We start from the raw sequence: 72089 nt of genomic DNA, 5'->3' as shown, positions 1-72089 counted from the left end.
TCTTACCATGTGATCCAGCGATCATGATCCTAGGTATTTATCCAAATGAGATGAACGGTGTATGTCCACACAGAAAACTCTACTGGAATGTTTATAGCAGTTCTCTTCATAATGGCCTCAGTAGGAAAAGGGATAAACAAAGTGTGGTAGGACTACGAAATGGAATATTGTTCAGCAATGAAACAATAGAGCCATAATAGTAAACACACACACATGCACACACAGCGGAACATTAAATGCATATGGCTAAGTGAAAGAAGCCCAACTTAAAACACTGCACATTGTAAAATTCCAACTAAATTACATTTCAGAAAAGGCAAAAATATAGACATTGAAAAGATCAGTGTTTGCCAGTGCTTTAAAGGGAAAGGAAAATGGGTGAATATGTGGATAGTTTTAGGCCAATGAAACTATTTTGTATGATATTGTAATGGTAGTTACAATAGCATGCATCTGTCAAAACTCATATAGATAGAGTTGTACAACACAAAGAACTAATTTTAATGGAGACTACATACTATAGTTATGATATTGTATTATATGGGTGCATCAATTTTGACAAATGTATCACACTACTACAAGATATTAGTAATTGTGGAATGATAAAGAATGTGGTTACGTGGGAATTCTATTTTTTTAAACATTTTATTAGGGGCTCATACAACTTTTATCACAATCCATACATATACATACATCAATTGTATAAAGCACATCCATACATTCCCTGCCCCAATAATTCTCAAAGCATTTGCTCTCCACTTAAGCCCTTTGCATCAGGTCCTCTTTTTTTTCCCCACACTCCCCGCGTCCCCTTCCCTCATGTGCCCTTGGTAATTTATACATCGTTATTTTGTCCTATCTTGCCCTATGCGGAGTCTCCCTTCCCCCCCTTCTCTGCTGTCCCTCTCCCAGGGAAGAGGTCACATGTGGATCCTTGTAATCAGTTCCCCCTTTCCAACCCACTCACCCTCCACTCTCCCAGCATCGCCCCTCACACCCTTGGTCCTGAAGGTATCATCCACCCTGGATTTCCTGTACCTCCAGCCCTCATATGTACCAGTGTACAGCCTCTGCCCTATCCAGCCCTGCAAGGTAGAATTCGGATCATGGTAGTTGGGGGGAGGAAGCATCCAGGATCTGGGGGAAAGCTGTGTTCTTCATCGGTACTACCTCGCACCCTAATTAACCCATCTCCTCTCCTAAACCCCTGTATGAGGGGATCTCCAGTGGCCGACACTTGGGCCTTGGGTCTCCACTCTGCACTTCCCCCTTCATTCAATATGGTATATACATATATATACACATACATATACTCTTTTTTTTTTTGCATGATGCCTTATACCTGGTCCCTTGGGCACCTCGTTATCGCACTGGCCGGTGTGCTTCTTCCATGTGGGCATTTTTGCTTCTGAGCTAGATGGCCGCTTGTTCACCTTCAAGCCTTCAGGACCCCAGACACTATCTCTTTTGATAGCCGGGCAACATCAGCTTTCTTCACCACATTTACTTGTTCACCCACTTCGGCTTCTGCAGTTGTGTCGGGAGAGTGAGCATCATAGAGTGCCAATTTAATAAACGAAAGTATTCATGCATTGAGGGAGTGCTTGTGTAGAGGCCCAAGGTCCTTCAGCCACCTTAATACTAAACCTATAAATGTAGACACTTAGATCTATTTCCCCATCCTCATATATATGTTTGCATGTACATGTCTTTGTCTAGACCTCCATAAATGCCCCTTGACTCCCAGCTCCTTCCTCCATCTCCCTTGACTTTCCTCCTGCCTCACCACCATGCTGTGTCCCCACCTGGGCTATAGCTATACCTCTTCTCTAGGCAACCTTACCCTTGATGATTCCCCACCAGGCCTGCCACTCCCCCCTCACTACCATTTTGGGTCCCATGTTGTTCCCTTGCCCTCTGTTTATTAACACCACTTCCTTACCCTCCTCCCCCTCCCCCACCCAAAACTGTCTGTCCCCCCGGAACTGTCTGTCCCATTGTTTTTCCTCCAGATAGTTCATCCAGTCTGTCCTATTCAGACAGACCTGTGGAGGCACTAACATGCAGGAAAACAAGACAGAGGAGAACAAAGCAACAGTATACAACCAGACAACAAAACAACAAAAACAAACCACTGACAAAGAACAAAACAAAACACTTCACAAAAAAGACTTGTAGTTCGTTCACAGATCATTTGCTGGCCCTTAGGAGCGTTTTCTAGTCCAGTCTGTTGGGGCACCACGCCCTGGCCCCAAAGTCCACTTTCAGCATTCCCTGGGGACCTTGCCACTCCATTCCCTTGCTGTTCCGCTGCACTCCCCCAGTGCTTTGCCTCGGTGTGGTGGGATCAGGTCAGGTGCAATTCCCACACTGTGTCTCCAGTGCTGTCCCCTGTATCGCCCTTAGTCACTGAGGGGCATCATGTTTCATAGTAGGACCAGCCATGTTGTTCTCTCTGTGGACTGGCTGCTCTACTCAGGAACATCATCCTCATGGCCTGGTGGGCCAGGCTGTGTTCTACTGTCTCCTCCTGCCCCTTCATCTTCTCCCGTCTGCTCTGATCAGATATGTCCATCTCCTGGAGCTGCAGAATCAATGTCATCCTTTGAAACAAATTCTTTTCGGGGAAGGGACAGGAATCCACTTAATTTTTGGTGCTGGGGCCAGCCTCCCAGACCTCTCCACTGGTTCCCTACTCCACGCTGGGATATTGCATTTACACCTTGCAGCACTGGGTTGTGGTGTGGTCCCACTTTCCCTGTGGAGATATAAACAATACCCTCCCCTTGGGTTGATTAGTGCCCCATGCCCCCACTTCCCTTTTCTTCCTTATATTCATCCTTTTATTTTCCTTTCCCCACCTCCTCCACCGTTGTCTACCATGTGTATCCCTGGTTTTGGTCTGTTCTCTGCCATACTACACAGTCTTCACCCCAGAAATGTTTGTATACAGTAGCTTTTTCCCCTATGCCACTTTTGCATTAAAAAATTTTTTAATACTTACCTCAGCGGGCTCATGTTGTACTTGTCCTTTTGTGCCTGACTTACTTCGCTTAGCATGATTTCCTCCAGTTCTTCCCATGCCGCTATGTGCCTCAGACGTTCATCACTGCTTTTTAGTGATGCATAGTACTCCATTGTATGTATATACCACAGTTTTTTAATCTAATCGTCAGTTGATGGAAATTTGGGTTGCTTCCAGCTCTTTGCAATTGTGAACTGTGCCGCAATGAACATTGGAACACAGATGTCAGGTCTTGGTTTGTTTCTTAGGAATTCTTTTTAAATTTCTGCTCATTTTCTCTATAAACTTAAGACTGCTTTAAAAAACAGCTTATTTAATTTGTGTTGAATTTACCAGTAAATTTATCTGGGCCTGACATATTATGTTCAGAGGTTATTAATTATCCATTTCTTTAGTAGAGATTAGCTTTTTTCTGAGTATTGCTGCGCGTATGCATTTTGGTAATATGCCTTTCATGCATTAGGGCTATTTCATTTCAATTATCAAATTTGAATAAAGTTATTCATACTTTTATTATCCTTTGAATGTACACAGGATCAATTTTATTCAAGTGTCTAAAAAGCTAGCTTGTGATGTCACAGACCTTCTCTAATCATTTGTTTCCCATTTTTTGTGGTTAATTTTCAAGGAGATAAAGATTAATCCAATACGATAGAAATTTCAACATTCCTCAGTAGTTGACAAGTCCAACAAGGAGATATCAATTTGATTTATAGCTGGATTGGACAGAGCCACCAGTCAATGCTTCTAATTGACGTTTCTAGAAGACTTCAGCCAGCACCAGCATGATACACATTCTTCTCAGACTCACATAGACTATTCAACAATAAGATAAGCCCTAAACACAATTTGATACATTTTAAGGGCAGAAATCATACAAAGTATCCGTTCAGAACATAGCAGCATTAAACTAGAAAGTTACAATGTAAAGATATGAGGCTCATATAAGAGTATTTGAAAAGTAAACAAGACATTTCTAAATTACATATGGATCAAAGAAAACACAATTTAAAAGTATTTTAATTAAATTAAAATCCAGACTCTCAAAGTTGGTGTTGCATTGAGTGAGTTAAGAACCTATAGCACTGAATGCATATGTTAGAAAAGAAGATGTAAAATTGGTACTTTAAATGTTCACCTTAGAAAAGTAGAAAAAGAAGAAAAACTAATTCAAAGTATGCAGGAGTAACCAACACCATTTAGAGCTTGGAACAAGAGGATTACAGTTAAGCTGGAAAGATTTATGGTTATAAGAGCTTTTTCCTTACAAGAATTTTGAAGAAGCAACTTTAATAGCATTCAGGGAAAGTTACTTTACTTAGGACAGAGTCAGTGAGGAACTGGAGGTATTAGAGGTGCATATTATTTTGCAAGCTGGCATCCTAATTAATTTGAATAATTAAATAAAGACCATCAACTTTCAAGAGAAGTTACTGGACATGGCTTTTGTTGTTGTTCATGTGCCGTACAGTCAGTTCTGACCCATAACGACCTTATGCACAACATGGCCCGATCCCGTCAGCCTCCTGATTATCCCTATGCCTGAGGTGATTGCACCCATGGTGTCAAGCCCTCCTCTCAGGCCACCCTGTCCTGTGCTAACCCTCGACCTTACCTAACATGATGTCTCATTACAACTCGTCCAAACAATGTAAGACAAAGTCTTGTCATCATTGCTTCTAAGGAGCAGTCTAGATCTATTTCTTCCAAACAGATCAGTTTGTCCTTTTAGCAGTCCATGGTACTTACAACCTTCTTCTCCAGCACCACAATTCAAATACATCCATTCTTCAGTCTTCTTTGTTCAATGTCCAACGTTCACATGCATATGAGGAAATTGAAAATACTGTGGCTTGGATCAGGTGCACCTTAGTCCTCAAAGTAATATCCTTGTTTTTCAATGTCCAGAAGAGAGCTTGTAGAGCAGATTTACTTGACTGTGGATTCAAGCAAGACAAAATGCTGGAAATCTTCAACATTTTCTTCATGTATCATGATGTTCATTGTTGGTCCAGTAGTGAGGATTTGGGTCTTCTTTATATTGCATTGTAATCCATAGTGAAGATGCTATTTCTTGATTTTCATTAGTAAGTGCTTCAAGTTCTCCTCACTTTCAGTAAGCAAATTTGTGCCTGCATCTCAAAGGTTGTTAATAAGTCTTCCTCCGATCCTGTTGTTCTGCTCATCCACATATATTCAAGCTTCGCTGATGATTTGCTCAATATACAGATTGAACAAGTCTGCTGAGAGGACACAATATTGACACACAACTTTCTTGATTAAAAACCATGCAGTATGCCCTTGTTCTGTTCACACAATTGCATTTCGATCCATTTACAAATTCCGCAAGAACACAGTGAATTCTCTTTTTCCTCAAGGTCTTCCATAATAGTTATGATCCACAATGTTGAATGCTTTTTCACACTCAACAAACCATGAGTAAACATCTTTCTGATATCCTCTGCTCTCTGTCAACATCCATCTGACAACAGCAATGCTATCTCTTCTGAATCGGGCCTGAACCTCTGGCAGCCCCCTATCAATTTCCTGCTGCAACTGTTTTAGGATGATCTTAAGCACAATTTTACTGGTATTTGATATTGGTCTACAGTCTGAGAATCCTGTTGAATAACTTTTCCTTAGAATAAGTGCAAATGTTGATCTCTTCCAGCCAGCTGGCCAAGCAGTGTTCGTCCAAATTTCCTGGCATAGATAAGTGAGTGCTACATCAGCTTGCTGAAACAGGTCAGTTGGTAGTTTATCAATCCCTGAAGACTTGTTTTGGGCTAATGTTTCAGTACAGTTTAGACTTCTTCCTTCAGCACCACTGGTTCTTGTTCATATGTTACCTCCTGAACCTAGTGGAATGTCGACTAGCTCTTTTGGGGACAATGACTATGTATTCTTTCCATCTTCTCTTAATTCTTCCTACATCATTCAATATTTTTTTAAGTCTTTCAATATAGCAAGTGGAGGCTTGAGATTTCTTCACTTATTTTACATTAAGATATTGTGGGTGTGTTTATTTGTTTGGTTTTCCAATTCTAGGTCTTTACATACTTCATTATAATATTTGGCTTTGTCTTTTCAAGCTATCCTTTGAAATTTTTTCTCATCCTCTGATTTCATCTTCTTTTCCATTTGCTTTGATTACAATTAAGTGCAATTTTCAGAGTCCTTTCTGACAGCCACTTTGGTCATTTATTCCATTACTGTAGTTTTAATGAACTTTAATGACTTTTAGAGAAGCTCAATGATTCCAATAAAGAGCCCTGCATTTCATTTGTTTGACACTCCAGTGCTAATCAAAAGATCGGTGGTCAGTAGTGACTGGGGTCTTAAAGGCTTGAAGATAAACAAGCGGCCATCTAGCTCAGAAGCAACAAAGCCCACATGGAAGACCACACCAGCCTATGTGATCGAGTAGTCCCGAAGAGGTCAGTTATCAGGCATCAACGAACAAAAAATCATATCATTGGCTGCACACCTCCATGGGAGGATCGCTGAAGACAAATGGGTGCATAAGCAAATGTGGCGAAGAAAGCTGATGCTGCCCAGCTATCAAAAGAGATAGTGTCTGGGGTCTTAAAGGTTTGAAGGTGAGCAAGCGGCCATCTAACTCAGAAGCAAAAAAGCCCACATGGAAGAAGCATACCAGCCAGTGCGATCAGGGACCAGGTATAAGGCATCAAGCAAAAAAAAGATATATATATATATATATCTATATATATATCTATCTATATATATATATATATATATATATATATATATATATATATATATATATTTATATGCCATATTGAATGAAGGCCAGGCTCAAGTGTCGGCCACTGGAGATCCCCTCATAGAGGGGTTTAGGAGAGGAGATGGGTCCGTCAGGGTGCGAGGTAGTGCCGATGAAGAACACAGCTTTCCTCCAGATCCTGGATGCTTCCTTCCCCCAACTACCATGATCAGAATTCTACCTTGCAGGACTGGATAGGGCAGAGGTTGTACACTGGTACATATGGGGGCTGGAGGCACAGGGAATCCATGGTGGATGATATCTTAAGGACCAAGGGTGTGAGGGGCGATGCTGGGAGAGTGGAGGGTGAGTGGGTTGGAAAGGGGGAACTGATTACAAGGATCCACATGTGACCGCCTCCCTGGGAGATGGACGGCAGAGAAGGGGGGAAGGGAGACTCCGGATAGGGCAAGATATGACAAAATAACAATGTATAAATTACCAAGGGCACATGAGGGAGGGAGGAGCGGGGAGGGAGGTAAAAAAAAAAAAAGAGGACCTGATGCAAAGGGCTTAAGTGGCTTAAGTGGAGAGCAAATACTTTGAGAATGATTGGGGCAGGGAATGTGCGGATGTGCTTTATACAATTGATGTATGTATATGTATGGATTGTGATAAGAGTTGTATGAGGCCCTAATAAAATGTTAAAAAAAATAAATAAATAAAGTTCCCTGTTATGGGCATCCAGATTGCCTTGTGAGCGGTTCAATTTATAAGTGGGCTTTAAAAAATCAGTGAAAAATTCCGTTATCTTTCAATTTTTTCATCACCTTTTTTGATGTCTCCTCTTTATGTTTCTAAAGGCGACAGATTTTCAAGAAATGCATTATGTGAAAATACTCTGAAGAGAAAAAGTTAATCAATAAAGAAGTATAATTCTAAAAAAAAAAGGATTGGTGGTCAGAAACAATTAGCAGTTCCAAAGGAGAAAGATGAAGCATTCTGCTTCCAATGGTCACAGCATGGGAAACCTATGGGGCAACTGAACCCTGGCCTACAGTGTCATAAAGTATAAGAAGCCATACATTGGCAATGAGTTTATTTAATCACAAAATAGACAAAGATGCATGTAACCAAATTGTAGATAGTCAAATCTTATATAGGATTTGGAAAGTCTTCATTGTTAGTGAGTTAGACTAAACTTTTCTGTTCCACTTCCTGAGAGTTGAAGAAAGGGGGTGAACAATAGTGACAATACCTTAGGTATATTTTATAGATAGATATGAAAATATGAAGTAAAGTAGGATTGTTGAACTGTGTATGCAGTTATCTAAAATAATTTTACTCTATTTTCACCATTACAAAACTTGAAGTTGCAGAATGTGGATAACTCATTATAAAATACACTATAAGATAAATATCAAACTGTGACTGACATGGTAAATGAACTACTTGTCCAGTTCCTCATTCCACTTATGTTTGTTGAGAACTTGCTACAAGGAACCTCTAAACGGGAGGTAGACCAAATGTGATCCATTCAGATCCTAAAAGATATCTGCCACTTCAGGGTGGGCTAGTGAATTGTACAAGTGTCATTATCCTTTCACTACGCTTTGTGATCCAGTTAGCTATTGATGCATGAACCTAAAACAAGATAAAAATAACCATTGTATCCCTCCTAGGAGCTCTGGTTGCATAGTGGTTGTGTCTGCTAACTGCAAGTTCAGCAGTTTGAAACCTCCAGTCCCTGTGTGGGAGAACACCAGGGGTTTACTCCATAAAGAGTTATAGGTCTTCGAAACCCACAGACGCAGTTCTACCATGTCCTGTAGTGTTGCTTTGAGTCAGAATTGAGTAGAAGGCAGTGAGTTTGGTTTAAAGGTTTTGAGATTTTAGTACTTATGGTTTGGTGGTGGAATGCTCTCATCAATAGTCAGGTCTCCCTAGGGATATCTCATGCAGGTGAAATCAGGTGGCAGAGCCATCTTAAATGCTTTGTGGTATCTGTGATGGTCAATACTATGTGTCAACGTTGCTAGGTTATGATTCTCAGTAGTTTGCCAGACACCAGGCTTGATGCTCTTCCATAATGCAATATAATATAATCAACATAATTCTCTATGATAGAATGTCATCACTTCCATGATGAGGTCTGAAATGAACCAAGAGTCTCCTTGCTGCAGTGGCCCACCTGCAGCACCTAATGATATGATCTTGCAAGGCTCACCCTCACTCGGGAGCCCACTCCCCACATGCTGACTCTTAGCCCCAGGGATGTGAACCAGGAGTGTTCTGTCTGATCTACAGATTTTGAGTTTGTCGGCCCTGCAACCACATGAACCAAGAGGAAGATTTGGGACTTTCAATTCTCCGTTATTTTTTGAGCCATTTCATTGAAATAATTCACACACACACACACACACACTACAGTAAGTTCATTTATGCACAGATTTTTGGGGGGGTGTTTTGAAATGTCTCTGCTATTAGTGGGTGGCTGGAGATAAGTTCACACAGAAATAGATTTGTCTTAGTATTGGTAGTGTACCCTTTGCGCATAAGCACAAAGGTGTGTTTTGGAATTCCCCTTTACTACAGTGTTAAAAGTCTGCTAGGCTACTTCAGTTCAAGGAAGAGGATTCTGGATGCTTTTGGTAATTACAATGGAGTCATCTTGATAGCTTTTTCAAAAGACACAGGATGATTTGGGATCTCTGCTTCAACCCCCCTAGTTTTCAGAATTGTTTTTGTTTGTTTGTTTGATTGCTTTGGGTTTTCTGATGCCTGTTACTTGATCCTGTCGACACCTCATGATTGCACAGGCCGATGCACTTCATCCATGTGGGTTTATTGCATCTCTTCTAGATGGCTGCTTGTTTAACTTCAAGCCATTGACATCCTAGACACTATAACTTCTGATAGCAAGACACCATCAGCTATTTTCACCACATTTGCTTATACACACATTTTGTCTTCCGCAATTGTGATAGGCAGGTTTAGTGTGCCAGCTGGCCAATAGGAACATGTGGGATTAATAAGATCACAGTTTGATCGGAGGACAAAGAGATAAATGACTCAGCAAACCCTGTCCCTCTCTTTCTTAATCTCTGGTGATTTGACCAGTGTGCAGCTGCCTTACCTAGTTCGCTGACTCAACTTGTGAGCTACACTAGCTGGGGGACAACCAACACATAGATCATGTGACTAGGGCTTGAGATTCCTTCAAGACCTGCATTGCCATGCTGCTGGTATGTACATAGCTTGAGGTGAGGTTGTCAGATCCCATGCCTTGCATTCCTTGAGTTCAATATCCCATCCAGGCCTCCTTTGATAAGCCTGAGATGCCCTGCTGTTTGCTGCCTGTGGCCAGACTGCCTGTATTGCCTTAGGGAAGACACAGTTGTCTTCTTCCTTGACCTTGGACCCAGCAGCCCTGTGAGGTGAAGGACTTCCAGTATATTAACTGTTCCTCAGGAAGTGAGTTGAACTGAGCTCTCTGCTATTGTGTGGACTAATTAGGTGCTATATTTCTTCTCCCTGTATCTATCTATCTATCTATCTATCTATCTATCTATCTATCTATCTATCATCATAAGTATCCTGGTCTTGTTTCTCTTGAAAACCCTAACAAAGTTGCTACAGGGAGTGGCCCTAGATAAATAAGATCATAAATATGGGCTTCTCAAATTGGCTCGCCAACCTGATTAGGCTTAACAGCACTGCTAATGCTATCTCTACCCCTAAAGGCAGGGATAAGTCTGCCATGATTATTAGAGTAGGTGGTGTTAATCCATTGTGTGAAGTAGCAAAGCTAATATCCACAGTATCACAGGACCTCCAGGCCTGCTGGGATAGAAAGCGAAAATGCCGCAAGTGGACCAGTAGGAGTAATAGTGAGTTGTAGCGCACCAGCTTCCACCCCTTGGTTCCTGGACTCATGAATTCTGGCTATTGGAGACACAGTATCATATATTGGCCACTGGTTTAGATCATATACAGCTTCCTGGAGAAATTTTCCCCAGCCATGCAAGTTGTTGCCACCTAATTGGCACCATAATTGTGTCATTTGGAGGCCATTGCACCATTCTATCAAGCCAGCTGCTTCAGGATAACGAGGACCATGATATGACCAGTAAATATTATGGTCATGGCCCATTGCTGCACTGCATTTGCTGTGAATGAGTTTCTTGATCAGAAGCAATGCCATGTGGGATGCCATGCCAGTGGAGGAGGCACACTCTAAGTCTACAAGTGATAGTGATGGCAGAAGCATGGCATGCAGGGAAGTAATATCCATATCCAGAGTAGGTATCTTTTCTAGTAAGAACAAAATGCTGCCCTCTCCATGATGGAAGTGGCCTATGAAATCAACCTGCCACCAAGTTGCCAGTTGATTTCCTCAAGGAATGGTCGCATATTTTGGACTCAATGCCAGCTTCTGCTGTTGACAGATGGGGCACTCAGCAGTGGCAGTGGCCAAGTCAGCCTCAGTCACTGGAAGTACACGTTGCTGCGCCCATGCGTAGCCTCCATCACTGCCACCATGTCCACTTTATTCATGTGCTCATTGGGTGATAACATGAGTGACAGAAGAAAGAGGAGGACCAATCTCCACAGTGTGTGTCATATTATTCATTTGATTGTTAAAGTCCTCCTCCTCAGATATAAGCCTTTGGTGAGCGTTCACATGAGATACAATTACCTTTATATTTATGGGCCATTCAAAGAGGTCTATCCACATACCCCTTCCCCACACCTTGTTGTCACCATTTTTCTAATCAGGTTCCTTCCAATTCCCTGACCATCCAGCCAAGTCATTAGCCACAGTCCATGAATAAATATACAGTCTAGCCTTTGCCCACTTCTCCTGCAGGCAAACTAAACAGCCAGGTGCACTGCTCAAAGTTCTGCCCATTGGAAGACTTTCCCTTCAGCACTGTCCTTTAGGGAGATCACACAAAAGGGCTGTAGTGCTGCTGCTGTACACTTATGAGTTGCACCTGTATATCATGCAGAGCCATCCGTAAATCAAGAATTAATTTTTTGGTTCTTCAGTTAAAATATGATAAAGAACTCCCCAGGAGGCCATAAGTGCAGACTGGGAGAAGGACGGTACTGTGACAGGAGTGGAGACTGGGCATTTTGGCCACTTATTCCTGCATCTTACTTGTCTCTTCAGGTGCTGCTTTGGCCCGATCTCGTATATACCACTTCCTTTTAAGGAAGTGTTGCTGTGAACATCCAATTTTATGATTCCGGGGGTCAGACAATACCCCATTCATGACAGGTAGCTCAGGCCTCATGGTGACTTGGTAGCCCATGGTGAGGCATTCAGTCTCCACCAAGGCCCAGTCACAGGCCAACAGCTGTTTTTCAAAGGGGGAGTAGTTGTCTGCAGAGGCTGGCAGGACTTTACTCCAAAATGCCAACGGTCTACGCTGTGATTCACTAAGATGGGTCTACCAAAGCCTCCACACTGCATCTTTATCTACAACTGACACCATTGGGTCAGCTGGATCATATGGTCCCAGTGGCATTGCAGCTTGCAGAGCTTTTCTTGTTCTGGCCCAACTCAAATGTGGAGGCCTTTTGCGTAAATAGATAAATAGGTCAAAGTAGAACACTCAAGTGAGGGATATGTTGTCTCCTAAACCCGAAGCGTCTCACTAGGCATTGTGCCTCCTGTTTAGTTGTTGGGGGCCAGATGAAATCGCTGATTCTTCACTTTAGTAGGAATGTCTCAACATGCCCCACACCACTGGACTCCTAGAAATTTTACTGAGGTGGAGGGGGCCTAAATCTTCGTTGGGTTAATTTCCCAACCTCTTATAGGCAGATGTTGTACCGATGACTCTAGAGACTTTGATACATCTTCTTTAGTGGGTCCAATCAGCATAATGTCATCAATATAATGGACCAGTGTGACATTTTGTGTAATAGACAGGTGATCGAGGTCCCTTCAGATGAAATTATGGCACAGGGAAGAAGAGTTGAAATACGCCAGGGGGAGAGTTGTGGAAGTGTATTGTTGCCCCTGCCAGCTGAAGTCAAACTGCTTCTAGTCGTCCTTTGTGACTGGTATGGAGTAGAAGGCATTAGCCAGATCAATAGCTGCATATCAAGCACCAGGAGAAGTATTAATTTGCTTAAACAATGAAATAACATCTGGAATGGAAGCTTCAATTGGAGTCGCCACCTGGTTAAGTTTATGATAATACACTGTCATTCTCCAGGATCCATCTGTCTTCTTTACAGGCCAAATAGGAGAGTTGAATGGGGATGTGGTAGGAATCACAACCCCTGCATCTTTCAAGTTTTTGATGGTGGCATGATCTCTACAATCCATCCAGAATGTGGTAATGCTTTTGGTTTACTATTTTCCTAGGCAATGGCACTTCTAATGGTCTCCACTTGGCCTTTCCTACCATGATAGCCCTTACTCCACATTTCAGGGTTCCAAAATGGGGGTTCTTCCAGTTACTAAGTATATCTATTCCAATGATGCATTCTGGAACTGGGGAAATAACCACAGGATGGGTCTGGTAGTCACTGGACCCACAGTGAGGCATACCTGGGCTATAACTGCATTGATAACTTGACCTCCACAGCCCCCACTCTAACTGGTGGGCCTTCAAAACTTTTTGGGTCTCTTGGAATTAGTGTCAGTTCAGAACCAGTGTCCAGTAATCCCTGAAAAGTTTGATTATTTCCTTTTCCCTAATGAAGTCACTCTTGTGAAAGGCCACAAGTCCTTTTGGGGAAGGCTAGAAGAGAGACTAGTAGCATAGACCTTTTGGGATAAAGCAGGGTCCTCCCTCAAAGTGACCAAGCCTTGCCCTCATTCAAGGGGTTGTGGGTCTTTAAACTGGCTCATGTCTGGGAATTGATTGAGTGATAGTGACTGCCTATTCTACTGTTCACCTGATCTAGCATTTTTCTGCCTGTATAGATCACATACTTAGAAGTTTCTGATGTGTTTCACTCTTCAGTGCACGGTGGCTAAGTAGCCAATTCCATAAATCCACATGAGACTGGTTGCTTTCATTACTATGGAAACCTTGCTGTCTGTTATAACCACGTCTATCCTGTCTTAATTGATTCAGTGATGACACCTGCCCACAAGAACCATGGCACTCAATCAGCCCCATTCTAGGTAAATGTTGGAGTTCGCTTAGGGCAGTTCCCACTATTGATCCTGATGCACATACTATAGCAATTACAGGAGCCTTTAGAGATGATGGGGTCCACTTCATAAATTTGCTGCTTTTGGTTGGGGTATGTCCTCAGGAAACCCCCTTTTTGGATCTAGGAGAATATTCTGATAGAGCCATTCTAACACACCAATTTCCCTAAGCTTTTGGAAATTTCTTCTAGAGTGTACCAAGGTAGGTAGGTCAGGTACTTCAAGTTGGTCTAATCTAGGCCATCTGGCCGTCCATTCTTCAGTGAACCAACCAAATAAGCAATTAGATGCTCTCTTTGCCTCTCTTGCTGAGACATTGAAAGAAGAGTCTGTGCTTAGGGGTCCCATATCCAGAAACTCAGACCGCTCTAATACTACAGTTCTTGCACCGGTATCCCACACCCTTAGTAACCATTCCCAGGGATATTTCCCTGTCTTCTGCTTGTATGTATCAGAAAACTTAGCAGATATTTTTGAGTATAACACACTTCTTCTTGAGTGATTATATCAACCTTACCTTTAGGAGCTTTCTGAGATTTAATTTCAGTTACAGGTCTAGAGGAAATAATGGGTGCTGAGGGTGTTTCCCAGGTGCTCTCGGCAATATCTTGTAAGGCGTCTCCCTCAGGCAATGCTACTGATGCAGCCCCACCTGGCAATCAGCTTGAACAGTTTGGCTAATCCGCTCATGTGTGGGTTGTTTTACTGATCGTGGATTAATACCCTCAGCTGGAAGGGGTGGATCTATTGACTGGGGTGGCTCAAGCATTTCTAGAGACTCATATCCTCCTCTTTGGGATCCACTGTGCATATGTTCCCATCCCGTGTTTCAGGGTTCCAAATTTTTCCTACCCATGCCTTTACGTTAGTATCAGACAGCGCTCTAGATCCGCAATTCATCTGAGGTTGTAATTCAGCCACTCGCATGATGAGACTGTGGACCTGGTGCTCAGCAATGTCAACTCTATTACTACAGGAGAGAGGTTCTCTGTTGTAACACAGGCAAAAGCTCTTAGGTCTGTTATTTGGCACTTGGGGCGCACTTCTGAGGTTTCTTCCTCACTATCTTTAAAGATTTGCTGAGTAAATTTGTATAATAGTTGTATGAACTGGATTTATTTGCATATACATATAATTCTATCACAAAAAGCATTGTGTTTCAAGATGGAACTTTACCTTTCCTTTCTGTTGATGACCATTCCTGTTAAATTTGTCATCACCTGCATAGTGAACTGTATGATTGTCGGATTCAGAATTGCTAATATCAGTTATTTCAGCTTACTGCCTAGTATATCAATTTCTAGGCATTATATTTAACTTTGATAACTTGCAATGTTCCTAGATTCACAGATCATGTATTCTAGTTTCTATTATTAATAGATGTTTCAGCTATTTCATCTCATTTTAAGTGATGGCCCATTAGCAAATGAAGGTCCAAAACATATTGCCCTACTGTGTCATTATGATTGATTTTACTTTGAGAGCATAGTGCTCACTTTTTAAGTGCCCTGAGAGATTCATTTCCTGGCACAGTGTCTAACAATCTTTTACTACTCTTCATGAGGCTTTCTCTCTCTGACTATGTTGCACTGCTGTCCCAAAGATTTTCAGTGGCTGATTGCTCAGAAGTGGAGAGCCTTGTCTTCATCATCTGTTCTTAATCTAGAATCTCTTCTGAACCATGTTCACCTGGGGTGACCCTACCGGTATCTGAAATACTATGGACAGAATTTCCAGGATCACAGCAGCACCACCATAGTATGTTAAACTGACCAACACGGAAGGGTCAGGAAGGGTTGTTGTTGCTCTTGTGAGGTGCTGTTGAGTTGGTTCCAAACCATAGCAGCCATATGTACAACATTTCCTAGTCCTTGGCCATGCTCACAATTGGTTTTCTGTCTGGGTCCATTGTTGCAACCACTGCGTCAACCCATGTTGTCGAGGGTCTTACTCTTTTTACTGACTCTGTGTTTTACCAAGTATCTGTCCTTTGCCACTGACTGAGCCGTCCTGTTAACATGTCCAAAATATATGCGATGAAGTCATATTTTTCTTGTTTCTAAGGAGCATCTTGGCTGTACTTCTCCCAAGATATGTCTTTTTGGCAATCCATGCAATTTCAAGGCACATATTTGCTGTACTTCTTCCAGACAGGTCTTTTGGCAATCCATAGTATTTTTTTTAATATTGTTCTCAAACACCACAGTACAAATGAATTTATTTTCATTTGTATTCCTTACTCAGTGTTCAGCTTTCATATGCATATGAGGCAATTGAAAATACCGTGGTTAGGGGTAGGTGGACTCTAGTCCTCAGATTAACATCCTTCTTTTCAACACTTTAAAGAGGTGTGTGCAGCAGATTTACCTAATGGAATGTGTCATTTGATTTCTTGACTACTGCTTCCTTTAGTATTGATGTTGGGTCCAAGCTTGAATAAATATCTGTTATTCATGGTGTTATTTATTGACCCAGTTGTGAGGATTTGGCTTTTCTTTATATCTAGTTGTAATCCACAAGAAGGGGTAAATCCTCTATTTGTCATCAGCAAGTGCTTCAACTTCTCCCTTTCAGCATGCAAGGTTGTACCATCTGTATATCACATGCTGCTAATAAACCTTTTTCTAGTTTGAATTATAGACCAATTTGAATCAGAAAATCATAAAACAATGAAAAGGAATGGCAGTCATTGTCAAAAAAGACATTTCAAAAGCAATCATTAAGTGCAATATTATCTATGATGAGATTATGTCTATCCACCTTCAAAGAAATGTAATCAATATAACTCTTGTTCAAATTTACACACCAACCACAAACGCCAGTGATGAGGAAACTGAAGAATTATATCAGTTACTTCAGTCTGAAATTAATCAAACTTGCAACCAAAATGCATTGATTATCATTGGCTATTTGGATGAAAAATGTAGAGAGAAAGAGAAAGAATAGTAGTTAGCAAATACAGTGATAGAATTTTTCAGAACCTATGATTTGCTCATACAAAATACCTTTGTTCAACAGTACTAATAGAACCTATGTCAAATGGCTTCTCCAGATGGAATATGCAGAAATCAAATTGACTAATTATTTGGGAAGAAATGATAGAGAAACCCAATATCAGCAGTTAAAAGCAGGCCAGGGGCTAATTGACAAACATACCATGAATTTGTCATACGTAGATTCAAGATAGAAGTAAAGAACTTTTTAAAAAGTCCACAAACGCCAAAATAGGACTTTTAGTCTATTTTACCTGAAAATTGGGAACATAGCATGAACAGATTTGACACATTGAACTCTAATGACAGAACACCTGCTGAGTTGTTGGAAGACATCAAGGACATTACACATGAAGGAAGCAAAAGGTCATTAAAAAGACAAGAACAAAAGAAAAGATCAAATTGGATATTAGAAGTGACTGAAACTTGCCCTTAATCATAGAGTAGCTAAAGCAAATGGAAACCTGAGTTGAATAGAAAATTCTAAAGAGCAGCTCAAGAAGTCAAAGCCAAATATTGGAATGAAATCTCCAAAGACCTTGAATTAGAAAATCAGAAGGGAAGAATGCACTGAACTAGTAGACATTCCACTATTTCAGGAGGTAACACATGAGCAAGAGCCAATGGTGATCAAGCAAGAAATTTAATTTGTATTGAAAGCATTAGCCAAAAACAAGGCTCCAGGAATGGATGGAATACCTCAATTGTTTCAAGTAAAATTGATGAAGAACTGGAATCACTAACTCATCTAAGCCTGAAAATGTGGAAGATGGCTAGTTAGCCAACTGACTGGAGGACATCCATATATGTACCAATTCCAATGAAAGGTAACCCAACAGAACTCTCAAATTATAGAACAACGTAACAGATAAGCACATACCAGTCAAATTTTGCAAAGATCATCCAACAACATTTCATTAGGACATTGACAGGGAACTCTCAGAGGTTCAAGCTGGATTCATAAGAGAACATGGAACAGGGGATGTCATTGCTGATGTCAGATAGATCTTCACTCCAAGCAGAGACTACCAGAGGGATGCTTACTGGTGTCTTATTGACTATGCCAAGGCTTTGAGTGCGCAAATCAAACCAAACTATGGACATGCTTGAGAAGAATGGGAATTCCAGAATACTTCATTGTACTGATGCATAACTTCCACATGGATCAAGAGGCAGCCATGTGAAGAGAAGTAGGGAATAGTGCATGGTTTAAAACCAGGAAAGACGCGTGGCAGGTTTGTGTCTTCACACCATAATTTTCCAATCTATATGCTTAACCAATAATAAGAGGAATTGGATTACATGAAGGAGAATGTGACATCACGATTGGAGGAAGTCTTATTAACAACCTACGATATGCAAATAACACCCTATTGCTTGCTAAATTGAGAAGAAATTGGAGCACTTGCTGAGGAAGATCAAGAATTGCAAATTTCATTATGAATTATGACACAATGTAAGGAAAATAAAAGTTCTCCAACTGGACCAACATCATGTAAATGAAGAAAAGTTTGAAGTTGTCAAGGATTTTATCTTGCTTGAATCTATAATCAATGCTCATAGAAGCAGTTTGTTTCTACAGAAGACCTCTTAAAAATGTTGAAAAGCATGGACGTTACTTTGAAGACTAAGGTACACTTGACCAAACCATGGTATTCTCAATTGCCTCATAGGCATGTAGACATTACAATGAATAAAGAAGATTGAAGAAGAACTGATGCATTTGGATGATGGTGCTGGAGAAGATAATAAAAGTGCCATGGACTGCGAAAGACAAACCGATCTTTTTAGAAAGTTGTAAGGGCAGAGTGCTCATTGGAGCCAAGGATGGCAAGACTTTGTCTTACATGGTTTGGACACTTTGTCAGGAGAGACCAGTTCCTGGAGAAGAACACCATGCTTGATAAAGTGTTGGGGCGGCATACAGGGGAAGGTCTTCAGGGAGATGGATTGACAGTGGCCGTCACAGTAGACTCAAGCATTGAAACAATTATGAGGATGGTGAATGACCAGGCAGTGCTTCATTCTCTCGTGTGTTAGGTCGCTAAAGTTCAGAATTGACTCAATGGTACCCAACAACAACCAATCTATATACAACATTTTTCATCGTATGATACAACTTCTCTGATCTTCTGGTCATCATACTGATTGGATAATAAGATGAGAGCATACAACTCTAATAGCTCACCTTTCTTATTTTGCCGTGTTCCTTTGTTCTGTTTCAGCAACTGCTCTAAAGATCTGAGTTTCTTCTAGAACTTTCCAACTCTTTTAGAGAAGAGTTAGCGCGATGGAAAACAACTAAAGAAATTTAGACCTAGATGAGGGATATGTCTACAAATAAGTTATATATCTTGGTAATTTGCTTTTAAACATTTTCTATGATTTTGTAGCTAAATATACTTTTTATTCAGTCTGGTATTTAGTGTTCCTATAAGGTCGCTCAAAGGGATCTCATAGGCATAGCTGAGTGTCAGAATTAACACAATGTTAGTAAAAGAGAGAAAGAGATAAGGTGGCTATTAATCAGAATGAAAGTAAAGACAATCAGTTGGCTTTTAAATTTACTTATGTAAATATATTCTTTTTCTTGCTTTGAAAAAGTTAGATCAGAATCTAGTGAAAATACGAAGAAATTAAATTATTGCTATGAATGGAAAGCACATATATGCTTCTTTGTAAATATGTCTAATTATAGTTCTGAAATAGTAAATGCAGAAGACTAGTTCAGATATCTTGTGCCAGAGAATAAGAAATACATTAGAGTTTATTTTTGTCAAATTTGAAGGACTTAAAAATTAACATATGGTTTTTGAGTTGTTTCTCTTGATCTAAGATGGGGAAGTGTTGATGGTGCAATAATTATATGGAACTTATAAATATGCTAACATTAATGAGTTTTTAAGTATAATTTTAAAACAATAAGTCATTGTCATAGGACATAAAGGCAACCATTATTCTATACATTTAAAATTAAATTTATTCTAATTTTCTCATATGAATCACATTTGTTTTGTACTATTAGGATTGTCATCTTAAAATAAAAGCCTTGGGTCTTTAAACATGAAAGAAAAAAGGCACAAAATAAATAGTGAGGGCAGTAAGTAAGGAGGCAACAAAAGAGAAAGGAAATAAAAATGTATGAAGACAAAACATAAGAAAAATATTCCCTCTGGAATTCCATTAATCCTGGGATAATTAAACAGCTCTTTATTGCTTTCAAAGAGAAACAAAAATAAGATCCCAATGATATGTCATTTCTAAAAAGCTGTTCAGCATGCTAGAATATAAAGAAAGAATGTCTTCAACACTCAGTAAGATAGTTTCAAATTATTTTCAAAACAGTGTATTAATAATGTATGTGCAACCTGATGCAGAAGGCTTAAGTGGAGAGCAAATGCTTTGAGAGTGATTAGGGCAAAGAATGCACGGATGTGCTTTATACAAATGATGTATTTATATGTGTGGATTGTGATAAGAGTTGTATGAGCCCCTAATAAAATGTAAAAAAAGAAAAGAAAAAATAAAATGATTAGGGCAAAGAATGTACAGATGTGCTTTATACAATTGATGTATGTATAAGCATGGATTGTGATAAGAGTTATATGAGCCCCTAATAAAATGTTTTAAAAAAAAGAGTTGTATGAGCCCCCAATAAAATGATTTAAAAAAAATAATGTATGTGCAAACAACAGAGATCCTAATTCTGGGCTTCAATTCTTCACAGTAAAAGAATATGAAAAGATTTATTTAAAAATTTGAGAATGGACAATGAAAAGGTAGAGAGAGGACTTAGAAACAGTATCTTACAAGAAACCAGGAAAAGTAAGTCTCAGTAATGCAGCATCCAAAACAATGAAAGTACAAAAGACCATTAAGTGTAGTTGTTTTCAAAAACTATATTTGACAGACACATGTGTAGATCTAATTTTAAGAATGAGAATATATTTTCATTATTTTAGATGTTCACAAAATCATACAGAAAAGATATATAAGAATGATATATAATTTGTCTTAGCAGTGGATATTGTATGCAAGTTCATAATAAAAATTGATTTTTCAAATTACTTAAAATCTTGATATGCCATCATGTTCAAGGAAGAGGAAAATGGGAAGATTTCAAGAAACAGTGAAATAAATTAAAAATATTTATTATAACAAAACTTTAAATAATAATAATATAGCACAGCAATAAAGGCTCCTGCAAGGTAGGGCAAAGGAAGGGAGGGTGGGGATAAAGGAGAATTCTTATCAAGGAGTTAAATAAGAAAGAAAATATTTTGGAATTGATGATGGCAGGAATTGTACAATTATGCTTGACCCAACTGAATTATGAATTGTTATAACATCAGTAAGAGATCCCAATAAAAATTATTTTAAATACCACTGCCATCATAGCCTATAAATTTTTATGTGTAGGGACATACACATCTTTCTGCTGCAGAACACCTGGTGGATTTGAAACTCTGATTTTGACTAACATACCAACACTTTGCTCCTTGTACTAATAAGACTCCTTCTAATATAATTAAAATAAATCAATGTCTACATTTGATAAAGAGAAATATAACGATACTATAGAAATTAAAAAGTAGTTGCAGTTTAAATGCATAGATCATGGTGGGTAAAACACTATAGGTTTTTGAAATACAGTTTTAGTATTATTTTTAAAATTACTTTGTGATAGCAATCACAAAGAAGGGAGGCCAGTTTGAAGCTACTACTATAGTCTGGAAGGAGATGCTGACAGCAATGGAACTGCATGCAGGAAGTTTAAATCGACAGGTCTGCCAGCATTTGACACATACAGGTAGGCCCCAAATTCCTGATCAGTTTGCATTTCAGAAATTCCATCTGTTGTTGGAAAAGAATCAAATTGTGTCCCTTGTTAGAATAGTTCGGTGGCCAGGCACCATCTAGTGCTTCTGGTCTCAGGATGGACGAGGCTATGGTTCACGTAAGCTCTTAGTGCAATGGACTAATTTCTCTGTATGTCTTTGGTTTCTTTTTCTTTTACACAGATAAGCAAATTTTTCTAACCTGGACACTTGCAAACATTTAAGTCCCAAGATGCTTTTCATTAAATTAGGATGTAGAGGTTAAACATTATATACTATGTTGTGCAAGTGGTCAAGTTGTCACGCCAGACTAAGTTGTCACCTTAAAACCCAGTAAATCAATCCCAGGAGGTGCTTCGTTATGTCTGGGAAGTGTCCATGACTGTGTCTTTTAGTTCTTTATTACACACAACTCACCCAAACTCACTGCCATCACACTAATTCTGACTCCAACTGACCCTATAGAACAGGGTAGAATTACATCTGGGGGTTTCTGAGACTGTAAATCTAGGGGGCAGAAAGTCCTGTCTTTCGCTTTTGGAGTAGCTAGTGGTCTTGAAGTGCTGTCTTTGGGATTAGCAACCCAACATATAGCCAGTGCTCCTTATTATAAATAAGGGGTCTTCAAAAACGCTGTGAAAAAAGCCATTATTTTTATCCTAAGAGCTTTATAAAGCTGCCTCCTGTGTGAATATACATATGCACACAAGAGCATAGGTATACATATGCCTACAGATATATCTTTACATGAACACATGTACACACCCATGTCCCTTCCTCTGCACATTTATGCTCACTTTTATTTATGTATGTGGGAGCCCTGATGGTGCAGTGGTAACACACTGGACTGTTATCTTCATGGTTGTCAGTTCGAAACCACGAGTAGCTCCATGGGAGAAAGACTGGGCTTTCTACTCCAGTATACAGTTACAGCGTCGGAAACACACAGGGGGTCACTAAGAGTTTGAAATACACCCATGCATATTTTTTGGTCCTAAATGATATGGTTGTAAAATTGTCCATAAAGTGTAAGAAAAGTGTCACCTCCTTTTTATGCATGTTAAGTGTAATCCTTTATCAAGTTCAAGTTGTGCAGATTGCACTTACATCCGATATTTCCATTCTCATCACCAAGCATGGCACACTATTTAGAGAGAGATTTCCCCTCCTCCTAGCTTCTCCCTGTTCACCAACATGGAACATTGCTTCTTGTATGCATACTTACTTGCCTTTTCATAAAAATGAGGTCATACAAGGCTTGTACTTTTGTGATTGAATTTTTTCATTCAGAATAATGCCTTCAGATTTATCCATGTTACATGACTTTTGAGGACTTGTCCATATTCTTTATGATTGTGTATTCACTCACAGAAGTTTTTCACAAACTTGTTATACTCCAAGTATGACAAATATTTATGTAAACTACCACAGTAGTAAAAAGTAATGAAAAAGGACATTATCATCGGGAAATATTATTGAATGCCCAAATATGCGAGACTGTTTTAAGTTCTGATGATATACAATCAGCTATGATTTGGTTGATTCTGACAAGAAGATAACACCTTGATTTTGTTATCCTGCAATTGCAAATTGCTCCTTGTTTCTTTTTTAAAATGTTCTTTATCGCTATGTACCTCTTTCTTTCTTTTCTTACACTTCCCAGTGTCACCTCTTGAGAACTAATGTTTGTATCATTGCAGTCACCCCATTGTTTCTAGCTTCTCTGTCTAGTCAAATGCCAAACCAGTTTTCTAAAAGAAATCATATTATTCTACTACCAGGATGTTTGATGGCTTTAAGCAGATTCAGTTTCCCTAATGTGTAGAAGTTCATCCTGCTTGGTAGAGTCATAAGTGAGCAATAAAGAAGAAGACACCAAGTGAGATGGCTTGTACACAATACTTTCCACAATGGGCTCACATTTAGGGGCTATTCAGAAGATTGCACATGACATTGCACAGATTTCATTGTGTTGTGCATAGAGTTGTTTAGGAGTCTAAACCACCTTGACAACTGTAAGCAACAACGTGACATAGAACATGTCAGGAAATGGATTCACTTCCATCCTGGTTTCCTGCACTCATCGGCTTTCACCAATAGCGTTGCCAGTTTTCTACCTCTACACCCCCTTCTTCCTCCTTTGCCCAGTGTTCACACACATGGCCATCACTGTTGTCTGTGCTCGTGCTTTTATGCCTATTCCCCCTCCAAAGTGAATGTTTCAGCTTAGAAACATCTCATGTCTGTGGATAGTTTAGGACTCAGTATCTCAGGCTACATCGATCTCCATTTTCTTTATTCCCAAGCACGTACCTAACACATCCTAATATTACACGTGTGTAACCTACATTGATTTCCACTCCTCAATATGTGTATGTCCAATTTCCTTACTAATTTTAAGAATTTTGAGATCTTCTGTGACTTAAATTCCTGTAAAAAGAGCAGTAAAATAGTATGGGCAAAAGGTTCAGTGATTCAGATTTATTGGGGTGCCTCCATGAATGTGGGCAAGCTACTAATATTTCAAAGAGGATTTTTTTAATTCTTAAAAGCATGGACAATAATGTACAACTCATCTGAAGGTAATTTATAGAAAAGTTCCAGTTTGATGTCTACCAGAGGGAAGATTTTCAGTAAACTAAGTCTCTTTCATATACGTACATTTAATTGATCAAAAATATTTTTATTTGTCATTTTAAAATTTTCACAACTTGCTGCCTGACATGTTGAGCTGAGCAGCAGCATCTGGTTTCTGTTAATGCTAGTAATATATCAAATGCTTACTTTGGAATTGGTTCAGGTAATTGATTTTTCTAATAACCAAATAAGCAAGGCTTTCTAAGGGGAAAATCATTTAATTACATTCAGGAATTGCACTGTCATGCATCATAGACAACTATCAATCTTTGTGAAAACATTCAAATCATAGGAATTTATGTATAAATAGCAATATTTTCAGCTAATGATTTTAAATTATAATAGAAGCATTCTATTCCAGAGAGTTTGAAACGCAAAATGACTTAACACTAGAATTACAGAGGCCCTTGATTGGATAACCTGTATTCTTTATATGTCTATATTCAATCATCCATTATTTGGAGAACCAAATTCAAATACATAAGTTATTTCTGGTAGATGGTGTGGTTTAAGTAACCCATATGAGACCTTGAAATGAATGAGACTTCTTAGTAAGATTATGCGTAGGGGTTACATAAATGTGCTACTGATGCTAAATAGATTCGTTTCCATCTTTATTTGGAAACCTACCTTTCTACACTGAATTTTATGGCTAGGGGTTGTTGAAAATGTTGAAATTTGTGGTTAGTTCCTCTGTGACATAATATATGACCTTGGAAGTAGTCGTTTAATTCACTGACAAGAGATTTAGAAAAATATAGGTTAGCAGAATCACTTCTCTCTGAATTCATTTAAAATAACCATAATTTAGTTTTTAATATGTGATATGCAACTTGGTCATTTTCTCAGAATCATTGATATTGAAAAGTTTAAATTAAATCAATTTGTCATAAGTGATATATATTTTAGAACGTTCTAAGATTTTCTCTTCATAAACTTTTTCATAGCATTTATTATTTCCTTATTCCTTAGACTATAAATAAAAGGGTTTAATAAAGGAATTATTATTGTGTAAAAAACAGCAACTGGTATCTCTTTGTCTCCTTCTTTGAATGAAGTGGGTCGAATATACATGAACAGAAGAGAACCATAGAATATTGAGATAGAAAGGAAGTGAGATGCACAAGTGTATAAACTTTTGCCTCTTCCCCCCTTGGATTTCATTTGGAAAATAGTGAAAAGAATGCAAATATAAGAAATCACAACTATGACAACCGTTAAGATTTGAATTAACCCTGCAATGATCAGTATCATCAGTTCATTGATATATGGGTCAACACAAGAGATTCTATATAATGGAAGAACATCACAAAAAAAGTGATTGATCTGATGAGACCCACAGAAGGTTAGCCTAAATAAAAGTCCTATATGAACCACAGAATGCAGGTTCCCAGCTATATAGGCTCCTATGGTCATATGATAGCAAAGTTGCTTTGACATCATGGTGTGGTACTGCAGTGGTCTGCATATGGCCATGTAGCGGTCATAGGCCATTGCTGCCAGAATAAAGCAATCTACGGTTTCAGCAAGGCAGAGAAAATAAAACTGTACCATGCATTCATAAAGCGAAATCATTCTGTCCTCAGAAAAGAAGTTCTGTAACATCTTGGGGGTGATGGCAGAGGAGCAGCAGGAATCCATCAGAGCCAGGTTGCCCAGGAAGATGTACATGGGTGTGTGCAGACGGCGCTCCGTGGAAATCAACACCACCAACCCTAGATTGCCCACCATGGTGATCAGATAGATGACAAAGAACACCACAAACAGCAGGGCCTTTAGATCTGGGTATTCCGTAAATCCCATTAGGATAAAGTTCATTGTCGAGGAGTGATTGTCCTGGATCATCTCTTCTCTGATGAAATAAAAATTAAGGAGATGGGATACTAATTCAGCGTGTGCTCATTTGTCTTTTGAATTTCTCTTATAAACACAGAGTACAGCCCCATCTTCAAACTTTCTTTGCTGTCTCTAAAACACGCATACATACTTCTAAGGAAAATTTGTCTTCCTAAAGCATTATCTTAGATGACCTCAAGAACTGAAGCTCAGGATTCACAAGAATACGTCAGTATTTCCAGTAGAATATTTGAAATGAAAAAGTTTGTGTTTAAGAATTTAAAGAGTTAACAGATACGATGAACAAAACCTCTAGATTTATTGTTCTTGGATCATTTGCTGTCAGTTTTTGTATTGATGATCTTTAATGAGTACCTAAAATCAACTTTATACCTTGCTTCACCCGAGTAAACATTTGTTTGGTATACTATGCAGTGAGTGAATGTTTTAATAAAGCATTCTGTAGATGTACTAAATGTATAATTAACACATGATGCTATGACAGAGCATATTTTCTGAGACAAGTTGTAAATAAATTTTTTTCCTGTAATTTTATTTTATTATTATTTTTAATCATTTTATTGGGGGCCGATACAATTCTTATCACAATCCATAAATACATCCATTGTGTCAAGCACATTTGTATATTTGTTGCCATCATCATTCTCAAAACATTTGCCCTCCACCTGAGCCCCTGATATCCGCTCCTCAGTTTTCCCCCTCACCCCCGCACCCCACTCCCGCATGAACTCTTAATAATTTATAAATTATTATTATTTTGTCATATCTTATTTTGTCTTCTTCCTTATTGGAATGCTTTGCATTTCTAACGCCAGTGTCTTTTTGTTTTACCATAATGAGATCTGGTTACAATATTATATAAATTATGACCATATTATAAGATTTGATATATATCCATTTGTATCCTCTCCAGTTTGTTCCATAGTCTTCTACCACTTTCTACACAGTCAAGATAATTTTCTCTCCATTTACATTTGTTGGTGTTAAGTGGTCATCATTCATATTTCAGGAAGAAAAGCTTTGCTTCTCTGAAGACCTCTGCATTTCTTGTTTATCATGTGTATAGTTTAGGATGGCACTTACATTTTTCTGTCCCATATGCAGCAAGAGCTCTTCTGCCTTAAGCTTTTATCCCATTTTCAGCTCTTTATCCCCCATCTCAGTGCCACACCCTCATTTTCATAAGCGCTGACTGTCCTTTCTATGGACTTACTGAGTTTGAGTCAAAGCTGACTCGTGGCTATGCTATGGGACAGAGTAGAACTGTCCCACTGAGTGTCCAAGACTGTATGACTTCACGTCAACAAACTGTCTTACCTTTCTCGCTAGGTGCAGTAGTGAGTTTTAGTTTCCAACTTCTGAATTTAGATGTCCAAAGATTACCCATTGCTCCCTACTCATGCTATTATCTCTTAGAAATAGTTATTTCAAATATATGTATTTGGGAATTTGATGAAATAGTCTTTAAACTTTTTTATTTAAGGCATAGAATGACTATAATGAATATTATTTAATAGAGTGTTAATTCAATAATCTGGACCACACTGATCTCCATTTCCTGAGACTTAAGCATGTGTTATATTTTCAACATAACCAAGAATTTCTAGTATTTATTCTTTCTTATGTGTATACATGCATTTAAAAAATAAATCTTAAGCATTTGAGATTATTGCTGACCCAAATTTCTATGTGCGAAATTATAAAATGCTAAGCTAAAAAGGCTGAGGTGCTGTAAATCTTGACTTCACCATGAAGACCTAGACAAATGAACTGCTTTTAAGTGTCTCAACTATCTCTCTACAAAGTAAGTGAAGTTATTGACATCTTCAGAGAAGATTATTATGAAATTTGAAGAACAGCCTACTATGAATATTAGTTAATGTTCTCTTTTTAAAATTAGGATTTTTATTATTTGATTTGAATTAAAAACTTTTGTAAACATATGGGCAAGACAATATTTGTAAATTAATGTTCAGGTATACAATTTAGTGATATTTATTTTTAATAATCCTGGGAAATATTTTCTACCATATTTCCTATCTTGAAATATTATATATTACAGCACAATAGCTTGTGGATTAATACAGTAAGGGAACTTTTAATATTTTATCAAATATATTTTTAAATTTAAAATATATATTGTATATTTTAATTTTCTAAATTTTTAAAAGAGAAAAGACTAAATATTTTGAGAATTTTTTAGAGTAAAATTTGTTTGGCCTATAATGGTCATATCTCTAATTTTTATTCATAGTAGCAACACAACACAAATAATAATGTAAATTTTATAGTTAAAATAAATTAATTTTTCTATAATATTAAAAGTAATTCTTATTCATAAAAAGAAACTGGCTAGACCTTTTACCAACATTTTAAAGTGTTAATTATAAAATATTAAATCATCCAACTGAATTAAGAATAACTTTAAATATATATCTTAATTATTTAATAGAAATATTTCATGCTTCTTCCTGTCTGCTTTGTAATTCTGCCTTATTCAGAAATCACAGTAGTGTATCTCATCCTAGTTCTCCAAATATTCAACTTATACAGATGATAGGATGTAGCTAATAACTTGAAATCTAAAAACAACACAAATAATAAAGTCTGAGCATTAAAATATATATAAAATTCAATATTAAAAGAAAAAATCAATTAGAATATTTACCCAAATTTCTCTGAGAAGGGTTTGTAATAGATGATTGCTTCCCTTATAGTGTTAGCACCAACAGAAGTTCTGCATATAAATTTTGGTCTCTAAACATTTGGGATTAAAAGAACAAACAAACTAGGTGACTAGTAATAGGTCAATGACTGTAATTATAGTGCAAACTTCATTTTCCATCCAAACCTAAGGGATTTACTGGAATTGACAGCCATGTATTTCTGTGGGGAGATTGTCTTCAGAACACCAAAACTATGTGGCATTAATTAAAAATGCTTCATAAGTCACTTTGTTTAAGAAAATGACCTTCACTAATATCTGTGGTGCTCATGCTGCTGACTCTTAAGAATCATTTTAATACAACCATTAACATACAGACTGAAGAGGGTGTTCTCATTCCTGGCCCTTTGGAGCACTCATTTAATGTTTGTTGAATGAAAGACCAAAAAAACCCACAAAAACCCTCACAGTCCAATGCTCAAGAATGATTAATGGTGCCTTATTATTTTTCAAACCGAATCCATTTTGTGTGTTTTGGTATTTCACAGACTACATACCCCACCTGCATCTAGTGTGGCTCGCTTTCTTCCTCTCAGTTCAGGGCATTTTCCAAGGCCCATTACCTTACTGCCTTTCTGTGCACTCGGTTCACCTTTGGTTCAATGAAATTGTTTGTAAAGTTTCCTACTTTTCATTCCCCTCATACACAGTTTTGAGCTCAATCTTACCTCCCCATGAGGACTACTCAGGCCCCTTACATCATATTGATCTTTCCTCTTTCTGACCTACGTGTCACTTGCTTGCCACCCTAACACACTTGACAATAACTTTACTAAGTGTAACTTATATAAATGTTCCACTACACTAAAATATTATGGAAGCAGATCCCCCCCCGCCCCGGAAAAAAATTGGAAAAAAGCTCATCTGGTTGGAGCTTTCGTCATACGCATTTCTTCTGCTAGGTGAGCATCCAGCAACTTTCTCTGAATTAGTGCACTAAGTGGCATCGCCTGAGAAGGTTCTTTCTGGTCACAGTGAATTTTTTCACTCAAACCTCCTTTTTGGTGATGGGTGATTTAAGAGAACTGCATGCCACCGTAAAATTTTATTTACTGCTAGGGAAAAATGCCACAGAAACAGTTGTGATGTTGAACACAGCTTACAAAGACAGTATTATGGGGGAAACTCAAGTATACACGTGGTTTACTTGTTTCCAAAAAGGTGAAATGATGATTGATGATAAACCTCTGTCAGCTTTCCACACGGATGAAAATGTTGACTTGTAATGCATTTGGAGTTTGTTCTATCAGGTAGCTCAGACTGTTAATCAAGCTTTCTATTTAGAGGTTCTAAAAAGGTTGCATAACATTGTGAGAAAAAAAGGCCTGATTTTTCCCCCTGGAAGAATTTACTTTAGAGGACAGCACTGAAGCTGTATCTAGGGGAGAGGGACATGGCTGATCAGAGCACACGGGAACAAATTAATGTGTGGGGGGGCGGGGGGAGAGTGGAGCACATCATGGCCCACCAAGCCTGGAGGACAATATCCCTGCCAATGCACAGAGTGGGCCACTATGAGACATGACGTCCCTCACTGACCCATGCCCTACAAGGGACAACACTGGAGACAGGATTGGCCAGGACTGACCCCAGGACACCTAGGCAAAACAAAAAAGGAAGGCAGGAGAGCAAATGGAAGGAGCAGAGCATGCAGCTCCCGATGGATTGCGAAGGATAGACTTTGGTCTAGAGTGTAGCACCCCATCAGATTTGACTGGAGGACATGCCTAGAGATAAAAAAAATCAGACCTTGATCTATTTACAGGGTTTTCTTTCTCTTTTAAATTTAATTTTTTTCTTTTTTATTTAATGTATTCTTCTCTGGATCATTGGTTTTCTTTTTGTTGTCAGCGCTGTGTTCTCTTTTGTCACTTGTCTTGCTATGCCTTTTGGTGGGGTGCATATTGTGCATATTTTCATCTCTGCAGCTATATCTAGATAAAATAAACTAGATGAATAATCTGGAGGAGAAAACAATGGGACCGATGGTTCTGGGGTAAATGGGAGAGGAGGAGGCAGGGAAAGGAGGTAGTGTTGACCAACCCAGGGACAAGGGAGCAACAAGTGATCCAAAATTGGTGGAAAGGAAGGTGTGAGAGGCATGGTAGGGATTCAGCAAGGGCAATGGAACCGAAAGAAATTAAAGGAAATAGAGGAAAGAACTAGGAGGCAAAGGGTTTTTAATATAGGTCTAAATACGGGCATGTACATGTGTAAATATATTTATATAGAATAGTGGGGAATAGATCTACGCACATATATTTATAGGTTGAGTGTTAAGGGAGCAGATGGACATTGGAACGCTACTCAAGTACTTAATCTATGCAAGGACACTTTGTTCTATTAAACTGGCATCTCATGATGCCTACCTTCCCGATATGATCACTGAAGACAAATGTGTGCATAAACAAATGTGATGAAGAATCCTGATGGTGCCCAGCTATCAAAAGATATAGCATCTGGGGTCTTAAATGCTTGAAGATAAATAAGTGGCCATCTAGCTCTGAAGAAACAAAGACCACATGGAAAAAACACACTAGCCTGTGTGACCAGGAGCTGTTGAAGGGATCAGGTATCAGGCATCAAGGAACCAAAAATCATATCATTGTAAATGAGGGTGAGTGCAGAGTGGAGACCTAAAGCCCATCTGTGGGCAACTGGACACTTCCTTACAGAAGGGTCACAGAGAGATGAGCCAGTCAGGATGCAGTGTAGCAAGGATGAAACATTCAACTTTCCTCTAGTTCTTAAATGCTTCCTCCCCCCACTATCATGGTCCCATGTCCACCTTACAAATCTGGCTAGACAGATGATGTAAATTGGTACATATAGGAACTGGAAACACAGGGAATCCAGGACAGATGTTCAGAACCAGTGGTGAGAGTGGCAATATCAGGAGGGTGGACGGAAGGTAGGGTAGAAAGAGGAAACCGATTACAAGGATCTACATATAACCTTCTCCCTGGGGGATGGACAACAGAAAATTGGGTGAAAGGAGACATCATACAGTATAAGATATGACAAAATAATAATTTATAATATATCAAGGGTTCATGAGGGAGAGGGGAGCAGGGATGGAGGGGGGAAATGACGAGCTGATATCAAGGGCTCAAGTAGAAAGCAAATGTTTTGTGAATGATGATGGCAAAAAATGTACAAGTGTGCTTGACACAATGGATGTATTGTGTATTGTGATAAGAATTGTATGAGCCCCCAATAAAATGGTTTTTTTAAAGGCCTGACTTGTGGAAAATGGAAGACTGGTTTTGCCACCACAACAACACGCCTACTTCACGCAGCCATCTCAGTGCACCAGTTTCTGGAAAAAATAGCATACTCCTCTTGTCCCCTGACTCGCCTGATCTCACCCCATGAGACTTTTTTTGTTCCTACAAATGAAGAAGAACATGAAAGGACAGTGATTTGATGTCCTTGAAGATGTGAAATAAAAATGAGGGAGGTACTGTCAACCATCCAAAAGGTGAGTTTTTAAAATGTTTCCAAGAAAGGAATTGCAGGTTTGACACATGTGTTAAATGTAATTGAGAGTAATTTGAAAATAAGGTTGTTTTGTTAAAAAAAAATTTAAATACATCATTTTGAAAAAAATTCTGGTGTCTTTAGGGGACCTCCATGTATTTGATATAAAACATTAAAATAGAAATGCAAAAAAGATAGAGACTAGGTAAAAGGAGTCATTCTAAAATGTTTTCATATATTGATGATAGAGCTTTGTTGCTCACTAATACTACTATTAAAGTAATAGTAACTTTTGTTAGATTCATATAAAAATGTATATATATCAACCAAACCAAAGGCAAGCCCACAACCCTAAAGGACAGAATAGAATTTCCTCTTTGAGTCTCTATGATTACATGTTAGGGGGTCTCATCTCTCTCTCAAGGAGCAGTTAGTCTGTTCCAAACACTGACCTTACCATTAGCAGCCCAACTTGTCACCCACTGTGCCACTTGTGAAGTTAAGTGTAGCATATTATCTTTGAAATCTTTGATACAGTAATTCGAGGTCCGGCTTGAAAGTATTTCCTGAGTTTCTCAATGTCCTAAATAGCTGAGGGTTACCCAATACAGACATGGCTGCTCAAACGGGAGAATAATACAAGCGGTAAATTCATTCAAGAAGAAGAAAGGGCTCTTCGGGGAATTCAAACCAGGCACAAGCAGGCCTGAGCTTTGGGTCCTGGATCTTAGACATATCTGAAGGGGGAGGAAATGTAGAGTTTATGCTAAGGCTCCAGTGGAGATGACAACAGACCCCCTATAGTTTTGAGAAAATAACTTAATGCCTACAGTAGATACTTATTATTAGTTACTCAAAAGGAACTCCCTGGCACATAATGAACTTTTAGTAGAGAAAGAGCTCCTAATCCTGGGACAGTGAATGATCATAAAAGCAGAACTACACTTTATGACTGGAATTAAGTCAAACTAACCAAGTGCAAGGTGGCTTTCAAAACACTCATGAAGATGAAATCCAATTAAAAGATAATGGAATTCTTGCAAGGGCTTTTCAAAGCCTCTTCCTATAAACCCACGCAGAGACAGAAACAATCCATTATAAGTGAAAAGTTGTAGATCCAGGATGAGGCAGGAATAGGGTCAGAGGACAGACAGAGTAAGCTGCACACACAGGTGAGTCAGAATTCATGTCACGCATCACTGTTGCACTTACATCTAGTCTTCCACTCATAATTCTGGCCTCAACAGTTGTTACAATATTAAATGCCAACCTTGATTCTTGAATGATCAGCTTGGCAAGCTGATATAAACAGAAACAGGTTGCTGGTGAGCTATCATACCTCCTAGTAATGGTTTTAAAAGTCAGCAGAAAAAGGAAATTACCACTGTGTAATTAACTAATCTTTTATTTATGTTTTATAGAAAAAAAGTTGGCCAAAATACAAATATGTTCAGAGGAAAAAAAAGATACAAATATGTGGTGTTAGGGTAGAGGGTGGTTGATGTTGATCAGTGATATACACGGAGACATATAAACATATCTGTGGAAGATGTACATGAATGGATCTACTAGAGTAAATATGAAGTATAGAAAAAGGTATATGCCATTTTCAAGCTGAGACTACGTATCATGGGATTGACATTAACAACGAGACAGAATGAAACAGCTTGGGTCCTCCAGCTGAGACCACAGTTCAGATCATACAGCTTTGTCATGTGCTTCACTTTGACTTGAAAATACACAACTTGCCAGTGAATGAGACCAATGTGGAACCCGTAATAGGACAACACACCTAGATGTCTTAGTCAGGGTAGACTACAGAAACAAATTCATAGACACTCATATGTGTATAGGAAAGAGTTTAATATACAAGATTAGCTGACATTGAGAAAACATCCCAATCCTGTCCAGATCAAGTCCAGAAGTCTGATATTAACCAATATATTTGATTCCAATCTATGAAGTCTTCTTCTGATTCATAAACCACATGCAATGATGCCAAATGCAGGAAGATCACAGGCAAGTGGGTGTTAAATCTTGTGGATCCAGTGGCGTTGTAAGCATCTCAGTGCTGGCAGGTGTCTCCACGTGGCTCCTACAGTTCCCAGGGCATGGGGTCTATCAGCAGAGTGCCATGTGTCTTGTCAGTAGAGCATCTCTCAGGGAGTGGGAAGAGAGAGGGTGTTTCCTATCTCCAAGGAGGAAATACAAGAATTTCCAAAATCCTCAGGGGAAGGACATGCCCACAGAAAGGCCTCATTATTTATGACCCAATTGACAGATGAGACTCAACTCCTTCACTCTTAATCCTCGCAAGTCCCAAACTGACACCAGATTATGTAACTACCACAATTGGTGACAATTTAGCTACTATAAATATATTTGACCTTGAAAAGAGTAGAAATTCACTTGACAGGATATAGTACATAATACAGGTATGGACTATCTTGTCATATCAAGATCTCATACATGGCCTCTAGCTGAGGGTGATTAGAATAATTCATGATATTGTACTATGCCAAAATAACCATAATTTATAGCCAAGCACGTGTGGCATTTGACAATTAGTGTCCTAGTGGGCTTATATTTCACAACATCCAAAAACCAATGTCTTAATAAATTAATGAAGTGGCCTATTGAAATTGCAACTAAGGAATCATCTTGGAGTTCATATCTTATAATATGACATATGTCATACATCGATGACCATTACATCATTTCATGTCCTTATTACTATATCTACAAGGGGGTACCGCCAAAAATGGAATTTTTAAGGTATGTATTTTTTAAATGTTTACAAAATAACCTTATCATCTTCAAAGTACTCTACGGTACGCTTAATACATTTGTCAAATTTGTGATTCCATTGGAATCATTTTTCAAACTTGTCTATTTGTATGGCTGACAGCACCTTCCTCATTTTTTTCTTCACCTCTTCTACTTTGTTGTCAGATCACTGTTCTTTCATGTCCCTTTCATTCGTGGAAACACAAAGAAGTCTCTCAGTGCAAGGTCAGGTGAGTAAGGTGTGTGGAGCAAGAGGAACACACTGGTTTGAGATGGCTGAGTGAGCAGATACATTGTCGTTGTGGCAAAACCATATTTGTCTGCCGCAAATCAAACTTTTCTTTCCACACAGTTTCACAATCTTTTCCAAACCACTAAATAGAAAGCTTAATTAACGGTCTGATCTGGTGAAATGAACTCCAAATGCACTATGGGTTGACATTTTTGTCCATGTGGGAAATTTATGGCCATCAAAAACAAGATTTGTCATCAATCGACATTTCATCGTTGTGGAAATCAGAAAAACACTCTTACAATTGAGTTTTTCCCATAGTTCTGTCTGTGTAAGCCACGTTCAGCATCATAACAGTTTCTGCAGCAATTTTCCCCAGGAGGAAACAATATTTCACAGACACGCACTGTTCTCTTAAATTGGCTATCACAAAAAATGAGGTTCAAGTGGAATAGCTTATATGAAAAAAAAAATGCACCATGACCATAAAGAAACTTCCCAGGAGACACCACTGGGTGCACTAACTCAGAGTGAGTTCTTGGGTGCTCACCTAGCATACTACGAAAACTGTGCTCATCAGAGCTTTTTATCTGTTTTATTTTGGGTGGGGCGGAATCCCTTGGATTGGGGTCAAATTATCTGGATCCTGGAACTTCTTAAGTGGCCCATTTGGAGAATTTGCACTTCTTGACAAGAAACCTGAACAGTAGGGATTCAGACGTGCTGGATCTCACAGTAAAAAAAATCTTTTACTAGGAAACACAGAGAGAATCTCATACTTAAAACTACAGCTACCACCCAGTTACATTGAGTCATTTGTACTGAGTGACCAGAAGGCAAGGAAGAAGTTATAAGACTCACAAGGATAATTGACTTTGATCACGAAGAAGAGGTATGGCATCTTGGAAAATATATTTAGGATTCAGATGATCCATCAGTATGTCTCAGTACTATGCTGTACAGTTTGAGAATAAAGACAGGTGTTAAGAACCAGGACTTGAAAAGGGCGTGTTCACCAAGGATGTAGAACCTTAGGAATCTGACTTCTGTGTCATCCCACCAGGTTAGCCGTCAACGCCAGTGGGTGTATTAGCTAAAGCGGATGGAAACCCAGAAGTGGGAAGAATATGAATATTGGTCCCCAGATTATCTCCAACAAGTGAAACTGCAGGTTATCCAACTGAATAGTATCATTGAAGATTCTTGAGTGAAAACAAAAGTAGCAGAACTAGAGTAGCAGAAGAATTGTTTCCAGAACATATTATTAGGAAAAAAGTAGAACGGTCCAACAAGTAGAGAGTCTGGATCTGTCTTTCACAGCTGAAATTCAAAATACTGCCATTGGATGGGGTGGAGCACAAACTGCCATTGAGTCCATTCTAACTCATGTCGTTGTTGTTTGTTGTTTTTTTTTTAGGTACCGTCCGGTACATTCCGACCCACTGTGACTGTATGTGCAACAAAATGAAGCAATGCCTGACCCTGTGCGGTCCTCACGACTGTTCCATGCAAACCCGGCATTGCAGCTACCGGGTCATCCATGTTGTTGAGGGGCTTCCTCTTCTCCACTGCCCTCCCTTTACCAAGAATGATGTCCTTTCCAGGGATTAGTCTTTCCAATTCAAAGTGACCCTGTAAAGGATTTCTAAGACCGTGCATCTTCATCAGAGCAGACAGTGGAGTTCTAGAGGCATTGAACTGCCAAGTTGCAGCATCACCAACGTTCCTTCAGCCAGGATCCCACGTTAATCCCCAGCAGAGCGTGCTCATAACTGAGAATTCTCATCTGCGGCACTGTCCAAAATGGGCCTTAGTATCCCACAAGAATCGAAAACTACAGACCAATATCCCTAATGAACATTGATGCAAAAATCCTTAACAGAATACTAGCCACCATAATACAAAAGTATATAAAAGAAATAATTCACCATGACCAAGTTGGATTCATATCAGGGATGCAGGGATGGCTCAACATATGAAAGACCATTAGTATTATTCATCACATTAACATGAAAAACTATAAGAACCACATGATAATATCAATAGATGCAGAAAAAGCATTCGACAACATGCAACATCAATTCCTGTTTAAGACACTTGCAAAGATAGGAATGGAAGGAAAGTTGCTCAAGACAATACAAGCTATATATGAAAAACCAACAGCCAACGTGGTAGTCAATGGAGAGAAGACTAGCACAATCCCACTGAAAAAGGGGACCAGACAAGGATGTCCCTTGTCCCCACTCTTATTTAATATCGTGCTGGAGGTTTTTACTAACAGCATAAGGCAAAGAAGAGACATCCAAGGTATTTGTCTGGGGAAGGAAGGGGTGAAACTATCATTATATGCAGATGATATGATTTTATATATGGAAAATCCCAAAAATTCCACAAGGGGAGTACTGGAAGCAATAGAAGAGTTTGTCAGAGTGGCAGCATACAAGATCAACAAACAGAAGTCCATTGGACTGTTAAACACATCGGATAAGACCACAGAAGAAGAGATCAAAAAGGTAATACCCATCACAATAGCCCAAAACAAATGGAAATATCTAGGCATATACCTGACTGAAAAACAAAAGATCTATACAGTGAAAATTATAGAACACTATTACAAGAAACCAAGAGTGACCTCAACAAATGGAAGTATGTCCCATGCTCATGGGTTGAAAGACTCAATATAGTTAAGATGTCATTTCTGCCAAAAGCACTATATAAATTTAATGCAATACCAATAAAATTACCCTCATCTTTCTTCAAAGAAATGGAAAAACAAACTGATTACCAACTTCATATGGAGAGGGAAGAAGCCCAGAATTAGCAGAGAACTCCTCAAGAAGAAGGACACCGTGAGAAGGCTTGCTTTACCTAAGTTTGGCACATACTATACAGCCACAGTTCTAAAAACTGCATGATAGTACAGCAATGACAGATACTCAGACCAATGGAAAGAAACAGAAAACCCAGAAATAACGTCATCAGCATACAGACAGCCGATCTTTGATAAGGGCCCCAATAATATCAAATGAGAAACAGTGGCCCTCTTTAACAAGTGGTGCTGGAAAATATGGATATCTACCTGCAGAAAAATGAAGCAAGACCCTTATCTCACTCCATGCACAAGAATAAACTCAAGGTGGATCACAGACCTTATTACTAAAATCTACAATACCCTGCTAGCTCCCAAAAAGAAAAAAATGAATAGCCCACTTGAGAGGTGGGAAAGGACTTGAACAGAAACTTCACAGGGGCAGAAATCCGAATGGCCAACAAACATATGAGAAAATGTTCCCAATCTTTAGCCATAAGAGAATTGCAAGTTAAAACAACAATGAGGTACCACCTGACACCCTCAAAGGTAGGCAAATTCAAAAAATCAGAAAGCAACAAATTGTGGAGGGGCTGTGGGGAAACAGGAACTCTCGTCCACTTCTGGTGTGCCTGTAAGGATGTACAGCCACTATGGAAATCAATATGGCGATACCTAAAACAGATGGAAATAGAGTTACCATATGACCCAGCAATCCCCCTACTGGGCATATACACAGAAGAGGCAAGAAACAAACCAAGGCCAGACATCTGTGCTCCAATGTTCATTGCAACACTGTTCACAATTGCAAGGAGTTGGAAGCAACCCAAATTTCCATCAACTGATGATTGGATTAAAAAACTGTGGTATATACATACAATAGAATACTACGCATCACTAAAAAGCAGTGATGAAGGTATGAAGCACATAGCGACATAAGAAGAAATGGAGAAAATCATGCTAAGTGAAGTAAGTCAGGCACAAAAGGACAAGTACAACATGAGCCCGCTGAGGTAAGTATTTAAAGAAAAAATGCAAAAGGGCCATAGGGAAAAGCTACTGTATACAAACATTTTTGGGGTGAGGACTGTGTAGTATGTCAGAGACCAGATCAAATTCGGGGATGCACATGGTAGACAACTGGGCAGGAGGTTGCAAAAGGGGGGAAAAGGATGAATATAAGAAAGAAAAGGGGAACGGAGGCATGGGGCACTAACCCACCGAAGGGGAGGGTATTGTTTATATCTCCACAGGGAAAGAGGGACCAGACTTCAACCCAGTGCCTCAAGGTGTGAGTGCAACATTCCTGCGTGGAGTAGGGAACTAGTATAACAGTCTGGGAGGCTGGCCCCAGTACCAAACATTGAGTGAATGCCTGCCTCTCCCCCCAGAACAATTTGTTTCAAAGGACGACATTGATTCTGCAGCTCTGGGAAAGGGACATATCTGATTGGAGAAAAGGGGAGCAGATGAAGGGGGAGGAGGAGAGAGTAGAGCACAGCCTGGCCCACCAGGCCGTGAGGATTATGTTCCTGATTAGAGCAGCCAGTCTACAGAGAGGACAACAAGGCTGGCCGCACTATGAGACATGATGCCCTCACTGACCCATGGAGCTACAGGGGACAGCACCGGAGACACAGTGTGAGAATTGCACCTGACCTGATCCCACCACACCAAGACAAAGCACTGGGGGAGTGCAGCAGAACAGCAAGGGAATGGAGTGGCAAGGTCCCCAGGGAATGCTGAAAGTGGACTTTAGGTCCAGGGCGTGGTGCCCCAACAGACTGGTCTGAAGAACATTCCTAAAGGCCAACAAACGATCCTTGAACTAACTACAAGCGTTTCTTTCTTGATGTGTTTTGTTTTGTCCTTGTCAGTGGATTGTTGTTGTTGTTTTGTTGTATACTCTTTCTTTGGTGTCCTCTGTCTTGTTTTTGTGCATGTTATTATCTCCACAGGTCGGCCTAAATAAGATTGGCTGGATGAACTATCTGGAGGAAAAACAATGGGACCGACAGTTCCGGGGGGACTTGGGATAGGGGCAGTTTGGGGGTAGGGAAGTGGTGTTAACAAACCCGGGGACAAAGGAACAACATGGGATTCAAATTGGTGGTAAGGTGGGCGTGGAAGCCTGGTAGGGAATGATCAAGGGTAAGGTTACATAAAGAAGTATAGCTGTAACCCAGGTGGGGAGGGAGCATGATAGTGGGGCAGGAGGAAAGTCAAGGGAAATAGAAGAAAGAGCTAGGAGGCAAAGGACATTTTTTGAGGTCTAGACAAAGACATGTACATGCAAATATATACATGAGAATGGGGAAATTGATCTAAGTGCCTATATTTATAGGTTTAGTATTAAGGTGGCAGAAGGACCTTGGGCCTCTACTCAAGCACTCCCTCAATGCATGAATATTTTCTTCTATTAAATTGGCATTCTATGATGTTCACCCTCCTGACACAACTGCTGAAGCCAAAGCTTTTGAACAAGTAAATGTGATGAAGAAACTGATGGTGCCCGGCTATCAAAAGAGATAGCATCTGGGGTCTTAAAGGCTTGAAGATAAACAAGCGGCCATCTAGCTCAGAAGCAACAAAGCCCACATGGAGGAACACACCAGCCTCTGTCATCACGTGATTCCAAAGGGATCAGTTATCAGGCATCAAGAACAAAAAAATCATATCATTGGGTGCACACCTCCATGATACAATCGCTGAGGCCCAACAGGTGTATAATCAAATGTGGCGAAAAAAGCTGATGGTGCCCGGATATCAAAAGAGATAGTGTCTGGGGTCTTAAAGACTTGAAGGTGAACGAACAAGTGGCTATCTAGCTCAGAAGCAACAAAGCCCACATGGAAGAAGCACACCAACCTGTGTGATCACGGGGTGTCAAAGGGATCGGGTATAAGGCATCATCAAAAATAAAAAAATCTTACCATAGTGAATGAAGGGGGAAGTGCAGAGTGGAGACCCAAGGCCCATTTGTAGGCCACTGGAGTTCCCCTCACAGAGGGATCTTGAGAAGGAGTTGAGTCAGTCAGGGTGCGATATAGCACCGATGAAGACTACAGCTTTCCTTTAGTTCCTAAATGCTTCCTCACCCCCCTCCCCCCACTACCATGATCCAAATTCTACCTTGCAAATTTGGATAGAACAGAGATTGTACACTGGTGCAGATAGGAACTGGAGGCACCGGGAATCCAGGGTGGATGATACCTTCAGGACCAGTGCTCTGAAGGGCGATACTGGGAGGGTAGAGGGTGAGTGGGTTGGAATGAGGGAACCAATTATAAGGATCTACATGTGACCTCCTCCCTGGGAACAGACAACATAAAATGAGGTGAAGAAGACACTGGATAGGGCAAGATATGACAAAATAACAATTAATAAATTATCAAGGGCTCATGAGGGAGGGGGGAGAGGGGAGGGAGGGGAAAAAGAGGACTTGATGCAAAGGGCTTAAGTGGAGAGCAAATTCTGTACAGATGTGCTTTATACAATTGATGTATGTATGGATTGTGATAAGAGTTGTATGAGTCCCTAATAAAATGTTTTAAAAAATTGATTAGTCTCAAATTGATATGCTTTCTCTTCTTAACTTTTTCATAACACTTTTATTTCCTTATTTCTTAGACTATAGATAAAAGGGTTTAATAAAGGAATTACTACAGTATAAAAAATAGCAATTGATATATCTTTATCCCCTTCTGTACCTGATCTTGGTCGAATGTACATGAGGAGAAGCCAGCCATGGAATATTGTGATGGAAACAAAGTGAGAAGACAAGTCGATAAGGCCTTGCCTCTTCCCTTTTTGGAGTTCATTTGGAAATGGTGCAAAGTATGGTTTTTAATACTTTGTTTTCTTTTTGATTATAATTTTTCTCTGTTTCACTTCATTTTTGTTAGTTTGTTCTGGTTGTTTTGTATGTTTTTCTCTTTGTGAAATTCAGGATAGGTGACCCTACACGGAATTCATGGTTTCTTGGGAATATGTGGGGCAGGGTGGGGGCTAGGAAATGAGGATTGAAGAACAAAAATGGCTGCTACAATTTTTAATCTTTACAGTCATGAAACAACACTTTTATTTTACTTTAAAATACTCACTTGGTGGTTGCTTGTTTCAGTTACCTAGGAAACTAATACATTAACCAAACAAACTGAGATGTATGATTGATTGGCAGTGTGGAACCATTATAGATTAAGTAATGGAAGTTTCCTAAATGCAGAAATATTTTGAGGAAAGGAGCCTTTCAAGATATTCTTTTAGACTTGCAAGAAAATGTGAAGAGTTTTCTAGTAATTATGGTATAAAGACATTATAAATATAAGTTCAAAATAATATTTCAGAAACTATGTTATTTGCGTACACACTCGAGTTATAGAAGTTCTGCCACACCTCCCCTCTAAGGCGGCCAATTCTAACTCAGTTCCTACTTCTTCTAGGAAGCTTTTGTTAACCAACAAAGGGGGAATTTTGTCCTTCCAATTATTTTCAGAATGATGACAAGGGCAAAAATTACTAACTCACATGAATGAAAACCAAAGAAGCATGTTAGAAATTGTTTAGAGATGGGCATTCATCTTACTCTCTAGTTCTCAAAGGACACATTTAACCATTCCAATATAGTATGACTGTAATGTTCAGGGGATTAGGTCTCTCAGGCTCTAGAAGGGTGTCAATGCCAAGAGAATCCCCTGAGAATTATACTGCACCTTTAAACCATTCTCTACCAATGACAAAAATATTATCATTGACCTGTTGGTGGAAATACTTGTCTAACTGATTCTGAGGATAGAGTTTTATTTCTTGATCTACTTTAAAATTTAACATCAGGCAGCAACCAACTGGCTTTTATACAACTTTGACTTGTGATATACAGGTGAGAACATACTTAAACTTAATTTTAATAGAAATACTAATGTCCAGAAATATTTATTTCTCTGGTTTTTGGATTTTTCTTATGATAGTTATTTTTCAATCTTTTAAGTTTCCTAAAATACTACCTTTAATTTATTATAGTTTAAGCAATAAACAAACAACAATGATTTATTTGGATATTTTCTAACTTAAAGAGAAACAAAAATTTATACAAAATTAATATTTAAATTCACAGTTTTATAATAGGATATATTACACTATTGGAATTTTTGAAACATATCTGAGCAATGTGGTTTGCCATATAACATAATTATTAGATTTTATAATAAAAAGTATTTCAATTTTTTACTGCAATCACCTATTAAATTACAGGAACAAGGGCTACAGTTTCAAGTGATATTTTTCACTCCCTGATGAATTTTAGAGAGTTTTCCATTTCCCCTTTCTTATTGAACACAGAAATAAAATATCAATGAAAAGTTCACCTATTCCTGGTCAGTTATAATCAACTGATCTAACTGCGTGCAATCTTCTCATGCTGTGTGACTTCAAGCTGCCTAGGATATAACACTAAATGAAAAAAAGCTTATTATATAGACTTCAAATGGTGATACATATATCTGTGATATATATTTTTAACTTCAAGTTGACAAGGGCAAATCATTTAATTTTTTAAAGTACAATTTAATTAAATATTTATTTAATTTACAAAGTAAAATTAGGCATATTTCAGATAATCATTTATTACAGTTTTTCCTAAAATTGTCAGCCTCAAATAATCTGATATTTGAGTCAGAATTATCTTGAGGAAATTAAAAGTTAAATATTTTTCTTAAATCTCTCTAAAAACTTTAGATCCTCTTAGAAACTTCATATTTCAAAGAACAGATGCTAAGCTTTGTAACTCTATGGTAGTGTTTGTGTGTGTGTGTGTGTGTGTGTTTGAGTTGGAAGAGAATATTGGTGGTGCTGGGCAGGCACATTAGCTCAATAAATACTGATCCTTAAATTAACTAAAATGCACATAGGTGGATTGAAATAAAACATTCCCCAGTGGCTTAAAACTCTTATCGCTAAAGAAAAATGTAAGCTGTAGATAAACTGAAGTATAATAATATGAATATCACAGAGCTATAGAACATTGTGGAAGCATCTACATATGTATAATTGTGGCAATCATTATCGCGGGAAGTAAGCACAGAGGTGTAGTGGTCATCAGTTGGGCTGCTAACAACGAGGTCACCAGTTTGAAACCCCCTGCCCCTCTGAGGGAGAAAGACAGGGCTGTCTATTCCTCTAAAGAATTCTGGACTCAGAGACTCTCAGGACCAGTTCTACAGTGTATACGAAAGGATTGCTCTGATTTTTCCGTTTTTATTACTACTCTGGTCTCATGCGGGGATTGCGTTGAGGACTTCCTTGGATACCGAAATCCAGGGATATACCTTAAATATGAAATCCTATTTGCATATAGCCTATGCACTCATATATTTTAAATCATCTCTAGAGTGCTTATAATACCTTATACAATTCTCTGCAAATAATAATCCAGCAACTTAACCTTACACTTTGACCAGCTACTTTCTTCTTTCCCACGCTCTCATCTACACACAATAAAATCTTTGGTCCAATTTGCTCCATAGATGTTCCCTTATCTTAAACCAAATAATTATCCTAAGATTGTGCCAAGTTATCTTCTACAGGCAATGAGTAACAGTTCCCATTTCACCAGCTCTTCAAAGCTTCTTAAACGGTTGGTTCCCCTTGGAGGTGGCAAAACTGAATGAAGGGATCACCAAAAAAATTGGTAACAGGAAAGCATTTCTGAAAGTTCAACACGAAAATTAGTGAACAGCGGAAGCAGTGATGAATCCAAGGTATTCTGGGAGCATTTGCCCCGCTTGCAAGTTTCTTGGACAAAAGGAGTCATGAGTTTGTCAAAATAGAGATATCTTTATTATGGATTCATAACAGTTTATGTAATTGATCATAAATCTAAACATTCTTAAACAATTTCAAAATTATATTTCTTTTGATCTTTTTCTATTCCTGTTCTTTCCCTATTTTCTAGTATTCGCTCCTAGTGACTTATATAAGCTCTTTTGAACATTCCTCATTTTATTGTAAACCATTTGCCAATTTGAGTTGAACATTTGGTTTTACTTGTGTTCTTGACATAGCTTATAATTTAATGTATAGTTTCTAACATTCCAGAGTTCTTCATTTTCTTGGTAGGGTTTTTTAAAATGTGAAGACACATATGCAATTTCACATTGCAGGTATCCATTAGGTTATAACTGCCATGGAAGGTCTTCAGTGGAGCAACTTAGTGCTTTGTTTTCCTCTAATCTTGGATCTCGGTTTCCATCCACATCATTGTCCCTCCTAATCCTGCAAGTCACACGAAGTCGAGTATGTCGTCCTTCCCACTTTCAACGCACTTTGTTTTTAAGTGTATATTCAGAGATAGTGAATTGCTAGGCATCTACAAATTAAATTAGTCATTTAAAGAGCACTGAACAACATATATACAAGCATTTAAATAGTTTGAGAATACTCATTTGAAGAATTTTAAATTATAAATCAGCTTGAAATAGCTCGCATAGAGGAGATTATCTATTTAGAATATTCCTCTCCAGATGTTAAAAGTCGTCTTTGTGCATCCAATCACGTTGTTCCTCAAAATATGATGTGAAGAAATGTAAATAGGCAATAGCATTAGGAGAGTGATTCTTCCCAGAATTAGACATGCACAAAGTCCAGGGAACAGAGGGACGAATTATAGAGAACATTCATTTCCCTCTTGGATTAGAAAAAAACTCAACAGGTGAATTGAGCCTATTTTAAATTAGCATGAATTTCTGAGGAAAAAATTTTTTTTCTCAACAGAGAAGTCAGGAATGGCTGATAAAAACCATACAATGAAAACCGATTTTGTCCTCGTCGGATTTATGGATCACCCAGAACTGAAGACACTAATGTTTGTGGTGTTCTTTGTCATCTATATGGTCACCATGGTGGGCAATCTTGGATTGGTGGTATTGATTTCCACGGAGCGCCGTCTGCACACACCCATGTACATCTTTCTGGGAAACCTGGCTCTTGTGGATTCTTGCTGTGCTTGTGCCATTACGCCCAAAATGTTAAAAAACTTCTTTTCTGTGGACAGAGTTATTTCACTTTATGAATGTATGGCACAATTCTATTTTGTTTGCACTGTGGAAACTGCAGACTGCTTTCTCCTGGCAGCAATGGCTTATGACCGCTACGTGGCCATATGCAGTCCCCTGCAGTACCACACCATGATGTCAAAGCAACTCTGCATTCAGTTGACCACAGCGGCCTTCATAACTGGAAATTTGCATTCCATGATTCATGTGGGGCTTCTATTTAGGCTAGCATTCTGTGGAGATAATCACATCAACCACTTTTATTGTGATATTCTTCCTTTATACAGACTTTCCTGTGTTGACCCTTATATCAATGAACTAGTAGTATTTATTTTTTCAGGACCAATTCAAATCTTTACTATAGGCAGCGTCTTAATATCTTATGTCTTAATCCTTTTCACAATTTTTAAAATGAAATCCAAAGAGGGAAGAGCCAAAGCCTTCTCTACCTGTGCATCCCACTTACTGTCGGTCTCGTTATTCTATGGCTCTCTTTTCTTCATGTACATTCGACCAAACTTGCTGGAAGAAGGAGACCAAGATATACCAGCTGCTATCTTGTTTACAATTGTAGTTCCCCTACTAAATCCTTTCATCTATAGCCTGAGAAATAAGGAAGTAATAAGTGCCTTGAAAAAAATGCTGAAAATGAAATCTCAGGAAAGTCGGAAACAAATGACAGCTACTGTGGCTTAATCTTAATGCAGCAAGTGACTTAGTGGATTAAGTACAGCAAACAGCAAAACAACAACAACAAAAGATATCTTATGAATCATCCAGGGAAAGGTGCACATGGAATATGAAATATTAAAATATATCAGAATGCAACAAAAGCAGCAACACATTCAAGGTAAAGAGCAATTTGTGCTAAATCTTAATTCAAAATAAGAAAAAAATTAAAACAAAACATTCAATTATAAAAATCTTTTAAGAATGAATTAAAAAACCACTTTCAAATACTGTCAATTTCATGCACTATGTCAGCACCAGAGATTTTCAACACCAAAGAGCAACACAGAAAATAATGATTACTAATACATTGGAGAGGTGTGCTGCGCAATGACAAGCAGTCCCTATCACAGCTTGCAGAGTGAGCATGACATTTTAAAGGGATGGTGCTCATATGAGCCTTACCGCAAATAAGATCTCTTACTACTATAGAAGTGACAACATTGTGTCAAGTTAATTGGGAGGAGGCAGTACAAACTGATGAGCAAGGCCCCAAACAAGCAATGTACAGATGGCAAACAAACACATGATAAGAAGCTCAACATCATATGTTATTGAGGAATTGCACATTGTGAAACAACGATAAAATACTGCTACACATCTGAAATTGAGAACACTGAGGAAGAATCCTGGGAAGGATGAGGAGTAGAGGAAATGCTCACTCATTGCTGGTGATGCAGCTGAGGACTCAGGGCAGGTGCTTACAAAACTAAGCTTGTCTGAGTTGCTGTCGAGTTGATTGTGACTCATGGTGACTCCATGTGCTCACAGAGTAAACTGCTTCAAAGAGCTTTCTTAGCTGTAATCCTCATGGAAGCAGATTGTCAGGCAGTCTCTTCCACAGAATTCCTGGATGGTTTTGACAGATCGTATTTAGTTTAAAAATTCTTACCATATGATCCAGCAATCATGACCCTAGGTATTTATACAAATGATATGAAAGGTATATGTCCACACAGAAAACTCTACTGGAATGTTTATAGCAGCTCTCTCATAATTGCCTCAGTCGGTGAATGCATAAACAAAGTGTGGTAGGACTATGAAATGGATTACTATTCAGCAATGAAACAAAAGAGCCATAAAGGTAAACACACACATGTGCACCCAGCAGAACATTAAATGCATATTTGTACATGAAAGAAGCCCATTTAAAACACTTCATTTTGTAAAATTCTAACTAGATTGCGTTTCAGAAAAGGCAAAAATATAGACAGTGAAAAGATCTGTGTTTCCTGGGACTTTAGGGGGAAAGGAAAATGGATGGATATGTAGATAACAGGGTATTTTTAGGACAGTAAAACTATTCTGTATGATAATTTAATGATAATACATAGCATGCATCTGCCTAAACCTGTGTATACAGAGTTTTATAACACAAAGAATTAATTCTGATGGGTAATATAGATTTTAGTTAATGGTATTGTATCTATATGGCTTCATCAATATTGACAACTGTATCACACAATACAAGATATTAGAAATTGTGAAATGAGGAAGCAAAGTGAACTTATATAGGGATTCTTTTTACTTTCTGCTCAATTCCTCTGTTAGCCTACAAATGCTTTTAAAAAAAAGCCTATTAAATTTTTGTTAGACTTCACCAGTAAAATCATCTGGCCCTGATATTTTATTTTCAGAGGTTATTAATTATCCTTTTCATAAGTTGAAATTAGATGATTCAGGTGATTGATCCTTGTATGAATTTTGGCTAATTATGCCTTTCACAGACTTGGTCTATTTCCTTTCACTTGTCAAATTTGTGATTATAGAGTTATTAGTATTTTGTAGTATATTTTGAATTTGCATAGTATCAATCTTATTCATGATTAAAAGTTAGTGTATGATATCCTGATTTCCTCTAATAATTTGCTCTCAATTTTATTGATTCATTTGCAAGGATATATAGATGAATCAAATATGGTGGTTGGAAATTTCAAAATTCCTCACTCCGTAATAGACCAATCCAACAAGCAGATATCAGTTTGATATGTATCAGTTTGATAGCTGCACTGGACAGCACCACTACCAGTCATTTGGTTCTAATTGACATTTATAGAAGACTTCAGCCAACAGCAGCAGAATACACATTCTTCTCAGACTCAAATAGAATATTCAACAAGATAAACCATAAAACACATTTTTTTTTACATTTAAAGAGCAGAAATGATGCAAAGTATGCTGTTAGTAACTAGTGGAATTAAAATAGAAATTTCAACAGAAAATCTCATATAAAAGTAACCAAAGAGTAGAAAACACATTTCTAAATAGCCTATGTATAAGAAGACACAAGACAATTAAAAATATTTGAACTAAATGAAAGGATAATACAGCTTATTAAATTTTGTGGGTGCACGGAAAGTGAGTAAAGAGAAATTAATAGTACTGAAAGCATATATTACAAAAGAAGATGAAAAATTGATATTTTAAATGTTCACCTTGGAAAACTAGAAATGGAAGACAAATTAATTTAAGGTAATTATTGATAACCAATTGAGTTTATAGCTTGGAACAGGAGCATTACAATTAAGCCGAAGGTTATTGTCATAGGAGCCTTAATTGGTTAAATCACTTACAACTGTACGTGATAAATTGTGCCAAGTAAATTTTGAAGAATCAGTTCTAGTAGCATTTAGTATACATTACTTTTCTTAAGAGAGAGCTAGTGAAGAAATGAAGGTGTCTTCTGGATGATTGCTGAAGACAAAATGGGTGCATAAGCAAATGTAGTGAAGAAAGATGATGGTGCCTGGCTATCCAAAGATATAGCATCTGGCACCAGACAGTGTAAGACATGACAAAATAATAATAATTTATAAATTATCAAGAGTTCGTGATGGGAGCTTGGGTGGGAATGGGAAAATTAGGAGCTGATACCAACGGCTCAAGTAGAAAGAAAATGCTTTGAAAATGATGATGACAACAAATGTACAAATGTGTTCTACACAATGCAAGGATGTATGGGTTTTGATAAGAATTGTACAAGCACCCAATAAAATGATTTTTTAAAAAGAAGAAGAAATGAAGGGATCACAAGGGAATATTATCTTGCCAAATTGGCATTCTAATTAAGTTGAATAATTAAATACAGACCATCAACTTTCAAGAGAAATAACTTGATATGGCTTTTGTTGTTGTTATGTACCTAGTCATTTCCAACCCATAGCAACCTTATGCTCAATAAACAGAAACTTGGCTCAGTCCTTTCATCCACACAAAGGAGCACTACCTGGAATATATTATTATACATAGACATGAAATCATGAAGGAACGTATGCTTGTTGAACTGTGTATGGGGTTATCTAAAATGATTTTATTTTATTTCCACCACTCAAAATTTAAGTGGCAGAATGTGGGTAAAGTATAGTACATTGTATTTTTTAGACATTATAAATTAAATAAATTTTCCAAATATGGCTGATATACTAAATGAACTACTTGTCCAGTTATTAATTCCACATATGTTTGCTGAGAGCTTGCTATAAGAAGACACTGCTCTAGCTGCTAATGTACATAAGTGAACAAAGCACCATTATTTCCATCTGCTTCAATTATCAAACATTAGCATAATTTTAATTATTTCTGAATCGAAGGGAATTCATATAATGTAACAGAAAAATTCCCTTCCCACCTCCCATCCCTTCTCTTAACACTTTGAAGTGGTACAGTCATATCTAATTTCCTAAAAATCAGGTGTAGTTATGCTCCAGGCAAGGCGGTCACCTGGAGGAAGGCTTTACATAGAAAATCAGCACCATAAAGCACATATGTAGTCCCTGCATGGTCCAAATGATTAATGCGCTAAACTGTTAATCTGAGAATTGGAGGTTTAAATCTATCTAAAGGTGCCCCCAGAAAAAATAGCCCGGTCTTCTAGTACTAAAAAATCAGGCGCATGACCCCTGATAGTTAAGTTTTCGGTCAAGTGGCCTGCCCTGCGATTCTCAGTAGTGGAACAGTAACACCTCTCCCATAAGGTGCAAGTCCTAGCCTGACAATGCCTCCTTGGGGTGTGGCCTATTTCATATCTAAAATAGACTGTGGAGAACTAGATTTCTCTCTTCATCCTCATTATGGCCTGGATCCAGTATCTGGTTCCTTGTGTCAGAGGTAAGCATCCCATGCATGCACTGCTCTAAGTGCTAAGGTTCAAAAGTGAACAAAGCCTGCCTTGAACCCAATTGACATTGTCTACACCAGCCTGTGGTCTTCCCACTTCCTGCTTTATCCTCCAACTTCCTGGTTGGCCAGTGACAGCATTTGTGTGAATCAGGAAATGCCCCAAGTTCACATCTGTCCACAAACTTGTGTGGCTATGTGGATAACTTACTTGATATGAATTTCTCCTTTGATATAAATTGCTGTAACATATATATTTGATATTTATATTCTTTATGTAATAATATTTATTATATAGTATTTACATAATATATCATATATATTCCACAAATTTTATTTCTCTAGAAAACCCAATATAACACAGAAACTTGATGGAGCACACTTCTACCCTGAAACACATGGGATCAGTGAAGTAAGAATCAACTTGATGTCAACTGCATTTCTTAAAAGTCATATTCGTAGAAAAAGTGAGAATGCCATACAAGTACAATGTTTCTGATTCTCTGCCTCTTGGATGAAAAATATTCATTCAACTTGATTCAATAGGAAACCAAGTCTAGTTCAATCTAATTAAGCTAAAACGTTCCATGCTATTATTCTTTATTTTTTGTTGGCTACCCTTGTGTTATTTCATTCATGATGAGTTCTGTACTATCCCTGTGATGGGTGTGGTAGGTACCCAATTTCGTGTTAACTTGATAAGTAAGGGAGAAAGGTTAGAGTCTAGCCTGTCAATCAGGTCACAATCTGGTGAGAGCTCTTTCTGGGAGTGGTCTTCTCATGAGGATTCTCATGAGGATTCTACTCTTCCTCCCTGGAGGCAGGACCCACTCTCTCCGCTTCATATTCTTGATGATGAGCCACAGGGAGCCATGCTGATGGCAGCCAGAACCCTGCAGAGGCTTTCACCACCACTGGATCCACAAGATTTTCCATGCACATGCCTGTGATCTTCCAGCATTTGGCATCATTGTCTGTGTTGCGTGAGTCAAGAGGACTTTATAGACTTGTATCAGACACATGAGCTAATAACAGCCTTATGGATTTGATCTGGACTGGGCTGGGATGTTTCCTTAATATACAATTACTCTTTGATATAAAACTCTCAATTAAACACATATGAGTTTCTCTGGATTTGTTTCTCTAGTCTACCTGGACTAACAATGGGTTAAGGATTAGCCGGTGGTGTTCCATAAGCTTTGAATTGGCTTATTTTTTACAGTAGATCATCAGGTTTTCCTTGGTCTGCTTAAGTCTGGACATTTCACTAAAACTGCACAGCATGATAGCAACCTGAAATCCTCCATCTTAGATGCCTGGTGGATGTACATGAGGTTCATTGACTGGAAATCAAACCCATGCAAGAAGTGTACCACTCAACAACCAATATCTTATTTCGAATTTAAACCCTCTTGATAGAATCTACATGATTTCACCTCCAACCTCCTTTGGTGGCAACTAATTTTATAGACACTCCCCTCATATCATGACACTAAAAATCTTCTTTGAAGGAGATATATTGTTATCTCTTCATGTCACCATCAGTTCCAGTGTCTATGTCCATGTTTAACACCCAGTCTATGCTCATCCCAAGAGTAAAGAGAAGAAATCAAAGAATTTCTGCTAAATAAACAATTGCCATGGATAGCATTCTAGCCATTTAGGAGATCACAAAATGTATTCACCAAGTGGAGAAACTCACAAAAGGTATTCACTAAATGAAGAAACTTACTGATTTCCTCTGTTGCTGTTGCTAGTTGTCAGTGCTGACTTACAGCAGCCCATGTGTGCAAAGCAGAACTGCTCCAGTGTGCCCTACAGAAAAGGAAGTCAAAGAACCCACTGGGGAATTCACAGAGAAAGAGCAAGACAGGGGAGCCAGCAGACCAAACTCTACAATGGGTTGTCTGAAATGGAGAGCTAATAAGAGTGAGCGCGAGAGTGAAGAAAACTGTTGTAAAACTAATCCTGGTGATCTTTTTACAACTCTTCTTGATGTGATTGAACTAATGAATTGTATGATATGTGAATCATGTGCCAATAAAACTGTTAGACAAAAAAGAAATTTGATGGTCTTTAAAATATAACTTAAAATAATGGAGCAAGGTTATTGTAAATGTGGGAAAGCTTACAAACTTTATAAGTAAATTTTAATTTCAACTCAGGAATAAAAATTCATTTTAAAATATCATTAAAGTCCACATCTGGGTTTTCCTTAAAAAACAAATATGTTGCCATCAGGTTATTCCAACTCACAGCAACTCCGTTTATCAGAGCAAAACTGTGATTTTCAATAGCTGATTTTGGGGGATTTAAACGCCAGGTCTTTCTTCTGAGGCATCTCTGGATGAATGTCAACCTCCAATCTTTCAGTTAGCAGCCATGTATATTCACTGGTTATACTGTGCAAGGACTTCTATTCATGGGCAGAATCTAACTAAGCTTTCCTGTGAGCCAGTCTACCGCCTTCTGCTCCTCAGTACGTGCTCACAGTCTTCTTCAGAATTTCAGATGTTGACTCACTGATCTTTCTTTCCCAAAGCAAACTTACTGCTGTTGAGTCAATCCAAACTCAGTGTGACAGTAGAAGGCTACTATTCCAAAAGGTTTCTGAAACGGAATATTTAGAGTAGCAGACAGTCTCAACGTTCTCCTCTAGAGTCTAGTGAACTTCAACTCCTCTTTTTGTGGTCAGCAGTCCAACACTTAAGCCACTAAAATATCAGAGATCCTTCATCTCTCTTTCTACACACTGCCACCTAGTTGATTCCAACTTATAGTAAGCCTATATAGGGTTTCCAAGTCTGTAAGTCTTTATGGGAACAAAGAGTGTCATCTCTCTCCCTCAGAGTAGCTGGTGGGTTTGAACTGCAACTTAGCACCTAGCCCACAGTCAAACCCAGTGGTCAAATCCAGTCTAAGGGCCATATCAGTTTCTTCTCCTCATGGCTAAACCTATCTCAAAACTAATTAGCAAGCATTGAATTCCATAGAAAACAGACTCTGATATAGCAGGTACAGTGTATAACACTTATTAGAAAATGCATTTGGGATAGACTTTTATAGAAGGGAAGGGAAAGAGATATTGGGTCAAAGCAAAATCAGGCATAGAACCTCCTGGGCACCATGGGTTCACCTTAGGAGAGCCCTGGGAGTTGAAGTGTTCCAGAATTGCCATGAAAAATACAATCAGGGGTTGGGGTGGCAGGGAGGAACCCTTAGTAAAGAAGAAATATTAGATATAAAAAGAAAATGCTGAATGTGGTTATAGTTCATTAGGTGGGAAGACAGAATATTACCAAATATGCAAAGACAGGACCTAAAGAAGATGTACTAATGATTGCATGCAAAGAATGATAAAATTATTGGAAAAAGGCAGAAAATAGTCACCAAGAACAGATAGAAAGAAGGACTTGATCATACCCATCTGGCAACACACCATAGCAAATCTTAATGGGAGGTACGGTACACCCAACGTGATCCATTCAGATTCTAAAAGATATTTACAAATGTAGGATGGATGAGGGCATTGTAGAAGTGTTATCTTTTCACTATGATTTGTAACCCATTTATCTCTTGCTTAATGAGTTTACACCTTAAGACAATAACAACCACTGTATCTCTCCTTGTAGCCATGGTTGCATAGTGGTTGTGCCTGCTAACTGCAAGGTCAGCAGTTTGAAACTGCTATCCCCTGTGCAGGAGAAGAAAAGGGCTTTTGATCCCATACAGAGTTACAGGTCTTAGAAACCCACAGACGCAGTTCTACCTAGTCCTATAGTGTTGCTATGATGAGTCAGAATCGACTAGAAGGCAGTAAGTTTGGTGTTTGAGTTATGAGTACCTTTCATGGTTTGGGGGTTAAATGCTGTCATCACTAGTCAGTTTTCCCTAGGGATGCCTGATGCAGGTGAAATCTGATGGCAGAGCCATCTCAAATGCTTTGTGGTACCTGTTATGGTCAATGTTATATATCAATTTTGCTAGGTTATGATTCTCAGTAGTTTGCCAGACACCGGGCTGGTTGCTCTTCCATAATGCAATATAATATAATCAACATAATTCTCTATGATAGAATGTCATCACTTCCATGATGAGGTCTGAAATGAGCCAACAGTCTCCTTGCTGCAGTGGTCCACCTGCAGCACCTAACTGGATGTTCTTGCAAGGCTCACTCTCACCGGGAGCTCACTCCCCACATGCTGACTCTTAGATCTGGGGATGTGAACCAGGAGTGTTCTGTCTGACCTACAGATTGTGAGTCTGTCAGCCCTGCAACCACGTGAGCCAAGAGGAAGATTTGGGACTGTTTATTCTCCGTTATTTTTGAGTCATTTCATTGAAATAAGTTACACACACATACACACTCACATTATAGTAAGTTCATTTATACATAGATTTTTGCACGTTTGTGAGACAGAAATGTGTTTTAAAATGTCTCTGCTATCAGTGGATGGCTCGAAATAAGCTATCTCAGAAATATACTTTTTTTACTATTGGTAGTGTACACTTTAGGCATAAACACGAAGGAGTATTTTGGAATTACCCTTTCTAGAGTGTTAAATATCTGCTGGCTCGTTCAATTCTGGCTGCTTTAGGTCATTGCAGTGGAGTTATCATGATAGATGTTCTCAAAACACACAGGATGATATCAGGAGCTTATAATGAAACATTTTTAAGAAACCAAAACACTGAAACTGCCTTGAGGAGAAAAAGACCAGGAAAGTTGTACCAAGGAAAGTTTCCAATCACAATATTACACCTGCCCATTCCTCAAGTGTAGCAAGAGCTGTCCTTTGAGAACTTCATTAGGAAACCATAAAGCACCCACTCCACAGAATGGATTTTTCTCCTTCAGACATCTTCCATTCCCCAAATTCAAAAAACCTTGAAAAAGAGCATGATCTGAGACACTCAAGGATGTCAAAATTGCCATTTTGATGTGCACTCCACTGAAGATTGAAAAATTCTTCATGGAAGCATTAAATACAATAACTAAATGCAATGCTTTGGAGTTGATGCCACCTTATAGGAGGTCTACAGGACAGGATACAGCTGTCCCTGTAAGTTTCCTACAGGGTAACTCTGCCGAAATAGAAACTCCCATCATTCTCCCTCAGTGACTAGTGGTTTTGAACTGTTGACCTTTTGATTAGCATCCCAAGTCATAACCATGATGACACCAGGGCTCCCAGAGCAAAGGGTTCAAAAGAAGAAAATTTTACTTTCAGAGGAGTGAAGGCTTAGATGGATCTGTTGAGGAAACAGAGCCTTACATTGTGATAGTCTTGATTAATAAAGTTGGCATGATTTTGGAGCAACACTTTTCATTTCCTCTCATATATTTCATTGACTCACCACCTCACTGATTTTTAGCCCAGCCCTGGTCAGTGTCCATGACTGGCATTAATGGTAGCTGCCAGATGGCATATCAATTTGTCAAAAGGCCATCTTCCCTTGTGGCCTGAGTCACCTTACAGCATGGCCACTGAATTCAAGGGAGCTCCGCATTTTCATGATGCAGGTTTGGAATTCACGATAAGAAAGTGGAAACAGACACATAGCTTGATGGAGAAGTGTCAACATCACACTGTAATAAGAGCACCTGTGGGAGGAGCTATGGCCATCTTTGGTAAATAAAATCTGTCACAGCCTAGGAAACTGAAGAATCTGCAGAAGGACCATGAGGAGAGAGAATCCAGAATGGGAGTGGAGATGTTAGGGACGAAGCGACTTATTTTCCCTTTATAAACTTTTATTTCCTCCTGAGTTCATGTAAGGTGGCTGTCATAAACAGTGAGTGGGGGTCTTCAATATCTGAGCTCCTCAGATGTTCATATATGTCCATCCCTCCAATAAGTCAAGTCTCTTGATCTAAGTCATGACAGACTCCACAATTGTCACCTTCAACCATCAACATCACTAAAGTCACTTGGATAATTATTATCTGTCTGCCCTATGCAAAACTGTACATAACCATGGCCTCATTTAACTCTCTCCATGTTCCTATGGGCAGGGGAGAGTTATCATCCTCATCTTACCAATGAGACAACGGAGTGACCATGAGGTTGAATCACCTGCTTCACATTATACGGTAGTATGCTAGATCTGTGAAGTCAGACCCAGCAACGCTTCCGAATGTTTTACATTTGGAATCAGAATTGAATAGATGACACTTGAAAGTAGTAGCCTGCGTGGTCTGAACTCTAGAGAAGTGGTTCTCAACCTTCCTAATGCTGCGATGCATTAATACAGTTCCTCATGCTGTGGTGACCCCCAACCATAAAATTATTTTCATTGCTACTTCATAACTGTAATTTTGCTACTGTTATGAACTAAAATGTAAATATCTGATATACAGGATGTATTTTCATGGTAAAAAATTGAACATCATTAAAGCATCATGATTAATTACAAAAATATTATGTATTTATATATTGTGAAATATTTCTTTCTAATTATAAATAAAAGAAATCTTGTCTTGAAGCATGGTGTAGCATCCGTAGCACTCTTAATATAACAACAGTAACCTACATTGCCATATTTTGCAACAGTATTCTTGAAAAGCCATTGTCAGTGAGAAAGTTGAGATAACTTCTTTCTCACCAGATCAGAAATTCTCAGGGCAGTCTTTGCAAAAGCACAACAAAGATAATCATCAGCATCATCATCTTCTACTTTTTTTTAATAATCATTTTAGGGGGCTCATACAACTCATCACAATCCATACATCCATCCATTGTGTCAAGCACATTTGTATGTTTTTTTGCCATTATCATTCTCAAAACATGTTTACCTTTAAGCCTTTAAGACCACAGACCGTATCTTTTGAGAGCGAGGCACCATCAGCTTTCTTCACCACATTTGCTTATTAACCCGCTTTGACTTCAGCGGTTGTGTCGGGAAGGTGAGCATCATAGAATGCCAATTTAATAGAAGAAAGTATTCTTATATGAGGATGTACTTGAGTGGGGGCCCTATGTCCTTTGTGCAGCAATATCTTTAAGGAACAGAAAGTATACATGCATATATCTCAAAATCACTGCAATCAAGTCAATTGTGACTAATAGGATCTCCTGTTAGTTTCTGAGACTAACTATTTGCCGGAGTATATTCTCATCAATATAGTTTTATCAGTCTGCTGAGGAAGTGATCAGAAAAGTTGTATTATATGATGAATAATGTTGTATCTAGATTAGTTGTTGTTAGGTACCATTGAGTCAATTCTGAATTTTAGCGACCTAACACCCAAGAGAATGAAGCACTGCTTGGCCATGCACCATCCTCACAATTGTTTCAATGCTTGAGTTTATTGTGGTGGTCACTGTGTAAATCCCTCTCCCTGGAGACCTTCCCCTTTACGCTGGCCTCCACTTTACCAAGCATGATGCTCTTCTCCAAGAACTGGTCTCTCCTGACAACATGTCTAAAATATGTAAGACAAAGTCTTGCCATCCTTGGCTGCAATGAGCACTCTGACCTTGCTACTTTCTAAAAAGATCGGTTTGTCTTTCGCAGTCCATGGCACTTTTATTATCTTCTCCAGCACCACCATCCAAATGCACCAACACTTCTTCAATCTTCTTTATTCAGGTTTAATTTTTAAAATCATTTTATTGGGGGATCTTACAATTATCACAATCCATACATACATCTATTGAGTTGAGGACATATGTACATTTGTTGCCATCATCATTCACAAAACGTTTTGCCTTCTACTTGAGCCCTTAATATCTGCTGCTCTTTTTCCCCCTCCCTCCTTAATGTTTAATTTCTACATGCCTGTGAGGCAATTGAAAATATCATGACTTGGTCAAGTGTACCTTAGTCTTCAAAGTAATGTCCTTGCTTTCAACATTTTAAAGAGGTCTTCTGTAGAAAGAATTACTGTTACTGTGAGCATTGATTATAGATTCAAACAAGATAAATCCTTGACAATTTCAAACTTTTTCATTTATCAGGATGTTGGCCCAGCCTGAGAATTTTAAATTTTTTACATTGAGTCACAATCCATACTGAAAGCTGCAATTCTTGACCTTCCTCATCAAATGCTTCAAATTCTATTCATTTTAGCAAGCAAAATTGTTATTTGCATATCACAGGGGTTTTTATCATTTTATTGGGGGCTCATACAATTCTTATCACAATCCATACATCCATCCATTGTGTCAAGAACATATTTACATTTATTCCCATCATCATTCTCAAAACATTTGCCTTCTATTTGAGCCCTTAATATCTGCTGCTCTTTTTCCACCTCTCTCCCCACTCCCCCTACCTCATGAACCCTTCTTAATTCATAAATAATTATTATTTTGTCATATATTACACTGTCTGATATCGCCACCTGCCATCTTCTCTGCTGTCCCTCCCCCAGGGAGGTGGCTTTATGTAAATTATTGTAATCAGTTCCCCCTTTGTACCCCACATTTCTCCACCCTCCAGGCATTGCCACTCTCACCACTGGTCCTGAAAGAGTCATCTGACCTGGATTCCCTGTGTTTCCAGTTGCTATCTGTACTTATGTACATCCTCTGGCCTAGCCAGATTTGTAGGGTAGAATTGGAATCATAATACTGGGGGGAAGGAAGCATTTAAGAATGAGAGGAAGGTTATATGTTTCATCGTTGCTACTCTGCACCCTGACTGGTTCATCTCCTTCCCACAACCCTTCAGTAAGGGGTGTCCAGTTGGCTACCAATGGGCTTTGAGTCTCTAATCTGCACTCACCCACATTTTCAATGACATGATTTTTTGTTCCTTGATGCTTGATACCTGATTCCTTTGACAGCTCGTGGTCGCACAGGCTGCGGTGTAACTTCCATGTGGGCTTTGCTGCTTCTAAGCTAGATGGCCACTTTTTATCTTTTAGCTTTTAAGACCCCAGATTCTATATCTTTTCATAGCTGGACAACATCAGCTTTCTTCACCACATTTGCTTGTGCACACGTTTGTTTTCATTGATCGTATTAGGGAGGTGGGCACCCATTGATATGATTTTTAGTTCTTTCATATCTGGTAACTGGTCCCTTCTGTACCTTGTGGTCAGATAAGCTTGTGTGCTTCTTCCATGTGGGGTTTGATGCTTCTCAGTTAGATGTCCACTGGTTTATCTTCAAGCCTTTAAGATCCCAGACCCTATATCTTTTGATAGCCATGCACTGTCAGCTTTCTTCACCACATTTGCTTATGCACACATTTTTCTTCAGCAATTGTGTCGGGAAGGTGTGCGTCCTAGAAATTCAATTTAATAGAACAAAGTGTTCTTACATTAAGTCCCTGAATGGAGGCCCAATGTCTATCTGCTGCTTTAATACTAAACCTACAAATATATGCACATAGATCTGTTTCCCCACACTCATATAAATATATTTACATGTGTATATTCCAGTCTTTGGACCTCTATAAATACTCTTTATCATCTAGTTCTTTCCTCTATTTCCTTTTACTTTCCTCTTGTCTCACTATTATGCTCAGCCTTCATTTGGTTTTCAGTAATTTCTCTCTTACCTTGCTCTTGCTAAATCCCTACCTGGTCTCTCACACCCTCCTTGTTACTGATTTTGGATCATTTTTTCTCCCCTGTCCCTGGGTTGGTCAGCAGCAACTTCCTGCCCCCTCCTCCCCCTCTCCCTCCGCCTGCCCCCGAACCATTGGTCCCCTTGTTTTCTCCTCCAGACTATTCATCCAGCCTATCTTATCTAGATAGATCTGTAGAGATAATAATATACTCCAAAAATCAAGTCATAGCAAAATAGGCAATGAGTGAGAAAAACCCAGTAAATAGATAAAGGTCTGGGTTTTTTTTATCTCTAGGCGTGTCCTTCAGTCAGGACCAATGGGGTACCATGCTTTGGTCCTAGAGTCTGACCTTTGCACTCCCTCAGGGGCTCCCTGCTCTGCTCCCACAGTTGCTCTGCCACATGCTTTTAGTGGTTCGCCTCAGTGCCACAAGGTCAGTCTGGGCCAGTCCCGGACCTGAGTCTCCAGTGTTGTCCCCCTTAGGGCCCTGGGCATTCAAGGGACGGTGTTTCTCATAATGGGATCAGCCATATTGTCCACTCTGTCCATTGGCTGTTCAGAGTGGGGATATCATCCTCCAGGCAGGATGGGCCAGGATATGCTCCACTTTCTCTTCCTCCCCCTTATTTGCTCCCATGTGCTCTGGTCGAACATGCCCCTCTACCCTAGCTGCAGCTTTAGTGCCGTCCCCTCACATAAATTCTTCTGGGGTGAGGGGCAGTTGTCCACAAAGCTGGTAGAGGGGCCAAACTCTCAGGCCCCTCCACTGGCTTACCCTCCTTGCGGGCATACTGCATTCATCTGGCACTGGCCTTATATCTGGTCCCTCTTTCCCTATGGAGACACAAACAATACCCTCACCTTGGATGGGTCAGTGCCCTATTCCCCCATTACACATCTTTTTTTTTCCTTTCCCCTTTCTTCCTTCAACCGCCATTTTGGTGGGCTACCATATGTACCCCTGGATTTGGCCAGGCCCCTACAATTCGAACTGGACCTCACCCCTGGAGTGTTTGCATACAGTAGCTTTTTCCCTGTGCCCCTTTTGCTCTAATAAGACTTCTTCCGATTGTGATGCCACAATCTTCTCCATATAATCCAACTCCTCTTATTATTAGCCAAGCCTATAGATTGAAAAACTATGGTGAGAAGATAAAACCATGATGCACAACTTTCCTGGTTTTAAATCATGTGGTATTCCCTAGTTCTGTTCACCAAACTGCCTCTTGATCCATGTACATATTATGCATCAGTGTACTGAAGTGTTATGGGATTCTTCTCAAGCGTATCCATAGTTTGTTATGATTTACACAGTCAAATACCTTGGCATAGATACAAGTAAACATCCTTTGGTACTCTCTATTTTGAGTCAAGATCTATCTGACATCAGCAATGATATCCCTTGTTCTATGTCATCTTATGAATCCAGTATGACCCTCTGAGAGTTCCCTATCAATGTGCTGCTGCAACTGTTGTTGGATGATCTTCAGCAAAATTTTACCGGTTTGTGATATCTGTGATATTCTAATATCATGTGAGTCTTCTGTTGGGTTACCTTTTTTATTGGAATGGGTACAAATATGGATCTCTTCCAGTCAGTTGGCCAAGTAGTCATCTTTCAAATGTTCTGGCTTAGATGAGTAAGTGCTTGCAATTCTTCATCAGTTTCTTGAAAAAATTGAGGTATTCCATCAATTTCCTGGAGCCTCATATTTGGCTAATATTATCAGTTCAACTTCAACTTCTTTTGATCACTATTGGCTCTTGGTCATGTGCTACCTCCTGAAATGGTGGAATATCTACTAGTACTTTTTGATACAATGTTTCTGTGAATTCCTTCATTCTCTCATGATGCACCTTCATCATTCAATATTTTGTCTATAGAGTCTTTCAAGATTGCAACTTGATGCTTGAATTTTTTTCTTTGTTTCAGATATTCTGAGTGCGTTCTTCCATTCTGGTTTTCTAATTTCAGGTTTTTGCACATTTCATTAGAATATTTGCTTTGACTCTTGGAGCTGCTCTCTAGAGTTTTGTATTCAATCCAATGACTTCCGTTTGCTTTAGCTACTCTATGACTAAGGGCAAGTTTCATTCTCCTCTGATATACACTTTGATCTGTTCTTTTTTAAAAAACATTTTATTAGGGGCTCATAACTATTATCACAATCCATACAAACATTAATTGTGTAAGGCCCATCTACATGCATTGCCCCCTCTAGTTCTTTTTTTTAAACCATCTTTGATTTCTTTCTTTAAAAAAAAACATTTTATTAGGGACTCATACAACTCTTATCACAATCCATACATACATTGATTGTATAAAGCACATCTGTACATTCTTTGCCCTAATCATTTTCAAAGCATTTGCTCTCCACGTAAGCCCTTTGCATCAAGTCCTCTTTTTTCCCCTCCCTCCCCACTCGCCCCTCCCTCATGATTTCTAGACTTCTTAATGACAATTTGATTTCTTTAAATATAATATTCTGGATATCTTCCACCACCTCCTCAGGTCTTCTAGCATTAGTGTTTGTGACCGTCAAGGTAGACTACAGAAACAAATCCATAGACACACATATGTGTATAAAAAAGAGGTGTATATACAAAAGCAATTGAATATTGAGGAAACAGCCCAGCCTAGTCCAGATCAAGTCCATAAGTCCCATATGTCCAATACCAATCTACAAAGTTCTCTTCTGACTCACGAAACACATGCAATGATGACGATTGCATGAAGATGACAGACATGTGCTTCGAAAATCCTGTGAGTCCTGTGGTGTTGTAAGCATCTCAGCTCTAGCAGGAGTCTGAATATGGCTTCTCCAGCACCCAGGGCAGCTTTAGGGCAGGTCCATGAGGCTTCTCCTCAGGGATGTCTTGCACAGAATCAGCCTTGCCAGTAGAAAGTTTCTCATGAAATGAGCCGAGAGAAATGCCTTTCGCCATCAAGGAGGAAAATACAGATGTTCCCAGAAGTCTCAAGAGAAGGCCTTGTCAACACAGAGGCTCATTGGTTATATCTTCATTGACAGTCTAGACTCCTCCCCTTTCACTCATAATCCTCTCAAATTGACACCAGATTATGTAACTACTACAGTGATCAATATATCAAATCTGTTCATAATATAAACTCTAACTTCAGGTGGAATAGAGTCAAGGTCCTATTTTGGTTCTTATGGACTCATTCTAATTTTCTTCACTTTTATCCTGAATTTCCATATGAGTAATTGATGATCTGTATCTCAAGTAGCTCTTGGTCAGGTTTTAGCTGCCGATATTGAGTTTCTCCATCATCCCTTCCCACAGATGTAGTCAAATTTCTTATTGTGTATTCCATCTGGAGAAGTCATTTGGTATAGTAATTTTTTTGTATTCTTGAGCACGGTATTTGTTATGAACAAGTCACAGGTTTTTGAAAAAATGACCATATTTTCCAACTACTGTTCTCTCATCTTTCTTTCAAACATTTTCATTCCAATTGCCAGTAATTAACAATTGAATGTTTGATAAATGTCAGGCTGAAATAATTGGTAGAATTTCTCAATTGCTTCATCACTTACTTTTGTGGTTGGCGCATAAGGAGTTGTATGGATTGCATGTTTTTGACGGCAGATAGATGGAATCCCATCATACATAACGTTTGACTTCATAATAGATTTTCCAATGTCACTTTTGAAGATGAATGACATGTCATTCCTCTTGATTGTGTTATTTCATCATAGTCAATTATATGATTTTCTGATTCAAAATGACTTATAAATCCAAATCTCACAAAGGGATCAATAAACAACATCGCAGTAAACATATATTTCATCTAGCTTATATCCACCATCATTGCTCATGGAAGCAGTCACCAAGAGATCACAGGACACATTGCCTTTGGTAAATCTACTGCACAAGAACTCTAACGTATTGAAAAGCAAGGGCATTTCTTTGAGGACAAGAGTGCATCTGACCCAGATCATGGTGTTATCGATTGTTTCATATGTGTGTGAATGTTGGACATGGCATAAGAAAGAATACATGAGTGCATTTGGATTGTGGTGCTAGCAAAGAATATTAGAAATACCATGGATTTCCAAAAGAACAAGCAGACCTGTCTTGGAAGAAGTACAGCCAAAATGTTTCTTGGAAGCAAGAAAGGTGAGACTTTATCTCACATATTTTGACTATGTTAACAGTACAACTCCGTCCCTGGGAAAAGAGAGCATACTCGGTAAAGTACAAGGTCAATGAAAAGGAACAAGACCCTTCACCAGATGAAGTGACACAGTGGTTACAATAATTGCCTCCTGCATAAAAGAAATTGTGAGATTGGCCCAAGACCAGGAAATGTAATTTTCTGTTGTACATATGGTTGCTATGCCATAGAACCAACTCAACTGCATCTAACAAGAACAACAACTCTTTTCTATCTCCCACTTGATGTTCATTTTGACATGTTATGGCAGCTTGTGTGCTGCTGTGATACCAGAATGCCAATGGTATTTCAAATACCAGCAGGTCAACCAAGGTGAGCTGCTTTCAGAGAACTTGCAGGCTAAAAACAGGTTACAAAGAAAGACTAGATTATCCACTTCCGAGCCATCAGCCACTGATAATCTTTTGGATAACAGGGTAACATAGTCTGATAGAGAAAACCTCATGCATAGTAGTGAAATATCTTCAGACAAAACATCAGGAAATGAGTGTCTCAGGTCACTTAAAGTAAAGTCAATCGTAATGACATGGTTGAGTAACGTTGGGACCTTTTTTTTTTTTTTTTGCTACTGGGGCATCACTTAAAATGAGATGAAATAGGTGCAAATATCTGTTAATAATAGAAACTTGGAATACATGAACTATGAATCTAGCACCATTAGAAGTTGTTGAAATTAAATACAATGTACAAAATTGATAAACAAAGGAGTAAGCTGAAATAACTGATATTAGTCATTGGAATCATATGGTTTACTGTTGTAGGTAGTGATAAATTCAGGAGGAATGGTCTCACAGTCATCATCAGAAAGATATAATAATACCTATACACATACAAGGAAATCCAGTTGGAACTACCATGAAAATTTACTCACCAAATCATTAAAGCTAGTGTGGAAGAAATTGAAGTATTTTACCGAACTCTTGAGTCTGATATTGATCAAAATGTAATCAAGATGCATTGATAATTATTGGAAATGGAACAGAAAAAGTTAGAAATAAAGAGGAAAAACAGTAGCTGGAGAAGATGGTACAGAAACAAAGCTGCAGATCTCATGATCGATTTCAAAAAAAACCCAACAAAAACCTAAGATGTCTTCATTGCAAATGATTGTCCTTTCAACAAAATATATGGTGAATCCTCCAGGTTTAATATGCAAAAATAAAATTGTCTAAATCTGTGGAAAGGTACCATGGACAATGGAAAGAGACCAATAACAACTCAAGGTGAGGACAGGGCCTGAAAGTGGAACCCATATGTCAGTTCAGGTTGAAGCTGAAGAAAAATAAAACCTGTCCACACAGTCAAAGTGTGACCTTGAGATTACCCGACCTGGATTTTGAGTCCATCTCAAGAAAAGATTTGACAGTAAAAACCTTGTCAGTTGATCCCCACACACAGTGCATGTGGACCTTCTCTGGTTTTCTATGTTTTTGTTTGTTTGTCGTGGGGTTTATCTCAGATGAGTTATGTCATTGGGGGATACCCTCTTGGATTTGTGGTATACGAGTGTCTTTCTGTTTTTCAGTATATGAAACCCAGAATCGATGAACCTATAGGGACAGCAAGTAGATGAAGGGTTTCTGGAGGGTAGGGAAAGGTGTAGTGGTGTGCAGGGGGACAGGTGCTTAGTAAAAGGGAGATGATGTCAAAGAATTCAGGAAGGAAAATAATGTTCGGAAACTGATGTAGGTCCCAATTGTACAATATTGCTTGATGTGATTCAACTATGGAATGATATGATATAAGTATTAACTCTCAATAAGCAGATATAAAGAAGATACACTGACAATCACAAACCTCACTTTTGCAATTGATCACGTGGTCGTGACTAATAGGTAAAACTACCTTCTTCTAGTACTCCTTCTGTTTTACCTTTGCTCTCAGCCAGTACCTCAACTGGCCGTCATTTTTTGCCTGGTGGGGTGACCCAGACCTTCATTCCTGATAGGTCTGGGTTATTAGATGTCCTGTCAGGATTGGGTTGCTGTAATTTACCATTTACTTTAATCACAGGGAATGGTAGTACTAAGAGTTGACCTATGGAATCTCCTGGATTCCAGACAGATCCTTCTTTACCTCCATTATATAGCACCAGTCCAATCTCTCTTTCATAATCAGGATCAATCCCACCACTCAGTACAGTGACCGCCTTCCTTCCCTGTTAATCCAGAGGCATGAGAAGCCTAAAGTGGCCAGGGGGCATACTCAGCTGCCAGTTCAGTGGAATCCGTACTGTGTTTCTGGGTAGGAGAGTTCCTTCCTTTGGGACCAGGGGCTCCAAGCCTGCAGCACACAGGGTCGCTGAGACAGGAAGCAAAAATGCTGCAAGTGGATCACTAGGAGTAATAGTGAGTGGTGCCACTCCAGCTTCCACCCCTTGGTTCCTGCACCCATGAATTCTGGCTTTTGGAGACATAGCATCATATATTGGCTGCTGGTTTTGAATGTATACAGCTTCCTGGAGAACATTGCTCCAGCCCCGAAGTTGTTGCCACCTAGTTGGCACCGTAATTGTGTCTTAAGAGCCCGTTCCACCAATCTATCAAGCCAGAAGCTTCAGGATGATGAGGAACATGATATGACCAGTGGATTCCATGGGCATGTCATTGCCGCACTGCATTTGCAATGAAGTAAGTTCCTTGATCTGAAACCATGCTATGTGGGATGCCATGCCGGTAGGTGAGGCATTCTGTAAGTCTATGAATGGTAGTTTTGGAAGTAGCATTGTGTGAAGGGAAGGCAAATTCTAATCCAGAGTATGTGTGTGTTCAAGTAAGAACAAAATGCTGCCCACACTATGATGGAAGTTGTCCTATGTAATCAACCTACCACCAAGTTGCCTGTTGATATCCCTGAGGAATGGTCTCATATCTTTGAGGTAATGCTGGTTTCTGCTGCTGGCAAATGGGGCAGTCAGCAGTGGCAATGGCCAAGTCAGCCTTGGTGAGTGGAAGTCCCTGTTGCTGTGCCCATGCAAAACCTCCATCCCTGCCACCATGTCCAGTTTGTTTATGTCCTCATTGGGTGATAACAGGAGTGGCAGAGGAAAAAGATGGACTAGTTTCCACAGCACGTGTCATCTTCTCCACTTGATTGTTAAAATTCTCCTCTTCAGAGGTAACCCTTTGGTGAGCGTTCATATGAGATACAATTACCTTTACTTTCTTGCCCATTCAGAGAGGTTTGTCTACATACCACTTTCCCATGCGTCCTTGTCACCAATTTTCCAATCATGTTCCTTCCACTGCCCGCACCTTCCAGCCAACCAATTAGCCAGAAGGATACAATCTCACATCTGGCCATTTTTCCTTATAGGCAAACTGAACAGCCAGGTGCACTGCTTGAAGTTCTGGGAAAATTTCTCTTCACCACTGTCCTTTAGGGAGATCCCAGAAAGGGGCTGCTGCTGTCCACTTACGAGTGGCACCTGAATATTGTGCAGAGCCATCTGCAAAACAAGCATGACTTTTTTGGTATTCAGTTAATGTACGGTAAGGAGTTCCCCAGGAGGCCACAGGTACAGACTGGGAGAAAGAAGGTACTGCAACAGCAGTCGAGACTGTGGGCATTTGGGCCACTTATTCATGCAGTTTACTTGTCCCTTCAAGTCCTGCTTGGGCCCGTTCTTGTATATACCACTTCCATTTAACAATGGAGTGTTGCTGTGCACGTCCAACTTTATGATTCTGTGGGTCAGACAATACCCAGTTCATGATAGGTAGTTCAGGCCTCATGGTGACTTCATGGCCCATGGTGAGGTGTTCCGTCTCCACCAAGGCCCAGTAACAGGCCAGCAGCTGATTTTCAAGGGGGAGTAGTTGTCTGCAGAGGATAGCCGGATTTTACCACAAAATCCCAATGGTCTATGCTGTATTCCCCAACAGGGGTCTGCCAGACTCCACACTGAATCTTTATCTACAACTGACCCCTCGCACCATCGGGTCAGCTGGATCATATGGTACCTTAGGAGTGGGGTACTGGAGAAACAAATCATAAGATGGAGGGTAGATGTTTGTTTGACCTCTCCCTCATGGTAGTTTTTCTTCTTTGTCTAGCCAGAGGTCAGATAAAGCCACACTTTACTTGGTTGTTGCCTGGAAAAAATACGGGAAATATGAAAAAGAAAATTTTCATGCCCACTTGCTTTCAGCCATTAAAATTTGATCTTCAGGTGGATTTAGGCCATGCCTGTAAAAACTTTGAAAAGATATGCTGCACCCAGTGCTTTGGAGAACTCAGGAACCAATGGTCTTTGTCAGAAGCTGGAAAAAATCTGGAACCATGAAGAAAACTCCCCTCTAGGACAGAATGTTAAAGGGAACCTGAGAGCAGGCTACAATGCTTGCTAGGTGACCACCTGAATCTACTTGTTGAGCGGAAGTGGGAGAAATGCAGCAATAAAGAGACGGGTTGTGTTTGGCCACTGACACCTGTGGATGTGGTTTACAGGAAAACAGGAGATGAGAGCGGGTTGACTGGTCCAAAGTTCATGACCTAGCATGAAGGGACTAGGCTTGTGGAGTATTGTTGAAAGTCTTTGATCTAAAGCAAAGTGTCCAATGGGCACCCTGTCACGGCTGAGTGAGGCAGCCCACATTGAGTGGACCAGAACCAGACAAGATGGAGATTTTTGAGTCTGAACTGGTGCATATTGTTGCAGATTTTATGGATGGCCTGTCTGGATTTGACTTTGCTTATGGATGTAGACTTCACTAGGGTGCAACTGGAATGAAGATTCTTCATGTAAGAAAATATCATTGTCTCCTCAGAGCACTGGTTTGATGTAAGTGTGCAGTATATAAGTTGGATACCCAAAATTGGGGGGATAATGGCATGAAGTGACTGGCTTATAAATTTCATAGGTCGGGGAACATATTCAGAGGATTATAGGATTAAAATGTAGGTGTTACTTAATGTGCACATGCCAAGTTGGCAAGGGATGAATTGAGGAAGTTTATTGTATGAATCCGGCCAATAAACACATGTGGGTTTAATTGAAGGGGAAAGGATAATTGAAAGGGGAAAGGATAAACGTCTCAGTGAGCCTCGCTTTTCTAGTTGTTGGATCTCTTGTTTTGTGATGGTCAACCAGGGTGCAGCTGCGTTAGCCAGTTTCCTGCTTCAGCTTACAAGGCTGACTTCCTACAAGACATCTCCAAGGAGAAGTCGCATGAACCTACCCCGAGGCAGCCCTGGTGCTGGAGCACCAGGTGGAGGCCCCTGTCAGAGCTGAGATGCTTACACATTCACTGACTTGGCTTTCTCCCGACAGTCTGAATCATTACATCTTTTTGTGTGAGATGGAGGAGGACTTTGTGGATTGGTGGTGCCTGTATTGGACAGGGTTCTCTAAAGAGACAAACCAGATTGCTAGTAATTATATATAAATATATTTATAAACATAGATATATAATTCAAGAAATGAACCATTAAATTATATACAGATAGATAATACAAGAAATTAACAGTTAAATTATAAATCAGTGAGACACTAGCAGTCCTTTAAGGTTTGAGAGCTGCCAGTTGCCAGTCCCCTTTTGTAAGGGAGCTGGGCTATATATACCCAGGCAGCAAACAGCAAGGCAGGTCCCCAACTGTCATCAACTGTCGGTCCCCAGCTCCAGAGATGAACATTCCAATCATGTGGGCTTAAAGGGACCTCAACTTACAGTGACACAGTCCATAGGCTAGACATCCCAAAGGTAGTGTACCCCTTTAAACTGAGGTACAGAACAACCAAGGTGAGGCTCACCAAGCCATTTATCCCTCTGCCCTTCAGTTAATCCTACTTGTGTTTATCGGCCAGGCTGGCACAATAACTATAGCAGTGCCTATATGGTTTAATGGTGGACTTGTGGCCTTACGCAGCACTGGGTAGGGATGTTCTCTTGGTGTGCACTTAACCTTCATATAAAACTCTTTCTAATGAGTTTCAGTGGATTTGTTTTTCTAATGCACTCAGATTGACACACCCACAAAAACAACTGTTTTGATTGAACCATTTTTTTGGGAAAGCTCCTGAATGGCTCCAAACATACATAAGTGAGAGAAGTCTACAGCCATCCACTAATCTCATGAGACAGATAAAACTGTTTTATTTTAAGTAAACCTATGCATCTATGAATTGGAATGCAAGTTTTACTCTCCTACATGCCTGTATGCACATTTTATTGTTAACATACACACAGTAATGAGTAAATATTTAGAAACCTACTATGCATATATCTTGCCCTCCCTTGAAGTGGTTGTTTAGTACTGTGGTGTTCTAATTCTTCAGGTATTACTAAAAAATACAGCTTGTCACTGTTGCTGTTTTTAGGTCCCACCAGATCAGTTCTGGCTCATAGTGCCCTCGGCACAATAGAATGAAACACTGCCCGGTCCTGTTTCATCCTCACAATTGTTCCGTTGCCTGAGCCCACTGCGGCAGCCACTGTGTCCGTGCATCTCATTGAGGGCCTTCCTCTTTTCCCAGCCCCTCCATTGTACCAATCACGATGTGCTTCCACAGAGAATGGTCACTCCTGAAAATACAGCTTTGATAGATATACAATTCTTGTCTCAAACGTTTCTCCCTTCAGCATCTTGAAAATGATCCATACTTATTTTATTTTCTATGGTGCTCTTGAAATCTCAGACTCAACCTGGTTCTTTGTCTCTCAACATGGAGTTATATTTTTGGATATTTTAAAATATTAAGTTTGTATATATTTGCTAGTCTCTATCTTGAAATTGGTTTTTCTGAATTTGTTATCACAAGAATGTGGTGAGTTGTTTTAAAATGTAAATGTTAACCTATTTTTCCTGAAGCTTTTCTTGGATTATCATTTTAAATATGATTTCTACTTATGTGTTTTCTACCATACCCCACCTTAATCCTGCCTACTTAGCACACCAGAAATTAAGTGCAAAATGGGAATATAGGCACAATGTTCAGGCTAGCATTTAGAATACATGACACAACCAGGGACTATGCTTTAGAAATCCAAAGTAAGCAGTGAACTGCATGGCATTGGTCAGCATTCTAAGTAACTACAGCCCTGTGGTTCTTACTCCTTGAAAACCAGATGTTTTTAGGTTATTATAGCCCTTATACTTGTCACATTTTCATCACATTTAGACAAGAGAGTCCCCACACATACCTATGGACCACTTGATGTCAAACATATTTTTCTCAGCCTCCATT

At 39.1% G+C, this 72089-nt stretch overlaps 2 protein-coding genes across 2 annotated transcripts; one reads left to right on the top strand and one right to left on the bottom strand.

Moving 5' to 3' along the window:
• Positions 1–25312: 25312 nt before the first annotated feature.
• On the bottom strand, positions 25313–26242 carry LOC142441443 (olfactory receptor 5K3-like). Its single transcript, XM_075543424.1, has one exon. The coding sequence runs from the start codon at positions 26240–26242 to the stop codon at positions 25313–25315; it is 930 nt and encodes a 309-aa protein (XP_075399539.1).
• A 19805-nt stretch (positions 26243–46047) lies between these two features.
• Positions 46048–47031, top strand: LOC142441442 (olfactory receptor 5K1-like). The gene has a single exon (XM_075543423.1). It carries the CDS (start codon positions 46066–46068, stop codon positions 47029–47031), a length of 966 nt encoding a protein of 321 aa, XP_075399538.1. The 5' UTR covers positions 46048–46065.
• The last annotated feature ends 25058 nt before the right edge of the window (positions 47032–72089 follow it).

This window comes from Tenrec ecaudatus, chromosome 2 (genome assembly GCF_050624435.1).
Source record: "Tenrec ecaudatus isolate mTenEca1 chromosome 2, mTenEca1.hap1, whole genome shotgun sequence".
NCBI classification, from domain to species: domain Eukaryota; kingdom Metazoa; phylum Chordata; class Mammalia; order Afrosoricida; family Tenrecidae; genus Tenrec; species Tenrec ecaudatus.
This window is presented reverse-complemented; position numbering and strand designations above follow the sequence as displayed.

Coding starts and splice junctions, on each gene's coding strand:
- LOC142441443 (XM_075543424.1), bottom strand. CDS start 26,242: ATGATCCAGGACAATCACTCCTCGACAATGAACTTTATCCTAATGGGA.
- LOC142441442 (XM_075543423.1), top strand. CDS start 46,066: ATGGCTGATAAAAACCATACAATGAAAACCGATTTTGTCCTCGTCGGA.